General features: G+C 33.7%; 4 protein-coding genes and 1 long non-coding RNA gene across 5 annotated transcripts; 4 read left to right on the forward strand and 1 right to left on the reverse strand.

Annotated features, from left to right (window-relative positions):
- The first annotated feature begins 27,241 nt into the window (after positions 1-27,241).
- LOC142230067 (uncharacterized) lies at positions 27,242-31,424 on the forward strand. Its single transcript, XM_075300695.1, has 3 exons — positions 27,242-27,402; positions 30,350-30,529; positions 31,150-31,424. Exons 1-3 carry the CDS (start codon positions 27,342-27,344, stop codon positions 31,365-31,367), a joined length of 459 nt encoding a protein of 152 aa, XP_075156810.1. The 5' UTR covers positions 27,242-27,341; the 3' UTR covers positions 31,368-31,424.
- Positions 31,425-31,640: 216 nt separating this feature from the next.
- LOC142230066 (uncharacterized) lies at positions 31,641-37,783 on the forward strand. Its single transcript, XM_075300694.1, has 3 exons — positions 31,641-31,800; positions 37,219-37,395; positions 37,463-37,783. Exons 1-3 carry the CDS (start codon positions 31,734-31,736, stop codon positions 37,678-37,680), a joined length of 462 nt encoding a protein of 153 aa, XP_075156809.1. The 5' UTR covers positions 31,641-31,733; the 3' UTR covers positions 37,681-37,783.
- A 1,559-nt stretch (positions 37,784-39,342) lies between these two features.
- Positions 39,343-41,562, forward strand: LOC142231355 (uncharacterized). Its single transcript, XM_075301966.1, has 2 exons — positions 39,343-41,170; positions 41,233-41,562. The coding sequence occupies exons 1-2, from the start codon at positions 39,343-39,345 to the stop codon at positions 41,556-41,558; spliced, it is 2,154 nt and encodes a 717-aa protein (XP_075158081.1). The 3' UTR covers positions 41,559-41,562.
- A 3,047-nt stretch (positions 41,563-44,609) lies between these two features.
- On the reverse strand, positions 44,610-45,543 carry LOC142229107 (uncharacterized). Its single transcript, XR_012720335.1, has 2 exons — positions 45,340-45,543; positions 44,610-45,283 (listed from the first exon to the last, which is right to left on the reverse strand). It is a non-coding gene; the product is annotated as an uncharacterized LOC142229107 (long non-coding RNA).
- A 12,609-nt stretch (positions 45,544-58,152) lies between these two features.
- Positions 58,153-59,534, forward strand: ac (achaete). The gene has a single exon (XM_075300412.1). The coding sequence runs from the start codon at positions 58,272-58,274 to the stop codon at positions 59,169-59,171; it is 900 nt and encodes a 299-aa protein (XP_075156527.1). The 5' UTR covers positions 58,153-58,271; the 3' UTR covers positions 59,172-59,534.
- Positions 59,535-72,089: the final 12,555 nt, after the last annotated feature.

The following is a 72,089-nucleotide window of genomic DNA, read 5'->3' on the forward strand; positions in this document are numbered from 1 at the left end:
GTATTTTAAATCGTTTTCTAAATTGTGAGTTAGTCCATACGTGGTATATATTAGACAAAAAAGGTATGTGTATGTAAGTCTACAAATAATTACGAATCGATATGGACTTTTGCACGGTACGTAGGGAGCCAGAATTGAAATATGGGGGTCGCTTATATGGGGGATATATACAATTATTGATATGGAATAATTTTTGTGTGATTGGGGATCGATTTATCTGAGGGCTATATATAACTATAGACCGATATGGACCTAGTTAGGCATGGTTGTTAACGGCCATATACTAGCACAATGTACCACATTTCAACTGACTCGGATGAAATTTGCTCCTCCAAGAGGCTCCAAAACCAAATCTCGGGATCGGTTTATATGAGGCCTATATATGATTATGGACTGATATGGACTACTGTTGGCATGGTTGTTAAATATCATATACTACCACCACGTACAAAATTTCAACCAGATCGGATGAATTTTGCTTCTCCAAAAGGCATCGGAGGTCAAATCTGGGGATCGGTTTATATGGGTGCTATATATAATTATGGACCGATTTCGACCAATTTGTGCATGGGTGTTTGAGGCCATATATTAAGAACACGTACCAAATTTCAACTGAATCAGATGAATTTTGTTCTTCCAAGAGGCTCCGGAGGTCAAATCTGGTGACCGGTTTATATGGGGGCTATATATAATTATGGACCGATGTGGACCAATTTTTGCATGGTCATTAGAGACCATATATTAACACTATGTACCAAATTTCAGCCGGATCGGATGAAATTTGCTTCTCTTAGAGGTCTCGCAAGCCAAATCGGGGAATCGGTTTATATGGGGGCTATATATAATTATTGACCGAAGTGGACCAATTTTTGCATGGTTGTTAGAGACCATATACTAACACCATGTACCAAATTTCAGCCAGATCGGATGAAATTTGCTTCTCTTAGAGGTCTCGCAAGCCAAATCGGGGGATCGGTTTATACGGGGGCTATATATAATTATGGACCGATGTGGACCAATTTTTGCGTGGTTGTTAGAGACCATCTACTTACACCATGTACCAAATTTCAGCCGGATCGGATGAAATTTGCTTCTCTTTGAGGCCTCGCAAGCCAAATTTGGGGGTCAGTTTATACGGGGGCTATACGTAAAAGTGCACCGATATGGCCCATTTGCAATACCATCCGACCTACATCAATAACAACTACTTGTGCCAAGTTTCAAGTCGATAGCTTGTTTCGTTCGGAAGTTAGCGTGATTTCAACAGACGGACGGAATTGCTCAGATCGACTCCGAATTTCACCACGACCCAGAATATATATACTTTATGGGGTCTTAGAGCAATATTTCGATGTGTTACAAACGGAATGACAAAGTTAAAATACCCCCCATCCTATGGTGGAGTGTATAAAAACAGTGAACCCTCTATTGAAATAAAGTCAATGTATCTTTTTTTTTTAGTTCATGGAAATATTATGTTTGGAGAACGTTTTTACTCCAATAATTTTTTGAGTACGTTATGTTAAATGAACTAAAAAACGGGAAAAATTATACACAAATTAAACATAAAGATTTACTAAATTCGTACTACTTACAAAAATAGTTCAATATTTCTTAAAATTTGTAAATTTTACTACAAATGTGCCTATCTTGAACTTCATATGGCATTAAAGACATTCTTGCAATTTTTAACACCAATTTTTTCCTTCAAATTACAAAATTTTCTTTAACAAGTGAAAAAATTACTTATGTCTAATAAATTGTCTTGAATTAGTCGAAAAATATTTACTTAATTTTGTGATATCAGCGTTTGTAATACTGTTTGGTTAAATTTTTCTAAAAATAATTTAAATTTTCTAAAATTAACTAAAATTTTTATTCCTGGTGCGTTCACTGTGTTTTCAGTGAACTCCATATATATGACTCTCTTGATTTGACTTATGGATATAATAAGATTTCAATTCGATGTCGTAAAAACGTACTTCACACTAAAGGCCAATATGCCAATCTTTGTTCCTAAGCACTAACACTCAAAAAAAGTTTACTTGGAGTCAAAGATTTTGACCTTCACTTAAGGATTTTGGTATTAATTCCGAGCAAAAGATGATGCGGCTTCCTTAAAATAAAGACTTTTTAGCGACATATCTTGCTTTAAATCTAGGATAAATAAAATTAAAATGAGGATGCAGATTTAATTTATCAAATTTTCATTCTCTTTTCATGGTATATTAATAAATCTATTCAAATGCCCATTTAAAAATCCAAATTATAACGGATAGTTCAAAGTAAAATATGTCTTTTTTATACCCTCCATCATAGGATGGGGGTATATTAACTTTGTCATTCCGTTTGTAACACATCGAAATATTGCTCTAAGACCCCATAAAGTTTATATATTCTGGGTCGTGGTGAAATTCTGAGTCGATCTAAGCATGTCCGTCCGTCTGTCCGTCCGTCCGTCTGTTGAAATCACGCTAACTTCCGAATCGATGTAGGTCGGATGGTATTGAAAATGGGCCATATCGGTCCACTTTTACGTATAGCCCCCATATAAAGGTACCCTCAGATTTGGCTTGTGGAGCCTCTAACAGAAGCATATTTCATCCGATCCGGCTGAAATTCGGTATATGGTGTTGGTATATGGTCTCTAACAACCATGCAAAAGTTGGTCTACCTCGGTCCATAATTATATGTAGCCCCCATATAAACCGATCCCCAGATTTGGCTTGCGGAGCCTAAAAGAGAAGCAAATTTCATCCGATCCGCCTGAAATTTAGTACATGATATTGGTATATGGTCTCTAACAACCATGCAAAAATTGGTCCATATCGGTCCTTAATTATACATAGCCCCCAAATAAACCGATCCCAAGATTTGGCTTGTGGAGCCTCTAAGAGAAGCATATTTCATCCGATCCGTCTGAAATTTGGTACATGATGTTGGTATATGGTCTCTAACAATCATGCAAAAATTGGTCCACATCGGCCCATAATTATATATAGACCCCATATAAACCGATCCCCAGATTTGGCTTGCGAAGTCTCCAAGAGAAGCAAATTTCATCCAATCCGGTGGTAATTTGGAACATGGTGTTAGTATATGATCTTTAACAACCGTGCCAGAATTGGTCTATATCGGTCCATAATTATATATAGCCCCCATATAAAACGTTCTCCAGATTTGACCTCCGGAGCCTCTTGAAGAAGCAAAATTCATCCGATCCAATTTAGGAACGTGGTGTTAGTATATGGTCGCTAACAACCATACCAAAATTAGTCCAATCACACAAAAATAGAGCCAAAAATAATCTACCAAAATTTTATTTGTATAGTAAATTTTGTCAAAATTTTATTTCTATAGAAATTTTTGTCAAAATTTTATTTCTATAGAAAATTTTGTCAAAATTTTATTTCTATAGAAAATTTTGTCAAAATTTTATTTCTATAGAAAATTTTGTTCAAATTTTATTCGGCTCATAATCATGGTTGCCACTCGAGCCAAAAATAATCTACCAAGATTTTATTTCTATAGAATATTTTGTCAAAAGTTTATTTCTATAGAAAATTTTGTTAAAATTTTATTTCTGTAGATATTTTTTCAACATTTTATTTCTGTAGATATTTTTGTCAAAATTTTTATTTCTATAGAAAATTTTGTGAAAATTTTATTTCGATAGAAAATTTTGTTAAAATTTTATTTCTGTAGAAAATTTTGTCAAAATTTTATGTCTACTTTGGCAACTGAATTATATACGTATTGGATCGATCTTTTTTGATTTAATATATACCACGTATGGACTTACATACAATTTAGAAAATGGTGTTAGGAGGTTTTAAGATTCCTTGCCATCGGCAAGCGTTACCGCAACTTAAGTAATTCGATTGTGGATGGCAGTGTTTAGAAGAAGTTTCTACGCAATCCATGATGGAGGGTACATAAGCTTCGGCCTGGCCGAACTTACGGCCGTATATACTTGTTTAAACCAAAGATGCACGCAAAAAAAGTGAACTCTCTATTTCACTAAAGCCAATTTAACTTTATTTTAGTTCATGGAATTATTATATATGGATAAAGTTTCCTTTACTCTAATATTTTTTTACGTACGTTAGCTAAATGAACGGGGAAAAATATACACTAATGAAGTAAAAAGTTTTACTAAATTCGTACTTTTCACAATATAGTTCATTATTTCTTTAAAGACATTCTTGCAATTTTGAACTCCAATTTTTTCTTTCAAACTACAAAATTTTCTTTAACAAGTGAAAAAAATTAATTATCTCTAATAAATTTTCTTGAATTTGTTGAAAAATATTTGCTTATTTTTGTGATATCGTAGTGATGTCAGCGTTTTTAATACTGTTTAGTTAAAATATTCTAATAATAAAATTAGCTAAATGTTTTCTTCCTTGTGGGTTCACTGTTTTTTCAGTGTGGTAAATCCTCAAAATAACTCATAGCCTATATTTGAAGCGTTTTAACCATATGTTGAATCTAAAGATTCAATATTTAATTTTAGAACGATCAAGAATCTGCAGAGAGCAGTAAGAAAAAATTGCCTTAGTTTAAAGATATACGGAGGGATGCATATTTCTAAAATTTGTGTCCTAAATATAATAAAAACATTTTCGAAGCAATTATTAGAAACTTCATTTTTATTAAAATTTCATTATTTTAAAGAAATTTGTCTTTAATTTATGTAAATTGCACATCCTAAAATTTAGGTTTCGTGATCGCAAATAGCAAGTACATATTTTTTTCAGTGTAGAAACTTGTATTTATATCTGACTTGCCCGTAATCTCGTGTTACTTTTGCCCATACAATGGTATGCTAAATAGTGATCCTTCACGGATGGATTTCCAGATTTTACTTCGAGAAGAAACTATTATAATTTTTTTTTCAATTAAAATCCTAACTCGGTTTATAGACCCCCAAGATTTGATTAAGTTTCAGCTATTTGATGAAAAAAGTATAAGAATTACTTTTAATTAAAAACTGTGTAATAGAACATAAATAACTTTAATATCCAACCATTCTACGTGCTCCCATAATTCCTGAGCAGTTCATCTATGTTAAGAAGGTTTATTGCCCACCTTGACATTTGGCGAAAAACACGAATACATTTCAAACGAAAACAAAAATTTGGTATTGAGCCAAGGTTACCTGGTGTGCAAAGAAGACGAATAAGTCGATTTGACAAAATATTATAATGGGTAACTTTATGACCTGACACCTATGTCACTAAGGTCAGTAAATTGTTAAATTGTTCATTTGTATTAAAAATAATTTTTACTAATGAGAAATTGCTTCCTATAGTTATCACTTAAGGTGATCATGTAGATTTAATGTCCTTGCAATTTATTGCAGTTTTTACATTCACAGAAGAATATTAGAAACAGATGGATGAAGAATCCTTGACATAGCATTTGTTTTATTTGGAGGTCACTTTTGACAAATTAAGAATGTGAATAGAAATAATAAAAGGTTAAATAGTAAGACGACAATTTACAATTAAATTTAAACAATCGGCAGCAACCATTTGGTTTCTCAACTAACAATAATAAAGTAGCCTTGGTAGATTCTGCTTTGGACTTCAATTACTGTATCAAAGGATAACCTAAATTACAAAAAAAAAAAAAAACAAGTATATACGGCCGCAAGTTCGGCCAGGCCGAATTTTATATACCCTCCACCATGGATTGCGTAGAAACTTCTACTAAAGACGGTTATCCACAGTTAAATTACTTGGGTTGCGGCCGATGGCAAGGCATCTTTAAACTTCTTTACATCATCTTCTTACATCATATAAATTTTCTATAGAAATATAAAATTTTGACACCATTTTTTATGACAATAAAATTTTAGTAGATTATTTTTGGCTCGAGTGGCAATCGTGATTTTTCTGTGATTGGGGATCGGTTTATTTGGGTTATATATATTTATGGACCGATGTGAACCAATTATTGTACGGTTGTTAGAGACCATATACCAACACCATGTACCAAATATCTGCCGGATCGGATTAAATTTGCTTCTCTTTAAGGCTCCGCCAGCCAAATCTGGGGATCGGTTAATATGGGGGCTATGTATAATTATGGACCGATGTGGACCACGTGTTGCACGGTTGTTAGTGACCATATACCAGCACCATGTACCAAATTTCAGCCAGATCGGATGAAATTTGCCTCTCTTTAAGGCTCCGCAAGCCAAATCTGGGGATCGGTTTATACGGGGGCTATATATAATTATGGACCGATGTGAACCAATTTTTGCACGGTTCTTAGTGACCATATACCAGCAGCATGTACCAAATTTCAGCCAGATCGGTTGAAATATGCTTCTCTTAGAGGCTCCGCAAGCAAAATCTGGGGGCCCGTTTACACTGAAAAAATTATTGCCGTGAGGTCAAAGATTTCATGTCTTTAAAATACGAATACAAATTTTGCTTAGCATAGAAGACGCATTTCTCTAAAATAAAGTTATTTTTCTTGTCCAAAAGTCGATAAACTTTTCAATGAAGTCGTATTGTCCTTATGATTAAGTGATTTGACTTAAAAATGGGTATCTTAACATGAAAGAAAAAATTTATAGGCTAAGGTCAACTTGACTTTAATAATTCAGAAAAGTTCTTTAAATTTAATGAAATTGTCTTTAAATTTGTTGTCTTTATGCATCTTGACTACAAAGCAAAAAATCGTTCATATATAGGACATGTTTTTCAAAACTTTATTTTAAAGAAGTTTTTTACTTCAAACATAGCATAATTTCTACTGGAAGTCGAGTCCTAATTTGGAAAATAAAGTTGCCGTTAACTCGTTTTTAAAGGACTTTGATAGCATATGAAGAAAAAAGCTGAGAAAGCGAAAAATTAAAATTTGCTTCCTAGAAGCAAGTACACAAAACCTAAATTTAAAAGAGAATTGTGTCTTAAAAGTATCCTTAATTGTATTCTCCACTTCTTTGGCTCGGAATCAATACCAAATTTTTTAAAGTAAAGACAAAAACTTTGGAACCGAGTATGCTTTTTTTTCAGTGTATATGGGGGCTATACGTAAAAATGAACCGATATGGGCCATTTGCAATACCATCCTACATGAATAGCAACTACTTGTGCCAAGTTTCAAATCGATAGCTGGTTTTGTTCGGAAGTTAGCGTGATTTCAACAGACGGACGGACGGACATGCTTAGATCGACTCAGAATTTCACCACGACCCAGAATATATATACTTTATGGGGTTTTAGAGCAATATTTCGATGTGTTGCAATCGGAATGATAAAGGTAATAAACCCCCCATCCTATGGTGGAGGGTATAAAAATTTAATATAATGTTGTTTTCAAACTCAAATAATTGTTTAATTAACTAACTATTTCCAATCTCTTTTTTAACTGTCTTATTGTTTGATTTGATTTAAAAATTGATTGTTTCAATAAATTTCTTAATTAAAAATTAGAAATAAAATCAATCATTTTTTGACTGAGTTAAATTTTCGAGTTTGATTAGAAAGTTAAATATATGAATTAGTTGTTTATTTAAAAATGTCCAATCATAGGCTTAATGTTTCAAGTTTGATAAAAAAGAAAATAGTTTCAGTTAATTTTTTAATTGAAAAAATTTTCAGCTCCAAACAACCTTTTAATTGGAGACTTTTTTGTGTGTACCCAGCAAAAACTCCTATTACCAGGTATGAGGTATCAACGAATCAGGCGAAATTGTTGATTTTAGTTAAATTTTGCCAAATGTGAGAAAATGTTCCTTAAGAAGAAAAAGTGATGAGTGCTATCAATCATGTTCGCTGGTCAAAAATTTCGTTTGGAAGAATAAGTTTTTGCGTTTAGGGTTTATAAAATTAAAATTAAAATGCGTATCAAAAATGCTTTTCCAAGTACCAATAAATGTTAATTAGTTTTTATTGCTTTAAAAATATCAACTGAAAATACGAAAATTGTTTTATGAAATGAAGTACACAATCTTTTTAATTCATATTTTTGTAAAATGAGATAAATGCTTTTTAATTGAATTTCCATGGGTTTGATATCAAATCCCAATTTTGCCTTTTAAGGACTTTTTCCAATAGAAATTCTTTTTTTACGACTCCAAAACTGTTTATGCAACGTTAAAATTCAACCGTAAATTTCAAATAATTGATTTTAGCTTCAGGCGGCAATAAAGAAATGCAAATGTTGCGATGAAGAATGTTTTCACAAACTCATCTCGTCATCGTCAACGATTTACATCAAGTTATTTGCTTTTCTTTTCCCCTTCGAGAAAGAATATAGGCATTGTAGTTTAATGAGACAATTTGTAACGCACAGTTCAAATGTCTGAACTACTGAGATATAAAACCAGTTTAAGAAGACATTTTTGTTTTTGGCGTACATATGAAAGTTTTTTATTTTCACGAAATTATTTTATCCAATTAATTTTTTAATTGAAATTTCTTCAATTACTGTAAAAAAAATGTTTGATAAAAAATTAATTGATTTCATTAGAACATTTTTTATTGATTCAATTAATAAAAATGAAATTTAATTAATTTAATTTATTGCTAATCTCCTTTTGGCAGTTGTGACACCCAACAAATTCGGTCGACTCAATCGAATGATGGGAAACTCAACTAATACTATATATGGAGTTGGCTGTGTCAGACGATGAAATTGGTCGTTGCTCCCTTCTACATTTGGTTGTATCTCCCAACTTTAAAGCACCATTACCGAATTGAATAACAAAATCCCACGAAATACTTAATTGTATTTATATTTTTTTAGATGATAGGAAGGTACATATACATAAATACAATATATTAATACATTATAAAAAATGTTCACCCTTAAAAGTATACCCTTCAGCATGAATAGATTGGCGAATCGACAGATAATGGAGCTAAATCTTTGGTACTCTTAGCATATTAGTATTTATAGATGGTGTCGGAACTGCCTACAGCCCGTCTAAAACACACAATAAATTAAGTAAGGAAGGAGTTTTAAAAACGACATACGAACCTATCCTCGATGGTCACTTTCTTGGGGTTTCATATATATAAGGCAGATGTAGAGATAGATTTTTTCAGAGCCGCCGTGTTAAACACAATGAAATTATTCCATATTGGGGATGCGCACCGTAGCATTGAGTGCCCTGAAGCTATTTGTTTGCAATATAGCTGCACACAGAAAACAGTTTGGTTGAAATTCCATTATAGCTGCAAAATCTTCGTTCTTATAACACATTTTCAATTGAGTCCCTAAATATTCGGTATTTGCAATATGTATACTTTTCCTTAGAAAGAAAGTAAGTGCTTTGTACGGAAAGATAGTTCCGAGTCAAAGTATATGGTTGTTTCAACCAACACTATTGGTCCACAATAAATTATTTCCCCAATGATTATCACAACTGGCATAAAGTAGTTATTTAAAACCAATATTCGGTAATGAACACCGACTATTGATGATGGAAATAGAATTTATAAGAAATTTTCAACATTCGACACTGGGCATCAATTGAGTTAATTTATCTGCTTTATATTGAACTGTAAAGTAACCGCGAAAATTTCATATCGAAAAGCGAACATAGTACTTACCTTTAGTTGGTATTCTTTTTTGAAAATATCTTGATTTTGATGTAAGTTCCTATTTTATTCAATAGCAAAAATTAATACTCAAATAGTTTGTACTTAAAATAACTTGTACCAATATACATATATTTAAATAAAATTAAATATAATATATAACTGGGAAGGAATTGATTTTAAATTCGGCCATGAGTATTATTAAAGTTGGGCAACACAGCCGAATGATGAAGGTAGCCATAACCGATGTCGTCGGCAGACCCAACCAACACATATGTCGTATTAGTTGTGTCGACCGAATCAGTCTGGCGGCACAACTGCCAAATGATAGTAGCTGCAACTGCCAAAAGGAGGTTGGCAATAAATTCGGTTGTCACAACCTATCTATATTCTCTGTGTGTGTATTATTTTAGTATCACCGCACAATATTGTACTAAAGCCAGTTTCATATGGCGCGAGTTGTTCACGACAATATTTTATAGCCAGTCCACGGATGAGGCAGATTAGTTTCGAAACAAATGAGAAATATTTCGTTTTCAGTTGTAGTTATTTGTTATAAAAAAAAACACTATACTTCAATGTTGATAATAATAATTTTATTGACATTTCAAAAATATATTCAAAGGAATTCGGCTCTGAGTACCAAACGAAGGTGCTGACTACTAAATGACAGTTTCAAAGATTTTATAAAGTTGGTTGTGCCTATCTTAATTTTTGCACAAAGGCTATTTTTATTTCCATTTCTTTCTTATATACTTTACAAATAACCTATATGTAATAAAATGTTTAGTTTGTTACCCAGCCATAGAGATTTCAGGGTCTTCCAAATATATTAAGTTTGTGGTTAACAATATTTAATTGATTATTTACATACCCGTAGATATGTTAACATTTAGGTTGTCGCCGCAAGTTTGTGTGTGCATTACACATTGGCCTATAAATAGATATACTTGGCTACATACGTTACTGAATGAAGAGTTTTTTGTTGTCAATTCTGATTTACTTGCTCTTAAAGAAACTACTTTCCATAAAAAGAAAAATTTAGTTTGTCTAAAATTTCGTTCCTAAAGGAAGTATTTTTTAGGTGTAATTACAGTTGAGTGACAATGTGAGCTACATGGTCCAGTATATATGGTGTTAACTTACAAAACGAATGGTCACTGGTTCGATCCTCCGTCCGATCAAAACGTAACAAATTTGAAATGCAATATTTGCTTCTACATTATTTTTATTGCAGAAGAAGAAGTGATGAGTCCTACAAAAATCATGTTCGCTAGTCAAAAATTTCGTTTGGAAGAATTAGTTGTTGCGTTTAGGATATATAAAATTAAATTTAAAATACATATCTTATTTATCGGATTTTTATCATCCATTTTGAGATATATCAAAAAAAGCTTTACCAAGTACCGATAAATGTCGAATTAAAATTTCAAATTAAGACAAACAACTAAAAGGCTGTAAAATCATAAAAAAAAAAAAAATTATAAAAAGATTCAATATCTCGCTTAGTGACCATATGGTCACACACATTAGACCGTCACTAAATATTCTCGTGTTGATCACTGATAAACATACCATTAACAATTTAAAATTCGAAAAAAAACATTTACAGCACAATTCTGGTTAAGGAAACTTTGCTTTACTTGAAAGATATTTTTACCAGAGGACACAAATTTCAAAGATTCGTGTCCTAAACTTAATGAAGAGCGTTTTTTTAAAACAAAATAATATAAACATTCTTTTATTAATATTTTATTTATTTTTAAGAAATTTTGTCTTTGATATTGTGTAAATTGGGTGTCTTATAATTTAGGTTGCATACACTTTCATATTGTGCCAATGAAATGCTTGTCAAAATATCGCAATGTAGCGTGTTGGAAGTTCACCTCATCCGAATTGCTTGGTATTATTAATTGTTTTGACTGAAAATCCACGTCCATTGATTTATGATAATTTCTTTTATAGCATAATTAAAGTTTCTTCGTGATGTAGAGACGATGTTGGTTAACGCCATGTTGGTATTTTGCCGCTCTTTCTTAAAACAATGTTAAGTCAACTTCTATATCATTCAAAACTTTCGCCCATTGGCAACCTTTGGTGTTAAATTCTACACTTGATCTCTGGTCATCATTCGCCAGCCTGTCAAAGCTTCATTTATGGCCATACAACAGATCCATATTGTCAATTATGACGATATTGGTTTGTAAGTCAGTGAGTTAGAGTTGTGCATACTAAAATTGAAGGAAGAAAGTGTAAAAATGCTTTGGCATTTTTGCCATGTTGGCTCAATATGCATATGCGCATGCGCAAAGTTTATGTCGTTGTTTGCATTTTTGCATGTTTATTGGTTTTCACGCTTTTTGAGTGTTAAAACAAGAAATCTGTTAAGAATTTTCATCTGAGAACATGCAAATAATTAATTTAATTTCACTTACGACCCTTTGAAAAAATGTTTCACGCACTAAAGTTTGTAGATTTTAGCATATAAATTGGGACACTGTTTTACTTGGGGGCCACAATAATTGTTTGCCAGTAATATATGAATGTAAGCACATGAATTGTGTTTTGTTTTGCTCGGGGAAGAAGATAAATTATAGCAATCATTTTTGTATTTTACATCACTATGTGATCAAGGTATAAAAAAAATTTGAGCGACACGATATTAAGTCATCTAGAAGAATGCTTGCGAGATATTGTTATGAAACTCAGAAAGCGATTTGAAAAACTGAGGTGATCTTACTCCTACATTCATAATGGAGTACTATTACTATTACTAATGGAGTACCTTACTATGGATTGTAAGGGAGAGAGGCAGTACCAACCACAACCGAATCAGCGCTGATTTTTGTGGACGATGTTCCGAATTAGAGCAGCTTCTACATAGCGCTGATATAATTGCTCATTTTAATAGAAATATTACTAAGAAGTGATATATAATCTTGAGTATAGCATTGTTGACATTAGGGAAAACAGCACTACCTTTCATGCATCTATACTGCATGAATTGGTTGCAATATCGTAAACGAATCATCATAAACTAGTTTGATTACTCGTTTACGTTATTGCCACCGATTCATGCAGTGTGGATGCACTGCATACTTTATTGTATACCAAAAAGCGCAACTAAACTCTTGCTGCTGAAGTAACATTTTTTTTTGCTGGGGATATTTTGGCCATATTTGCCTGAATCAAAAGAACGTATAAGGGGGGCCTTATCTGAATCTGAACCGATTTGGATCAAATTCTACACACTTAAATAGAATGTTAAATCGCTTTGAAAATGAGTGTAAAATATGAAATGTTTTACCATATTTCCTCAAATCAGGCTTTCGTCAAGACATTTGATATATATGTATATGGGAGCCATATCCAAATCTTGATCGATATGTACCAAATTTTACACTACTAAAATGTTAATTCTACTTTCAGTGGAAATTTTCAAATAAATAGGAATAGAATTTTGGCCTTCTGCGATCATATGAATCTAAATCGGCCGTAAGATATATATGCGGGCTGTATCTAAATCTGAACCGCATGCATAGTTATAATATAAAATGTAATATCTCCCCGTGTAAAAATTGGGGCATCTAATCAGATATGATAAGATCTCAAAACTGGCCCCTTCAGATATAAGCATATATAACCAGATATTATTAGATATAATTAGATATAAATGTATATAATTCCATATATGATCAGATCTAACATCAGATCCAATTATAAATAAGGATTGATATATTTATATCTAAGACATTAGATCTAGGCCAATATTGAGATCTGATCAGATCTATTTCCATAGTAATTAGATATGAGTAGATCTTACCATGTTTCGGATCTACTCATATCTAATTGTATCAAATTAAATCTCTCAATTTTTACTCGGGTCCGCAAAATGTCACGTAAATCAGAGCAAAACTTTGGCCTCTGTTGTCATAGGAGTATAAATCGGGCGAAGGATATATATGGGGGCTATGTCTAAATCTCCACCGTATAACAGGTTGGCTGATAAGTACCCGGTCTAACAAAGAAAAACACATTTTTTTTGTCAAAATTCGTTTTTATTATTCAACATAGTTCCCTTCAAGAGCGATACAACGATTATAACGACCTTGATACCATTTTGGTAGTACTCCTTCGGTTTTGCCTCGAAATAGGCCTAAGTTTCGGCGACCACCTCTTCATTGCAGCCAAATGTTTCCCTGCGAGCATCCTTTTGAGGTCTGAGAACAAGAAAAAGTCGCTGGGGGCCAGATCTGGAGAATACGGTGGGTGGGGAAGCAATTCGAAGCCCAATTCATGAATTTTTGCCATCGTTCTCAATGACTTGTGGCACGGTGCGTTGTCTTGGTGGAAGAACACTTTTTTTCTTCATATGGAGCCGTCTTGCCGCGATTTCGACCTTCAAACGCTCCAATAATGCCATATAATAGTCACTGTTGATGGTTTTTCCCTTCTCAAGATAATCGATAAAAATTATTCCATGCGCATTCCAAAAAAACAGAGGTCATTACTTTGCCAGCGGACTTTTGAGTCTTTCCACGCTTCGGAGACGGTTCACCGGTCGCTGTTCACTCAGCCGACTGTCGATTGGACTCAGGAGTGTAGTGATGAAGCCTTGTTTCATCCATTGTCACATATCGACGTTATTACGAGTTAACAGCTGCAAACACCGCTCAGAATCATCAACACGTTTTTGTTTTTGGTGAAATGTGAGATCGCGCGGCACCCATTTTGCACAGAGCTTCCGCATATCCAAATATTAATGAATGATATGACCAACACGTTCCTTTGATATCTTTAAGGCCTCTGCCTCTCGACCAACTTCATTTTACGGTCATTCAAAATCATTTTGTGGATTTTTTTAATGTTTTCGTCGGTAACCACCTATTTCGGGCGTCCACTGCGTTCACCGTTCTCCGTGCTCATTTCACCACGCTTGAATTTTGCATACCAATCAATTATTGTTGATTTCCCTGGGGCAGAGTCCGGAAACTCATTATCAAGCCAAGTTTTTGCTTCCACCGTATTTTTCCCTTTCAGAAAACAGTATTTTATCAAAACACGAAATTCCTTTTTTTCATTTTTTCACAATAACAAAAGTTGCTTCACAAAAGACGCTCTATCTCACAAACTAATTGACTTACAGACTTCAAATTTTGACACGAATTATTTGAAGGTTGGTGCTATATAAAAATACTATGCATTTAATACTAGCGACGCCATCTATGTGTCAGACCGGGGACTTATCGGCCAACCTGTTACTTGGCGACGCTATAAAACCTACCCCTTGTGCAAAATTTTGAGGAAATTAATAAGAAACTCTGGCGTCTGGGGCCATATAAGTGCATATCGGGTGAAAGATATATATGGGAGCTATATCCAAATTTGAACCCATTTTAACCAAATTTAGCACACTTGAGGATGCTATCAAATGTAATCCTTGTCCATAGTTTGAAGTACATCAATATAAAATTCTGGTGTTTGGGGCCATATACATGCACAGAAAAAACATGTTTGGACATGGTGTCCGCATCCATTTAATGCTTATATAAAGCATGCAATTGTCGCGAAAACCATGTATTTTATCTTGGTGAAAATAATTTTCTAGTCGAGAAAAATGTATGCTGGCAATAAGCATTTAAATGGTTCTCAAATGCTGCAAACATGTTCTATCATTTAAATGATAGAATTTGAGACCATTACATGGTCGTGCAAATCATGTACCTGACCATTAAATTTTTCGACTTTTTTGCAGGGAAAAAGGTTTTTTCTAAGTTACGTATAGATATGTCTAGAATCATTACATGGTCATAAAAACCATGTAAATTTTTTGTGACCATTTAATTTTTCAACATTTTTGCAGCGAAAAGAATTTTATAAAAACATTGAACAGGTACACACGATTTTGGACTGGGCGGAGAATACGGAATTATTGTGTTTTGTGTTAATTTATGTATTCAGAAGTGGCACGTGGTTTTATGTGAACACAAAAAAGGGAAGTGTAATTGAAAAAATGTGCCTGATTTTTGTTCTGCATTTTGCTATACGGTTTCTTTTAATTGCAGTTACACGATGTCTGCGTTTGTACATATGATGGGCACGAAATAAATATGGAATGATTATTTATTATTGAAATTGAACCAAAATAACGTGTAAAAATATGTGATTATAAATACAAATAAACAATGAATTAGTTAATAAATAAATAAAAATAAATAAATAAAGTTAATTTTGTGTTTTCTTTTCTCAAGTGGCGTCCTTTTTTCGACGACGAAAAAAGTTTTTTCACAAAGATCAAAACATTTTAGGTTGTGACCATATTATTTTAACTAGGAGAAAAACATTTTCGACGAATACCATAACATTTTAGATAGTGACCATTGTCTTTTGATTGCAACAAAATTCGTTTTATCAATATAATAAAATTTTTGATGAGGACAATGCTATTTTTCTTACAACCATGTCCACTGAGCCAACATGGTTGCAGGTAAAAATGTTACATGGTCGCCGCAAAAATAGCTCTTCGAATATGATTGTGACAATCATGTTTCTTCTCTGCGTGTAAGTGCATAATATTTTGCAAATTCTACGGGACTCAAAAAATTTAGATTTACGAAATTTGAAGAAGATCGGATTATAAACACGTTAATTATGACCAAATCCGGGTTAAATATATAAAAATAAATCTGAACCGATTTTATCCAAAATCGATAGGGATCGTCACTATGCCAAATATGAGGACGATCGGACTTAAATTGTGAACTGTACGTTGCACACAAAAATATATGAACAGACAGAAGGACAGACAGACAGACGGACGGACTTCGATAAATCGACTCAGAATTTGATTCGAAGACGATCGGTATACTAAAAGATGGCTCTCAGACTGGTCCTTCTTGGCGATACATACAAATGCACAAACTTATTATACTCTGTACCCGATACCCGTTTTTTATTATTTTATTAATCTATGGAAAGAAACAGTATTTTTTTTTTTTTTTGAAAGACATCCAAAGTAAGTATATACGGCAAAAACTTTCACTATCAAATATCCTTGTAGGTAATGTAGTTCAAAATTAATTAGAAATAAATGGAAATCTTAGTTACATTCGAAAAGGTATGTCCTATGAGGAAAAAACTACTGGCCTATATAGAGACACACCTTTTTACGGACTCCAATATTCAAATTTAAATCATAATCGTAAAAAATGCGGTTCCATGCCCACAAGAAGTCAAATCGGGTAATCGGTCTAGTATATTGTGGCTATATTAAAACATGGGCCGATATAAGGGCCGAAAGCACACGCAGAGAAGAAACATGAAAAAACTTTTTTCATTGTCGGAAAAAGGACGCCACTTGAGAAAAGAAAACACAAAATTAACTTTATTTATTTGTTTTTATTTATTTATTAACTAATTCATTGTTTATTTGTATTTATAAAGTCGTTCAAGCAAAGATCATATATTTTTACACACTCTATTTTATTTCAATTTCAACAATAAGTTATTATTCCATATTTACATCATGCCCATCAAATGTACAAACGCAGACATCATGTAACTGCAAATAAAAATATATGATACCATATAGCAAAATGCAGAACAAAAACAAGTGAGTAAAGTAGAAAGTCGGGCGGGCCGACTATATCATACCCTAAACCACCCCTACTGAATTAGTAAACATAAGCATTTGTGGGGTCTCATTGGTATAGGTTTTGGAGACACATATGGGTGTCTGGTCACAATCTGAGCAGAAATGTCTAATATTAGGAGCTATAGTTTATTTTGCACCAAAAGAGTTAGTATGCCACTAATATTGAGTTTATTATTAATAAAAAAGAGGAAATCGGTCAATTAGTTGTGGGTAATAAATCCAAATTTCAGCAAATAGGGCAATAGATTTATGCAAGAACTACATGTAAGTCTAAATACGATCAGCTAGTACATCAAAATTTGAATAGGTTAATAAATATTATTATGGCCAAATATGACAAAATCGAGCGATGCATATATATGGGACCTATATCTAAATCTGAACCAATTTGTATAATATTTTGCAGGTATGATTAATACCACAGAAGGTCACTTTGTGTAAAATTTGAGTACGATCAGTTAGTAAATGAGGCCCCTATGGTCAAAAATAAGGTTATTAGGGGCACATTTTTCAAAATCGGGCGATACATATATATGGGAGCTATATCTAAATTTGAACCAATTTCGATGAAATTTTGCACATACAGTTAGTGCTGTAGAAAATTACATTTAGCCAACCTTGGTTACGATCGGTTGATAAATAAGGGGTTTTACGGCCAAATTTGACCAAATCGGGCGATACATATATATGGGAGCTATACATTTAGCCAACCTTGGTTGCGATCGGTTGATAAATAAGGGGTTTACGGCCAAATTTGGCAAAATCGGGCGATACATATATATGGGAGCTATATCTAAATCTGAACCGATTTCGATGAAATTTCAAACATACAGTTAGAGCTATAGAAGATTACATTTAGCCAACTTTGAGTACGATCGGTTGTAAATAAGGGTTTTACGGCCAAATTTGACCAAATCGGGCGATACATATATATGGGAGCTATATCTAAATCTGAACCGATTTCGATGAAATTGCGCATATACAGTAAGAGGTATAGAAGATTATATTTAGCCAACTTTGAGCACTATCGGTTGATAAATAAGAGTTTTACGGCCAAATTTGGCAAAATCGGGCGATACATATATATGGGAGCTATATCTAAATCTGAACCGATTTCGATGAAATTGCGCATATACAGTAAGAGGTATAGAAGATTATATTTAGCCAACTTTGAGTACGATCGGTTGTAAATAAGGGTTTTACGGCCAAATTTGACCAAATCGGGCGATACATATATATGGGAGCTATATCTAAATCTGAACCGAGTTCGATAAAAATTTGCAGACTTAAAGGGTGTTGAAAAAGTTTACTATGTGCAAAATTTTATGACGATCGGTTTGTAAAAAAGCGCAACGTGACTCCATTTGTCGAAATCGGGCGGTACATATATATGGGAGATATATCTAAATTTGATCCGATTTCTTCCAAATTCAATAGCGTTCGTCCTTGTGCCCAAAAAGCACCCGGTACCGAATTTCATCCAAATCGGTTAATAATTGCGACCGGAATCCTGTGAACAACAAATACATGGACAGACGGACGGACGGTCGGACACCAAGCGCTAGATCGACCCAGGAGGTGATTCTGAGTTGATCGGTATATATTTTATGGGGTCTAAAATCAATATTTCTGATAGGCACATTTTTTGGCCGATCAAACTTATTATACCCTGACCACTATGTGGTTTAGGGTATAAAAACAGGTACATTTTTTCAATTACACTTTCCTTTTTTGTCTTCACATAAAACCACGTGCCACTTCTGAATAAATAAATTAACACAAAACAGGAAATCCGTATTCTCCGTCCATTCCAAGAAACAATCAACACACGACTGACGCGCAAAATGAAAATCATGTGTACCTGCTCAATGTTTTTATAAAATTCTATTCGCTGCAAAAAAGTTAAAAAATTAAATGGTCACGAAAAAAATGTAAATGGTCTTTGTGGCCATGTAATGGTTCTAGACATGTCTATACTTAACCTATAAAAATACTTTTTTCCCGATCATTTAATGGTCTCAAATTCTATCATTTCAATGATAGAACATCCCAGCAAAAAAAGCGTCGCCAAAAAATCCGTCGGATCGGGAAGTGGTGCCAAATTGACGCAGAAGCGATGAATTTAACATGGACTTGTCATAGGACGGATGTCCACCATTTCAACACCCGCTGCACTGAATTTGCATCACTTCTTAAGGTGTGAGGTGAATTCAAAGTTTTGGATGTGAATTAAGAATTTTCGGTAATATTTTTACTAATAAATAATTTTTCAAATTTTTTATGATTTTTCATGCATTATAACGATTGACAGGAACGTTTGTCATCAAATATTTTCAAAAATTTACATTTTTTTTTAGAAAGAATTTAATATTTTTTCGGCTAAATTTAAATAATTTGTGTCATTTTATTAATTCTTAATATGTTTTTAACCTATTTGAAACAAAAAAAAATTAATTTCGCATTAAAAATATAAATTATAAAAAAAATTGACTCAAATGAACCTCCTGTGCAGTTAAAATAAAGAACATCTTTGGGAGGACATTTTTGGAAGTTCTTTTAAAGTTGTGCCTTGAGAAGAACTTCCAAATTTTTTTGCTGGGATGTTTGCGGTATTTGAGAACCATTTAAATGCTTATTGCCACCATACATTTTTCTCCGCTCTAAAACTATTTTTACAAAGACAAAATACATGGTTTTCGTGGCAATTACATGCTCTAGATAAGCATTAAATGGATGCGGCAACCATGTCCCAACATGGTTTTTCTGTGTGTGCACTCTAGATTTCCAATTTCATGCAAATCGGATAAAAACAGCGTCGTTTATATGCTCAAGTATTTAAATCGGAGGATCGATTTATATGGGGGCTATATCAACACATGGACCATCTTAGAAATTGATCTGCTTGCAGACAACAGACGAGATTGTGCAAAATTTCAGCACTATACACACAGAAAAAAGTCAACGAATTTGTTATAGTCGATTTAGCTTTATTTTAGTTCATGAAAATTTGTTGATTTTAGTTAAATTTTGCCAAATGTGGGAAAATTTTTCTTATTATAGTTTTCTGCTTACTTTATTGACGTGAACTAAAAATGAAAAAAAAAGTTTTACATAAATGAAGTACACAATTTTACTGATCTGGAAAATAGCTTAGAAAATCTAAAATGGCTGAGGTTTACTTAAATTGCATTCATAAGTTCCTCAAATGAGTGCATTTTTCTTAAATTGTGTCTGTCTTGATCTTCATATAGCGATAAAGACATTTTAATATTTTGTAACTGCAAGTTTTACCTTCCTTAGAAAATCTAAAATGGCTGAGGTTTACTTAATTGCATTAATGCGTTTCTTAAATGAGTGAATTTTTCTTAAATTTTCTCTGTATTGATCTTCATATAGCGATAAAGACATTTTAACATTTTGTAACTGCAAGTTTTTCCAAATTTTCTAAAACCACAGACAAAACATTATTATTTTTAATAATCTTTGTTTTAATTTGACGAAAATTATTAACTTATTTGTAACATGTTACAATCAGTTAAATATTTTAGTTATCATTTATAGATATATATTTATATTTTTTTCATAGTAGGTATAAAATTACAAAATAACAGATAGAGCATATAAAATTTTATAATACAAAATTTTAACTATCTTTAAAAAAATTAAATAAACAAATAAATAGTCATTTAAATTTTATAAATATAAATTTTTCTTTTAAAAATAATTCGTGTATTGTTTTGACAAAAATCCAACAACTTCAATACCTATTTACGCAAAACTAAATATTGAAAACTAATAAACATTTCGACGATACAAAACCTTACTTCAGATTGATTATTTATTTAAGTTAAATAACTGTGAAGTGACTAATTTGTCAACAAAAATGCATTACTAATAAGCAATAAGATATTTTTTATATATCTCCAAGTATTTTTTCATTGGGTGTGATAAGATAAGAATTCTATTGGTTCATACCAATAATGGGGAACTTTTTTTTAACACGCAAAGAAAAGTGGGATTTTTTTCTATTATTTTTACCGTAAATTAAAATCTTTTTATTCCAAAATTAAAGTATTGATTCGTATTTCACACAAACATTATCATACGGTAAATGAATTAAAATAGAGACATAAATCTATAAACAAATGAAGTATACAATTTTTCTAAAATCGCATTTTCCACAAAAACTCCGAATTCTAAAGGGTGATTCTTTTGAGGTTAGGATTTTCATGCATTAGTATTTGACAGATCACGTGGGATTTCAGACATGGTGTCAAAGAGAAAGATGCTCAGTATGCTTTGACATTTCATCATGAATAGACTTACTAACGAGCAACGCTTGCAAATCATTGAATTTTATTACCAAAATCAGTGGCAGAAAATCCGCTTTTTTATCGACAAATTTTGTTCAGCGATGAGGCTCATTTCTGGTTGAATGGCTACGTAAATAAGCAAAATTGCCGCATTTGGAGTGAAGAGCAACCAGAAGCCGTTCAAGAACTGCCCATGCATCCCGAAAAATGCACTGTTTGGTGTGGTTTGTACGCTGGTGGAATCATTGGACCGTATTTTTTCAAAGAACTGAACTTGGTTGACATGTGGTTTCAACAAGATGGCGCTACATGCCACACAGCTCGCGATTCTATGGCCATTTTGAGGGAAAACTTCGGAGAACAATTCATCTCAAGAAATGGACCGGTAAGTTGGCCACCAAGATCATGCGATTTGACGCCTTTAGACTATTTTTTGTGGGGCTACGTCAAGTCTAAAGTCTACAGAAATAAGCCAGCAACTATTCCAGCTTTGGAAGACAACATTTCCGAAGAAATTCGGGCTATTCCGGCCGAAATGCTCGAAAAAGTTGCCCAAAATTGGACTTTCCGAATGGACCACCTAAGACGCAGCCGCGGTCAACATTTAAATGAAATTATCTTCAAAAAGTAAATGTCATGGACCAATCTAACGTTTCAAATAAAGAACCGATGAGATTTTGCAAATTTTATTCGTTTTTTAAAAAAAAAAGTTATCAAGCTCTTAACAAATCACCCTTTACTATAATAATATTTGTAAATTTTACCACCCAGCAAACAAGAGCTTCCAAAGATCCGGAAGTAGTGCAAACTTGGACCATCTCCAATGAATTTTACATTGGCTTATCATATGACGGAAGTACTTCATTTTTGGGTCCTTTGCATTGCTTTAGAAGCTGTACCTTTGCAGTTCATTTGTATGAAGAAATTTAAAAAGAAAAAAATTTTTTCCAATTTTACTTGTTATTTTATGAGTATTATTTGTTACATTTTTATGAGAAAATAATATATCTAATTCTTACAAATTTAAAAACTTTTTCGCTTACACCTGCGTCTGTTGGCACTATAACAGAACGCCTTAGCATCCCAGTAAAAAAACGTCGATGAATTTAACATGGACTTATCATACGACGGATGTCCACTAGAGGTGTGCACGTGAGTTATAGTTTACTCACACTCACGCACACTCACGACTGAAAAATCATCTCACGCACGATATTTTTGGTAGAACTCACGCACACTCACGAATAATTTTATAATTAATGTACCTTACACGCAGAGAAGAAACATGATTGTCACAATCATATTTGAAGAGCAAACTAATATGATAGGAGCTATTTTTGCGGCTACCATGTAACATTTTTACCTGCAACCATGTTGGCTCAGTGAACATGGTTGTAAGAAAAATAACATTGTTCTCATCTAAAATGTTATTATATTCATAAAAAGAATTTTGTTGCAATCAAAAGACAATGGTCACTACCTAAAATGTTATGGTATTCGTCGAAAATGTTTTTCTCCTAGTTAAAAGAACATGGTCACAAACTAAAATGTTTTGATCTTTATGAAAAAACTTTTCTCGTCGTCGAAAAAAGGACGCCACTTGAGACAAGAAAACACAAAATTAACTTTATTTATTTATTTTTATTTATTTATTAACTAATTCATTGTTTATTTGTATTTGTAATCACATATTTTTACACGCTATTTTGGTTCAATTTCAATAATAAATAATCATTCCATATTTATTTCGTGCCCATCAAATGTACAAACGCAGACATCGTGTAACTGCAATTAAAAGAAACCGTATAGCAAAATGCAGAACAAAAATCAGGCACATTTTTTCAATTACACTTCCCTTTTTTGTGTTCACATAAATCCACGTGCCACTTCTGAATAATTAAAAATAATTAACACAAAACACAATAATACCGTATTCTCCGCCCATTCCAAGCAACAATCAAAACACGACTGACGCGCAAAATGAAAATCGTGTGTACCTGCTCAATGTTTTTATAAAATTATTGTCGCTGCAAAAAAAGTAAAAAATTAAATGGTCACAAAAATGTACATGGTTTTTATGACCATGGAATGATTCTAGACATATCTATACGTAACTTAGAAAAAACCTTTTTCCCTGCAAAAAAAGTCGAAAAATTGAATGGTCATGTACATTTCTATCAAATTCTATCAAATTCTATCATTTAAATGATAGAACATGTTTGCGGCATTTGAGAACCATTTAAATTCTTATTGCCATGTATGCTGGCTAGAAAATTATTTTCACCAAGATAAAATACATGGTTTTCGAGACAATTGCATGCTCTATATAAGCATTAAATGGATGCGGCAACCATGTCCAAACATGTTTTTTCTGTGCGTGTACCGAAGTGTCTGAAAACATGAGCATTATTAAAATCGAGAGTGTTATTAAACTCTTAACATCCCAGGTGTCACCAGTATTGTAATTAAATTTAACTATTAAGCGTTTTATGTTTTTGAGCAGGAATATTTTCGTGAGTGTAATTCGTTACTCACGCACACTCACGAAGATATTATTTTCGTGGCTCACGCACGACATTTTGGTTTGTTAATCACGTACACTGACGCTGTTGTCATGAGCGAGACCCACGACTCACGCACGAATCACGAAAATGTTCGTGAGTCACGACAATTTCGTGTTACGTGCACACGTCTAATGTCCACCATTTCAAATGCCGTTGCACTTCATTTGCATCACATATTAATGTGTGATGCGAATTCAGTGATTTGGATGAGAAATAATAAATTTTGTGATATTTTGACAAATAATTTTACAATTTTTTATGATTTTTATTGCATTCTAGCGCTTGTCTGGAACGTTTAACATCAAATATTTTTAAAAATTCGCTTTTTTCTAGAATGGATTGAGCATTTTTTGGGCAAAATTTAAATAATTTGTACTAATTTAGTAATTCTTAATCTGTTTTTAATCTATTTAAAACAAACAAATTTTAAACTTCCCATGAAAAATACGAAAAAAGCGAGGTAAATAAAATTGACTTTAATGAACTTCTTGTGCAGTTAAAAAAGAGAACATCTTTGCGATGGCATTTTTGGAAGTGCTTTTAAAGTTGTGCACTTAGAAGCAATTCCAAATTGTTTTGCTGGGATACTCAGCCACAAAACCCATTGAACACAACGTATATTCAAATGTTTGTAGTATGAACGTAATATTAAACGACGGCATGACATTCTAACTACTTTCTGAGATGTTATTTATTATTATTAATGCAAATTTAATGAATATTTTAAATATTTTTCTAAAAAAATATTTTTTTATGTTATACATCCTTTTTATTTTGCCCTTTTCTTCGGCATATATTTTTGTATAAATATAAAATATTTTTATACATTAGACATTCCATTAAAAATCAACAAAAAATTAAAAATTATCGTAATTTGCAAAACCTTCACAAAAAAAACTTCCATAGAAGTGAAAAAGTCAAACGGCACAGGTTCGAATCCTAGCGGGGATGATTTTTATACCATACGCCACACTGTGGAACAGGGTATTATAAGTAGTGCATATGTTTGCAACACCCTGAAGGAGACGCGACATGGTGTCTTCGGCAAAAATGCTCAGGGTGGGCTCCTGAGTCGATGTAGCCATGGCCGTCTGTCTGTGAACACATTTTTGTGATCAAAGTCTAGGTCGCAGTTTTAGTCCAAATGACTTCAAATTTGGTACAACATGAGCTTTGGCTCAGAATAGAACCCTATTGATTTTAGAAGAAATCGGTTCAGATTTAGATATAGCTCCCATATATACACAGAAAAAATTTTCACAAAAATTTTTCCAATTAAAATTTTAATTGAGTTTTAAAAAATATTCAATTAAAAATTGAATTGAATCAACAAATTTTTTAATTCAAACAAAAATTAATAGTATCAATTAATTTTTAAATTGGATCAATTAATTTTTAAATTGGATCAATTAATTTTTAATTGACCGTCAATTAAGTTTTAATTGACCGTCAATTAATTTTTTAATTGATACTATCATTTCTGTGATTGAAGACATTCCAATTAAAAAATTAATTGGATCAATTAATTTCGTGATTGAATCAGAAAAATTTTTTTTTGTGTATCTTTCGCCCGATATGGACTTATAACCACAGAAGCCAGAATTTAATTTGCTTAAAATTTAGCACAAGAAGAACAATTAGTAGTCAAGTGTGCCAAATTTTATTGAAATCGGTTCAGATTTAGATATAGCTCCCATATATAATATCTTTCACCCGATATGAACTAATATGGTCCCAGAAGCCAGAGTTTTACCCCAATTTGGCTGAAATTTTGCACTAGTAGTACAATTAGTTGTGTAGTCTAGTGTCCCAAATTTTATTGAAATCGGTTCAGATTTAGATATATCTCCCATATATATCGTTCGCCCGATTTACAATCATATGACCACAGTAGCCAATCTTTTACTCCGATTTAATTGACATTTTGCACAGGGAGTAGAATTAGCATTGTAGCTATGCGTGCCAAATTTGGTTGAAATCGGTTAAGATTTAGATATATCTCCCATATATATCGTTCGCCCGATTTACACTCATATAACCACAGAGGCCAAGTTTTTACTCCGATTTAGTTGAAATTTTGCACAGGGAGTAGAATTAGCATTGCAGCTATGCGTGCCAAATTTGGTTGAAATCAGTTCAGATTTAGATATAGCTCCCATATATATCGTTCGCCCGATTTACACTCATATGACCACAGTAGCCAATCTTTTACTCCGATTTACTTGAAATTTTGCACAGGAAGTAGAATTAACATTCCAACTTCCTACTTTAGACTTTCCTTACTTGTTGTTTATTATTTTTTGTTTTACTTTTTTATTGATTATCTATTCTATTTTGCAAAATGTAATTGTCAGAAACTTAAGTTTTTATTTAAAATGGCATAATTCCGTACTTTCTAAGACTTGTCCAAAATTACTGCATCGGAAATGGAAAAAATTGATGGGAAATTCCGGAATGCGCTTTAAAATAAATGTTTATGGAAAAACTTCCATTTTTTTTTTTACTGGGCACAAATGCTCGCATCTTGAACTTTGTAGTTGGCTTAAAAAAATTTTGCAATTTTGAGCTAAATTTTTTCCTTGAAACTACGAATTTTTCTTTAACAAGCAAAACAAATTAATAATGTCTATTAAATTTTCTAGAATTTGTCAAAAAAAAAAATATTTTCTTATTTTTGTGATTTCGGTGATTTGCAATACCGTCTGACCTACATCAAAAACAACTACTTGTGTCAAGTTTGAATTGGATAGCTTGTTTCGGAGTCCGCGTAATTTCAACAGATGGACGCATATCGCTGATCGATTCAAAATAGCTTGTTCGGAGTCCGCGTAATTTCAACAGATAAACGCATATCGCTGATCGATTCAAAATTTCACCACGACTAAGAAATTATATACTTTATGGGGTCTGTGGCCAATGTTTCTATGATCGATGTTATATTAGGATTATAAAAATGTTTTTGATTTAGACTATATTAAATTGTAGACTATCTACAATTTGTTAAAGTTTATTTTTTATCTTTTCAGTGTAGAAACCAACAACGAAGTGCTAAAGTGTATTTGCACTACAATAGACCATCTGATTAAATTGGCTATCAATACTCTACTACTATATTTGTTGATAGTCTCCGAATAATATTGTTGACTTGGAATTTCATAGACTAGTATGAGTAGTCATTAAATTGCATTGCTAGAGTAATAACCGTCAAAAAGTTTATACCGGTGTAAAAGAGAAAAAATATTGAACAATGAATACATCAAAGGTTTTGTGTATAGTGGCATTTATTGCTATTTGCTGTTTTACATACAGTATGTATTAAAAATAATATAAGCGTTTTGTGTACTTTTATATTTATGAACAACGGTTCTGAATTGATGGGTAAAAAAAAATATCAATATTTTTTACCAAAGATTTCGAAGAATATGTTTCTCTTTAGAAATTCAATTATATAACAAAAGTTTATAATTTTAAGTGAAAAATAAAAAATTGACCAAAAACGACTATTAAATATTGTCAATGAACTGAACACAGAAAAAGTATCACCAAAATATGAAGTTGAGCACGTAGTGAATTAAAAAATTTAATTGATACAATTAAAAAAATTTAAAAAAAAAAGATCAGCAAAAAAATTTGCTGGATATAAAACTTACAAATTCTTCTGAAGGCACAATTTTAGAAGCCAAAGATGTTCTTTATTTTAATTAAATTTTTTTATAACTCGCATTTTCATATTTTTAATGGGTAGTTTGAACTTTTATAAATATTATCAAATAAAAAAATATATCAAAATAAAAACATAATTCACAATTTGGTTCGCAAAAAAAAATAGTGTTTAGAAATATTTTAAAATTGTCATCAATTTTTGACTCAAAACCAAAGGAGATTTTCCAGTTAATTTAAAGATTATTTCTTTAAATAAAAACATATCTTTGTACACTACTTTAACGGAGGCACTCAAATTTCTAAGATTGGTATGCTAAATTTATAGGAAACAATTTTAGAACTACGATATTGAACTTCATTTTGATTAAATTTTTATACCCACCACCATAGAATGGTGACGGGGGTATAATAATATCGAAATATCGATTTCCGACTATATAAAGTATATATATTCTTGATCAGGGAGAAATTCTAAGACGATATAACGATGTCCGTCTGTCTGTCTGTTGTAATCACGCTACAGTCTTCAATAATGAAGCAATCGTGCTGAAATTTTGCACAAACTCTTTCTTTTGTCTGCAGGCAGGTCAAGTTCGAAGATGGGCTATATCGGTCCAGGTTTTGATATAGTCCCCATATAAACCGACTTCCCGATTTGGGGTCTTGGGCTTATAGAAATCTTAGTTTTTATCCAATTTGCCTGAAATTTCAAATCTAGAGGTATTTTATGACCATAAAGAGGTGTGCCAAAAATGGTGAGTATCGGTCCATGTTTTGGTATAGTCCCCATATAGACCGATCTCCCGATTTTACTTCATGGGCTTATAGAAACCGCAGTTTTTATTCAATTTACCTGAAATTGGAAATCTAGAGGTATTGTAGGACCGCAAATACGTGTGCCAAAAATTGTGAGTATCGGTCCATATTTTGGTATAGCCCCCATATAGACCGATCTCCGATTTTACTTCTTGGGTTTACAGATACCGCAGTTTTTACCCAATTTACCTGAAATTGGAAATCGAGAAGTACCTTAGAAGAGGTGTGCCAAAAATGGTGATCATCGCTCCATGTTTTGGTATGGTCCCCATATAAACCGACCTCCCGATTTTGGGTCTTGGGCTTATAGAAACCGTAGTTTTTATCCAATTTGCCTGAAATTGAAAATCTAGAGGTACTTTAGGACCATCAAAAGGGGTGCCGCAAATGGTCCGTATCGTTCCATGTTTTGGTATACCCTCCATATAGACCGATATCCCGATTTTACTTCTTGAGCTTCTAGAATCCGAAGTTTTTATCCAATTTGCCTGAAATTGGAAATCTAGAGGTATTTTCGGGCTATAAAGAGGTGTGCCGAAAACGGTGAGTATCGGTCCATATTTTAGTATAGCCCCCATAAGAACGATCTCCCGATTTAACTCCTTGTGTTTCTAGAAACCGTAGTATTTTTCCGATTTGCCTGCAAATTGTAAATATTCTGGTATTTTAGGCTCACAAAAACGTGTATCGGATTAAGTTTTTATCGGTCCATTTGGTAATGCCTCCATATAGACCGACTTCACTTCTTGAGGGTATAGAAGGCGCACTGATCATGAAAATTGCTTCTCAATGTAAAATTTCCAGATTTTACTTCTACAGATTTAAGATTTCAAATCAAGACGTTATTTTATAATTTTCTTGCACACTTACAAGAGATGTTAATGATTCCTCTAAAACTCAAACAAAAATGGTTCTTATAAATCCAGAATCTGATATAGTCCTCATAGGTGAAATCTTTAAATTTATCTTCGGGAAGTGTCCTCAAGTCCTCAAGCCCTCCTGAAATTTCAAAGGAAATCCTAATATTTGGTTCATGGTGATGGGTATTTAAGATTCGGCCCGGCCGAACTTAGTGCTGTATATACTTGTTTTTATTGTGAAAGAAATTTGTTTTTAATATAATGTAAATTGCGTGTCCTAAAATTAAAAAAAAAAAACTAGATAGCTTTCTAAAAATGTTTTTTAAAATGCAGTTTAGCTCGGAATCAGTATCAGAAATCCTGTGGTAACACACTATGGGTAAACATGGCAATTTAATGTATAGGATAACTACACAGAAAAAAATATATCACAAAAATGTGGACCAATTTTTGCATGGTTGTTAGAGACAATATACCAACACCACGAACCAAATTTCAACCGGCTCGGGTGAAATTTGCTCTTCCAAGGGGCTCTGGAGTTCAAATCTGGGGATCGGTTTATATTGGGCCTATATATAATTATGGACCAATGTGGACCAATTTTTGCATAGTTGTTAGAGACCATATACTTACACCATGTACCAAATTTCAGCCGGATCGGATGAGGAGGGTAAAAAAGAGGAGGGTAATAAAATAATATTTTTCTATGTACTGAATAAATTGAATTTAAAATTAATACTTTAAGAGCATTTTATATACTTTAAGATACTTTAAGAGCATTTTAATCGTTGTCAATTTTTTTTCACAAAAATGTTAAAATTTGTTATTAAGTATGGATTTACTGTATCTATCTACATATATGTTATGTGCTGTACATCTTAATTCCATAATAAAATGTTTCCTTATTTTATTTCAGCTTATGCAATTAAATGTTATAGTTGCGATTCAAAGGATTCATGTAAAAGTGCCAAGAAGGCTGATTGTACCTACCTTTTAGCGAATAATACCCGCAGTTATTTGGATATGCATCATACTGGTGTCAATCCCAATACTACAAGCCCTAACATGGAATGCTTTGGCGAGACTATTAAGAGTAGTATGTATACACTAAAAGAAAACAAATGAAATTATGGACAAAATAATTTTTCCCGAGCAAAAAATGATTGATTTACAGATTTTTTTAAGTCAAACGAAAATCTGTTTTGTCCAAAATTTTGTTTGTGAGAAAAGAAAACTCTTACTTTACTGTAGAATATACACAATAATATAATTTCATTCTTTATTTTTTCCCTTGCTATTAAAATTTTCTTTCAAATCAAACAAAGTCCATTTAGGACAAACGTAGATAACGATGTATTTGCCTTTAAGAAGTAGGTCAAACTTCGTTGGTCTAAAATTTCGTTTCGGAGGAATGATGATTTTTTTTTGTGCGCAAAGAAAAATAAAATTCATTCCTCCCGAACAAAGTTTTAGACACTCGAAATACCCTTTTTCTTGCAAAAAAATCTTTAGTAGCAAATATACCCTAAATTATGATAAGTGATGAAATGTTTGTTACTAATTGTCTTTGTTTTTAAAGAAAAGCAATTTAGAGTCAAAAGAAAACTTCATGTGTCTAAAATATCGTTCTTCAAAAAAGAAAAAAAACTCTTCGTTCAGAGCAGGAAAAAAATTTAAGGGAACCTTTATTACCATTCATTTATGTTTTTCTTACAGATGCTGGAGAATTTCATTATAAAGGATGTGTATACAGTAACATCAACGCCTGTCAATTGCCTTTACGTGACATTCATGCAGCCGGAAATACCACTCGCTCCTGTATTAAATGTAACAACAAGGATTTGTGCAATCCTGCCGGTCGTGCCAGTTTAAGTAGTATTGCTATGATTTCGACAGTCATAATGGGTGTAGTAGCCCGTTATATTTGGGCTTGAAAGTAATAAAATGGTCATGCATAACGATTACCAATAAATTATTTATTTATTAAAACATTTCTATATTTTCTTTCCTTTGCGTTTTTTTTTTTTAATTTCTAATTATTTACAAGGTTCAGATAAGATTATTATGGTGTAGACATACAATAAAGTCTTCCGCCAAATAAGCCTCGGGTGTTTTATTGACGTTTTATCATTTTGATTGGTTATCTATGAAAATCTAATTAATTGTTATTTTAATTGACCCAATATTGGCCATTGCTGTATTAAAGTAGCAAAAGTTGTTTTGAGTTTTTGAAATATATTTTAGTTAATTGAGAACTTTTGCAACATAGCCATCACAACAACTTATTGGAATTTTTCGCAATGGACTTCACAAAAATTGGTTTTATTGTAACATTGATAGCCGTTTGTTGTTTTACATACAGTACTCGTAAGTAAAAATAAAAAAGTAAGAACAACCAACTTCTTTGAGTCTATTGGTGGGATCAAAAGCAGAGATAATTAAAAATTTCAATCGGTTTTTGAGAGGCTGGAAATATACTACATTACGTTTCTGTGCACTTGGTTTTTTCTATCAGCTCGATTTTTCGAGATGTACCGTTAGGTTCAAAATTAAGACACTTCCACTACTTGAAAACGGTTCAACATATTAAATTAAAAAATAACAAAAATTCCGAAAAATAGTCTCTTTAAGCCTTCTTTACATTGTTTTTCAATTTTCCAAGTAGTTTTAGAGATATCGTTCATGTTTAAAAAAAAAAAAAAAAACAAGTATATACGGCCGTAAGTCCGGCCAGGCCGAAGCTTATGTACCCTCCACCATGGACTGCGTAGAAACTTCTACTGAAGACTGTCATCCACAATCGAATTACTTGGGTTGCGGTAGCACTTGCAAGGTATCTTAAAACTTCCTAACACCGTAATATATACCAAATAGTCCATAAGTGGTATATATTAAACTAAAAAAAGGCCGATTAAATACGTATATAATTAAGTTTAAAGTTTCTATAGAAATAAAATTTTGACAACATTTTCTATAGAAATAACATTTTGACAATGTTTTCTATAAAAATAAAATTTTGGTAGATTATTTTTGGCTCGAGTGGCAATCATGATTATGAACCGATATGGACCAATTTTTGTGTGATTGGGGATCGGCTATATATAACTATAGACCGATATGGATCAATTTTGGCATGGTTATTAGCGGCCTTATACTACCACCACGTTGCAAATTTCAACCGGATCGGACGAATTTTGCTCCTCCAAGAGGATCCGGAGATCAAATCTGGGGATCGGCTTATATGGGGGCTATACATAATTATGGAGCGATATGGACCAATTCTTGCATGGTTGTTAGAGACAATATACTAACACCACGTACCAAATTTCAACCGGATCGAGTGAATTTTGCTCTTCCAAGGGGCTTCGGAGGTCAAATCGGGGAATCGGCTTATATGGGGGCTATATATAATTATGGACCAATATGGACCAATTTTGGCATGGTCATTAGAGAACATATACCAACACCATGTATTACATTTCCGCCGGATCGGATGAAATTTGCTTCTCTTAGAGGCTCCGCAAGCCAAATCGGGGGATCGGTTTATATGGGGGCTATATATAATTATGGACCGATGTGGACCAATTTTTGCATGGTTGTTAGAGACCATATACTAACACCATGTACCAGATTTCAGCCGGATCGGATGAAATTTGGTTCTCTTAGAGGTTCCGCAAGCCAAATCGGGGGATCGGTTTATATGGGGGCTATATGTAATTATGGACCGATATGGACTTTTGCATGGTTATTAGAGACTATATACTAACACCATGTACCAAATTTCAGCCGGATCGGATGAAATTTGCTTCGCTTAGAGCAATCGCAAGCCAAATTTGGGGGTCCGTTCATATGGGGGCTATACGTAAAAGTGGACCGATATGGACCAATTTTTGCATGGTTGTTAGAGACCATATACTAACACCATGTACCAAGTGGATATCTTGTTTCGTTCGGAAGTTAGCGTGATTTCAACAGACGGACGGACGGACGGACGGACATGCTCAGATCGACTCAGAATTTCACCACGACCCAGAATATATATACTTTATGGGGTCTTAGAGCAATATTTCGATGTGTTACAAACGGAATGACAAAGTTAATATACCCCCATCCTCTGGTGGAGGGTATAAAAAACAAATTGAAATTTTTAACAAAAAATTTGTTTTTTGTTCTTGAAAAATTCTTAGAGAAATAAAAATGGTTCAAAAATCACAGTTTTGTTGCAGAATCTGTTAGCTAAATATATTTTATATAAAATGAGCTTTATTTCATTACAATCGGTGCACAACTTTTGATTTTTCACGATTTACTGAATTGATATAAATAGTTATTTCCGTACAAAAATAACATTTTCTTATGGGTAAGTGCTTATATGTAATAAGTTAGTTTTTTTTATGGTTCAATTGATTAAGAACTGAATATTGTTTTTAAGGTTAATCGCTGAATCCAAATCTGCAATTGGTTTTTTTCTATCAGCTCGCCTGTTCGAGAAATACAGTTATGTTCAAAATTAAGTCACTTTCGCTACATATATTGGAATAACTTGAAAACGGTTCATCATATTAAATTAAAACAAGTAAGGAAAGTCTAAGGTCGGACGGGGTCGACTATATTATACACTGCACCACTTTGTAGATCTAAATTTTCGATACGATATCACATCTGCCAAATGTATTGGGGGCTATATATAAAGGTTTGTCCCAAATACATACATTTAAATATCACTCGATCTGGACAGAATTTGATAGACTTCTACAAAATCTATGGACTCAAAATTTAAGTCGGCTAATGCACTAGGGTGGTCACAATGTTAGTAAAATATATGGGAAACATTTAAATCCGAAGCAATTTTAAGGAAACTTCGCAAAAGATTATTTATGATTTATCGATCGATATATATGAATTATAAGTTTAAGCAAATAAGAGTCATTTTTACAACTTTTCGACTAAGCAGTGGCGATTTTACAAGGAAAATTTTGGTATTTTGACCATTTTTGTCGAAATCAGAAAAACATATATGGAAGATATATTTAAATCTGAACCGATTTCAACCAAATTTGGCACGCATAGTTACAATGCTAATTCTACTCCCTGTGCAAAATTTCAACTAAATCGGAGCAAAAAATTGGCCTCTGTGGTCTTATGAGTGTAAATCGGGCGAAAGCTATATATGGAAGCTATATTTAAATCTGAACCGATTTCAACCAAATTTGGCACGCATAGCTACAATGCTAATTCTACTCCCTGTGCAAAATTTCAATTAAATCGGAGTAAAAGATTGGTCACTGTAGTCATATGAGTGTAAATCGGGGAAACGATATATATGGGAGCTATATCTAAATCTGAACCGATTTCAATAAAATTTTGCACACTTGACTACACCACCAATTGTACTCCTAGTGCAAAATTTTAACCAAATTGGGGTAAAAACTCTGGCTTCTGGGACCGCATTAGTCCATATCGGGCGAAAGATATATATGGGAGCTATATATAAATCTGAACAAATTTCAATAAAATTTGGCACACTTGACTATAGTACTAATTGTTCTTCTTGTGCAAAATTTTAAGCAAATTGGGGCGAAACTCTGGCTTCTGGGACCGTATTAGTCCATATCGTGCGAAAGATATATGGGAGCTATATCTAAATCTGAAACGATTTCAATAAAATTTTGCACACTTCACTACAGTACTAATTGTTCTTCTTGTGCAAAATTTTAAGCAATTTAGGATAAAACTCTGGCTTCTGGGGCCATATAAGTCCATATCGGACGAAATATATATATATATGGGCGCTATATCTAAATCTGAACCGATTTCTTCCAAAATCAATAGGGTTTTTCTGAGCCAAAAAAAAAATACTTGTGCCAAATTTGAAGTCGATTGGACTAAAACTGCGACCTAGACTTTGATTACAAAAATGTGTTCACGGACAGACGGAGATGGCTATATCGACTCAGGAGCCCACGCTGAGCATTTTTGCCAAAGACACCATGTGTCTATCTCGTCTCCTTCTGGGTGTTGCAAACATATGCACTAACTTATAATACCCTGTTCCACAGTGTGGAGCAGGGTATAATCATTACAATAACATCGTTAACGGTGCACCCAAAAAAAGTGAACCCACCGTGTTAGAAAATGTAGGTTTATTTTAGAAAATTTTAACTAAAATAGTTTTCTAATTGCAACATGTTACAAATAAGTTAATACTTTTTGTCAAATTGAAGAAAATTTATTAAAAATAATTCATTTTTTTCTCTTGTTTAAGAAAATTTCATATGTTGAAAGAAATAATTGGATTTAAAAATTGTTAAAATTTCTTTAGCGCTATACGAAGTTCATGACAGTTACAAATTTAGAAAAATTTACTCATTTGAGAAACTTATGAACTCAATTTAAGGAAACTTCTGTCATTTTAGGAAAATATGAACTATTTTATTTTTTAGTAAATTTGTGCACTATATTTGTATACAACTTTTTTTCTTTGTTTTAGTTCACGCCATTAAAGTTAGTAAAAAATTATTCAAATAAGGAACATTTACTCATATTGTGCAAAATTTAACTAAAATCAACTAATCTTCATGAACTAAAATAAAGTTCAGTTGGCATTAGAGTCCCTTTTTTCCTGGGTGTGAATTGCGTATTCCATTAGTTGAAGCTTTGACCACCATATATTTTGGATCTACAAATATCTGGAATATTAGGGAAAACTACTCTTTTTTCAAATTGTAGTAACTCTGGAAATTGGAAAAATTCCCTACATTTGTAGAAAAAATTAAAAATCTGTCCTTTTTTCCCTACAAATATAATTTTAGGAAAAATCCCTACAAAAAAGGATCTTTCCCTACGCATGGCATCACTGATCACAATGGACTGAAGTCTAAATGTGCCGGAATCCATGCTCGTGTTCGGATAGGCGAAATACTGCATGAAGCTTAGCAGCAAGATCGATTCCAGTATCTTGATAGCTGAGGACAAAAGAAAAGTATGTCTGTATAATGGACCCACATGTTCTTGCCTTCTCGGGTTCAGAATCGAAAGATATTCCCTATTTTTCAGATACCTGCAATCTCGAGAGTGCTGAGACCCAGTAAGTAGGTCTGAACCTTACACTAAATACACCAATGTGCTTCAACATATTCACAGCCAGTCCTTCTGGACCTATAACGATCAAGCTGTTGACGACTTTCCATCAAGAATCCATTTCCAGACTGTTGATCTCTTGACTGACAATTGCATTAAAAATGAAGATGTGAAATGGGTTTGCAGAAAGTACGTTCATAGTACATTTGAGTTAGTTCCACAAATGATAACATATGACTATCTATGTTCTATTGTGGATTTGGAGAGATTACCGTTGGTTGTTCATAGCTACTCAGAAGCAATATCTGACTCCTCCCAATTTTGCAGTCACTTGTATGGCTTATGACTCGCAATAAGTCGTAGATCGCTTTGCCGAAGATTTGAGTTCTTTGCATATGAGATCACAGCACTCATAGTTGTGTCTTATTGCAATTCAATTGATCAATGATGTATACTTATTTCAATAGACAGGCGGAAATATGAACTGGAACTTTGTTATTAGGGATTGTAATAAGAATCCTCTTATAACTTTTTAAAATTTTAAAAAGTTTTTTTTTCAAATTTTGAAAACTAGAATATCGAGATTTGTAAAAGTCAACTTTTTCAATAGTTAGGAAAGATGACTGTTCGATATTTCCAAATTTTGCATAAAAAATGTACAACACGTTTCAATTTAAATTAAAATTTGACTTTTCGATTTTTCAGCTAATGCTATCAGATGTTACATTTGTGATAATCCAGCTTCATGTGACAAACCAATGAAAAGTGAATGCAGCGCTACATTAGCTAATGCATCGTGGCGATATTTGGATTACCATCATGTTGGCGTTAGTAATGCAACGAGTACCATATATGAATGTTTCAGCGAAAGCATTGACAGTTGTAAGTATTGGGTTTACTTTAAAATAGCTTATTTAATTTTTTTTATCACATGAAAATATTTTTTTAGATGCCGGAAAGTTCCAATTCAAAGGATGTATTTATGATATCATAGATGCTTGCGAGTTGCCACTGCGAAATATGCATGCCCCTGGAGGTACTAAGAAATCATGCAAAAAGTGCAATTACAAAGATTATTGTAATCCAGCAGGCCGCGTTGGCATAAATATCTCTACTGTTGCTGTTGTAGCTATAGTAGGTTTTATTATACGTCAAATGTATGCATAAAATGTAAAGCAAGTTAAGTTTTATGTATTTCAGATATATTAAAACAAATTGTATTGAAAACAAGTTTGCAAACACAATCCAAATAAAAGTAATTTATAACATATGCTACAGTCACATTCAAATTTAAATGTGCACTATATAATTTACGATAGAAGCAGAAAAAATCTTAGCCCCTAAAATTTTGACCGAATTCTATAAAATCAAGTTTATTGCATTTAAAATATATAACGCTATTTCTGGAAAGTTTTAATACTTTTGTGTAATCTGCAGTCAAAAATGAAAATCAAACCAAAAATTCAAAAAAAAAAATCTAAATTTGAAGTAAAATAATATTTACCAGATTTTAAAGTAATGTTGGTAAAAAAACTGTGTAGTGTTAAATATCTCTATTCTATATTCTCTATTAGAATCAAGTAGTTTATTTTTAAATAAAAACTTAAACTCTCATTTGCTTTTCGCTGAAAGGAACTGTACTTGGAAGAAAAGTATATAATTTTCGTGATATTCTTTTCCAGAACGAAAAACAATTTCATAAAGACTTACTCAAAAAAAAAAAAAACAAGTAAGGAAAGTCTAAAGTCGGACGGGGCCGACTATATTATACCCTGCACCACTTTGTAGATCTAAATTTTCGATACCATATCACATCCGTCAAATGTGTTGGTGGCTATATATAAAGGTTTGTCCCAAATACATACATTAAAATATCACTCGATCTGGACAGAATTTGATAGACTTCTACAAAATCTATAGACTCAAAATTTAAGTCGGCTAATGCACTAGGGTGGAACACAATGTTAGTAAAAAACAAGTAAGAAAAATCTAAAGTCGGGCGGGGCCGACTATATTATACCCTGCACCACTTTGTTGATCTAAATTTTCGATACCATATCACATCCGTCAAATGTGTTTGGGGCTATATATAAAGTTTTGTCGATATACATACATTGAAATATCACTGAAATAAATTTAAGTCGGCTAATGCACTAGGGTGGAACACAATGTTAGTAAAAAAAATATGGGAAACATTTAAATCTGAAGCAATTTTAAGGAAACTGCGCAAAAGTTTATTTATGATTTATCGCTCGATATATATCTGTGGACTTTTGGCAAAACAACATAAGTCGAGATATGACAATTTGCATTTTTTTTAATCATATGGGTGATTTTCGAAGGCGCATCTTTTGGTCTAGTCAGCATCTTCCTACGATATATAGATCGGAAGATATAAACATCGAAAAATCAACATAAGTCGTGTTTTTACTTATTTGCATTTGACAAAATAACTTATTTCAATTAAGTTGAAAAATCGATCAATTTAAAAAAAAAAGCTGATATCAACATTTGACAAAACAACGTATTTCGACTTGTCAGTCAATGTTATTTTATAATTTGCTTTTTACAAAACAACATATTTCGACATATGTTCTTTTGTCAAATGTAGATATTGAAAACCCGCTTTCATAAGTGGAATTATGTTGATTTTCTTCATACGAATGTTGCGATTTATTAATTTGACAAAACATCATATGTCGACGTAATAGGTTTTGTCAAAATCAAAAGAAAAGAAACCGTGTTCTCATCTCTACATATGTGCTTTTGTCGTGTGCATTTGGAAGAAAATTAAATAAATGCGATCTCTTCATTACATAACAGACCACAATGGAGAGAGGTCGCTTCCTTGCCGACATGGCAAGAAAAATTTCATATGAGGGAGAAAACATGTTTGATAAAAATAAATTCGGTTTCAAGTACTACCGAGAAGAAAGGATGGAACCCATTCCTAATGAAACACAAACTTCGTTTGATGTTGGGGCGATTAATAGCACTTTATTGAAACTTAGGCAGTATAAAGGTCAAATGATTGAAAAGGTGGATAGCCAGAGCCAAAGTGAAGAAGATGATTTTCATGAAACTGACTTCGATGATTCTGACTATATTCCTTCAGATAGTAGTTCCAATTCAGAACTGAACATAACATCCGAATGTGTTCAGGCTATGGCTAATGTTCTGGAGTCAAACATGTGCAACGACAATGTGTCGGAGCTCGACAAAATTGACTTATTTACTTCTAATTCATCATTGAAAAATGGAAACAAACTTAAGAAAAACCTAGGGTTACAATATGTTACGTACAAAAATAAAACTATGCCGGCAAGAAAAACTCAAGAATTAGGAATGTGCAGACTCAAATGCCATACTAAAATTAATTTTGAACAGCAAACAAATGTTTTCGAAGCTTACTGGAGTTTGGGAGAGTATAATAAGCGCCGTCAATTCCTGTCAAACTTAATTGAAGTTCAAACTAAGAAAACAAAGTCAGTTAAAATGTCTGAAACACAAAAAAATCGAAAATTTGTATATTTATATCATTTTGGAATCCACGGCATCAAGACAAGAGTATGCAAGCAATGTTTCCTGAAAATATTTGGCGAAACCGAGCAAAGTGTAAGAACTGTCTGCAAAAGTAAGACTCAAGATGAACTACCAGGGGTTTCTCAACACGACATGCGTGGAAAACATGATCCTGCTCATAAAATATCAATTGAGAAACATAATGAAGTTCTGGAATTTATTAATTTAATTCCGAAGTATCAAAGTCATTATAGTCGCCGGCATACCAAGAAAGTATATTTTCAGCGCGGACTTAACCTTTCAACATTGTATACCCTTTATAGGAATAAGATCTCGTTACCCGTTTCAAAGTCAAAGTTTGAAGAAATATTTCGCACTTTGGACTTAAAGTTTAAAAAACCTCAGCTAGATTTATGTACGCAATGTGAGACATTAAAAGCAAAAATAAAAAACAACAAGAATGATGTAGAAAAATCAGAACTTTCGCAACAGCTAACTAACCATCATAATGATCTCGCCTATGAATGTAAAAGAAATGATAAAAGACTTTCTATGAGTGATAAGTCCGTAAAAATGTGTACATTTGATTTGCAGCAGTGTCTGCCAACTCCGTATTTGAGTGCATCGATATTTTTTTACAAGCGTCCTTTATGGACTTTCAACTTTACTATCCATGATGGTGCTACAAACAAAGCTGACTGCTATATTTGGCATGAAGGTATTGCAAAACGAGGAGCAAATGATATTGGTTCTTGTATTTATAAATACCTTTCGGAACTACCATATTCAGTAAATCACGTTATTTTATATAGTGATTCGTGTCCTGGACAAAATCGAAACTCGTATGTCTGCGCAGTGTTCGAGAAAATCCTGCAGGATCATCCAAGTATTCAAACAATTGATCACAAATTTCTTATCGTAGGTCATACTCACCTTGAGTGTGATACAGTTCATGCACAGATAGAAAAAAAGAAAAAAAATTCTTCTGGTTCCATACAACATCCACATGATTGGGCGAACTTAATAGCTGCTACAAATAAAAAATATGTTGTCCATGAATTGAAACAAGATGACTTCTACGACTTTCAAGCTTTTTTGAAGCAAAATTTTAGTTGGAGAACAAATAATGTCACAGGTTGGTATATATATTTTAAGCATAACTTTTAACTTCTTTCTAATACAGGCTATAATTTATAGGTGAGAAATTTGAATGGAAGATGGTGCGATGGATGCGATATGAGAAAGACAAACTTGGAATACTACAATATAAACATTCTCACACAATGGAGGAAAAATTCAAAGAATTGAATATAAATCAACGTCGTCGAAAGGAACAAACAGCATCATTAACCCAAAGTTATACCTCTGATCTGCCTATTTCAATGAACAAAAAACGTGATTTGATTGAAATGCTGCCATTGATCAACGAAAATTTTCACAATTTTTATCAAAATTTAAAGACTGAAGGAGAATGTTCAATTGAAGTAGATTCCGATTTGGACGAAATAGACAACGATGAATAATTTTATATAAGAGTAAAGTTTAATTTGTAATACATTTCAATGAATTTTGTGTAATTTTTATTTTAGGAAATATTTTTATTTAAAATACATTTAATGAATTTTTCTTTTTAAGTTTCCAAAATCTTCAATAAAACGCATTTCGAAAAACAACACATATCCCATTTTTTTCTCTTGAACAATTTGATAAAACATTGTAACTCGACTTATGTTAATAAATCTAGTTTTGGGGTTTGGAAAAATTAATTTGACATAACAACATATATCGAATTATGTTGATTTTTTTCTAAAATTTTTTTTTGACAAAACATCATATCTCATATTTTCTAAAATATTTCCATAAATCTAAACCCTAATTAATTTTAAAAACAATCAGCAGATAGAACATAAAAAGTTTCATAATAAGAAATTTTAAAATTTTCTTAAATGTAAATACAGCATGACTATTTTAATACATTAAAGCTTTTTTTCGCTCTCCTGAACAATTTGAAAAATAGACATATGTTGTTTTGTCAAAAGTCCACAGATATGTATTATAAGTTTAGGAAAATTAGAGTCATTTTTACAACTTTTCGACTAAGCAGTGGCGATTTTACAAGGAAAATGTTGGTATTTTGACCATTTTTGTCGAAATCAGAAAAACATATATATGGGAGCTATATCTAAATCTGAACCGATTTCAACCAAATTTGGCACGCATAGCTACAATGCTAATTCTACTCCCTGTGCAAAATTTCAACTACATCGAAGTTAAAAATTGGCCTCTGTGGTCATATGAGTGTAAATCGGGCGAAAGCTATATATGGGAGCTATATCTAAATATGAACCGATTTCAACCAAATTTGGCACACTTGACCACACTACTAATTGTACTCCTAGTTCAAAATTTAAACCAAATTGGGGTAACAGTCTGGCTTCTGGGACCGTATTAGTCCATATCGGGCGAAAGATATATATGGGGGCTATATCTAAATCTTAACCGATTTCAATTAAATTTGGCGCACTTGACTACAGTACTAATTGTTCTTCTTGTGCAAAATTTGAAGCAAATTAGGTTAAAACTCTGGCTTCTGGGTCCATATCGGGCGAAATATATATATGGGAGCTATATCTAAATCTGAACCGATTTCTTTCAAAATCAATAGGGATCTATTCTGAGCCAAAGCACATACTTGTGCCAAATTTGAAGTCGATTGGACTAAAACTGCGACCTAGACTTTGATTACAAAATGTGTTCACGGACAGACGGACATCGCTATATCGACTCAAGAGCCCACCCTGAGCATTTTTGCCAAAGACACCATGTGTTTATCTCGTCTCCTTCTGGGTGTTGCAAACATATGCACTAACATATAATACCCTGTTCCACAGTGTGGAGCAGGGTATAAATATGGGTATTATTTAAATCTGAAGCAATTTTAAGGAAACTTCGCAAAAGTTTATTTATGATTTATCGCTCGATATATATGTATTAGAAGTTTAGGAAAATTAGAGTCATTTTTACAACTTTTCGACTAAGCAGTGGCGATTTTACAAGGAAAATGTTGGTATTTTGACCATTTTTGTCGAAATCAGAAAAACATATATATGGGAGCTATATCTAAATCTGAATAGATTTCAACCAAATTTGGCACGCATAGCTACAATGCTAATTCTACTCCCTGTGCAAAATTTCAACTACATCGAAGTTAAAAATTGGCCTCTGTGGTCATATGAGTGTAAATCGGGTGAAAGCTATATATGGGAGCTATTTCTAACTCTGAACCGATTTCAACCAAATTTGGCACGCGTAGCTACAATGCTAATTCTACTCCCTGTGCAAAGTTTCAACTAAATCGCAGTTAAAAATTGGTCTCTGTGGTCATATGAGTGTAAATCAGGCGAAAGCTATATATGGGAGCTATATCTAAATATGAACCGATTTCAACCAAATTTGGCACGCATAGCTAAAATGCTAATTCTACTCCCTGTGCAAAATTTCAACTAAATCGGAGTTAAAAATTGGCCTCTGTGGTCATATGAGTGTAAATCGGGCGAAAGCTATATATGGGAGCTATATCTAACTCAGAACCGATTTCAACCAAATTTGGCACGCGTAGCTACAATGCTAATTCTACTCCCTGTGCAAAGTTTCAACTAAATCGCAGTTAAAAATTGGTCTCTGTGGTCATATGAGTGTAAATCGGGCGTAAGCTATATATGGGAGATATATCTAAATCTGAACCGATTTCAACCAAATTTTGCACGCATAGCTACAATGCTAATTCTACTCCCTGTGCAAAATTTCAATTAAATCCGAGTAAAAGGTTGGCCACTGTGGTCATATGAGTGTAAATCGGCCGAACGATATATATGGGAGCTATATCTAAATCTGAACCGATTTCCATAAAATTTGGCACACTTAACCACACTACTAATTGTACTCCTAGTTCAAAATTTAAACCAAATTGGGGTAAAGCTCTGGCTTCTGGGACCGTATTAGTCCATATCGGGCGAAAGATATATATGGGAGCTATATCTAAATCTTAACCGATTTCAATAAAATTTGGCGCACATGACTATAGTACTAATTGTTCTTCTTGTGCAAAATTTTAAGCAAATTAGGGTAAAACTCTGGCTTCAGAGGCCATATAAGTCCATATCGGGCGAAATATATATATGGGAGCTATATCTAAATATGAACCGATTTCTTCCAAAATCAATAGGGTTCTATTCTGAGCCAAAACACATACTTGTGCCAAATTTGAAGTCGATTGGACTAAAACTGCGACCTAGACTTTGATTACAAAAATGTGTTAACGGACAGACGGACATGGCTATATCGTCTCAGGAGCCCACCCTGAGCATTTTTGCCAAAGACACCATGTGTCTATCTCGTCTCCTTCTGAGTGTTGCAAACATATGCACTAACTTAGAATACCCTTTTACTTCCTAGAAAAGAATAAACGTTTATCACAAAAAGTATATACTTTTCTTCCAAATACACTTCCTTAAAGCGAAAAGCAAATGAGAAACGAACTTTGTTTGTCTAAAATTTCGTTTGGGAGGAAAGAATTATTTTTTTTTGCTTGTATTCCTAATGGCTTTCAGTTTAGGATTTTTTATTGAAACAAGTAAATTTTTTTTCACACAAAAATTTGCCTTAATGGAAATAAAATGACTAAACTAAATTGATGAACATTTTTCCTTTGGTTTAGAAGCACGTTTTTCTGGGTGTAAAAAAATTTTAAACATCTTTTTCGAATTCAGCACATCAAAATACATAAGAAAAGACGACTCTCATCAAGTGTACATTTTCAGTGTAAACTAGTGTAATCAATGTATTCTCATACAAACGATATGAACTTTAAAAAATAGAGAAACCCAAATTGATTCGAATTCGAGTGACTGCCAGAGATGGTCTGTATCAAACTGTTTTAGGTTTGCGACTGTCGCAAAGTTGTAAACGTCGTAAACGTCACATACGCGTCGTAAATGTAGAAAAAGTAACAAAAGTCGCAAACTGAAAATACTTTAGTCGCGTCAGCTAGGCAGCGAATTCGATGATATCCAAGACGATGGTATGTGCGAAGAAGTTTCAATTCTTAGGAATGTTCACAATTTTCGGTTTTAGTCCCCGCATTTTCCCTATTGCCTTTTGCACGAGTTCAGGGTAACCGTGGATTTTCTCCTCCTTTCTTAGCTTTAAGTTCAGTCTCCACATTCACCAACGGGAATTTCGATACCACCTAAGAAAATAGGCTTAATCATGGGAAAACTTTCACAAATTTCGGCAGAAACTCACAGCGAATGCTGTCACACTAAATTAAAAAATGTTCAGGATTTCTTCTATTCAAAATTTGGTTTTCTACAGCAGGTTTACGACTTTTGCGACATACGTATTATACCGTCGCAAATGTATGTCGCAAAAGTCACAGTTTGTGACAGGCCAACCCTGGTGACTGCTTTTCACTCGACTGGGTTTTCGTTCGACATACAGAAACACGGCATTAGTTTAAGTGATAGCATAGCAATGAATTTAAAAGAGAAATGTGTCCTAAATTTGTCTTTACTTCAATTGTAAATTACATTCAATAAATCAATAAATAAATAAAAATTGTGTTTTTTCCGAGCATGTTATTCAGTTACACGCAAAAAAATAATTCTTTCCTCCCAAACGAAATTTTAGACAAACAAAGTTCGTTTCTCATTTGCTTTTCGCTGTAAGGAAGTGTCTTTGGAAGAAAAGTATATACTTTTTGTGATAAACGTTTATTCTTTTCCAGGATGTAAAAACAATTTCATAAAGACTAGCTCAAAAAAAAACACTATTTTCTTGCTAATTGCATTGTCCCTCACATCTTTCTCACATCCACGAGGATTTTTAGTTCTTAACACCTTTTCCTGTAATACCAACAATGTAGAAGAAATTATACGATTTTATAAATTTTTAAAATTTTTTTTACCTTTCGCCTGGACGGAGAATCGAACCGCGGACCATGCACTTTGTAAGCCAACACACTAACCACTGAGCTATGTACCTGTTATGGTCATCAATAGATAAATATCCATATAAGTTATATTTATATAGCATAGCTTGCGGCGCCCACGAACCGAATAAACAAAGTTTATTTAACAGAAACAAACATTTAGTTTGGCACCGTGGTGCAGTGGTAGCTACGTCCGACTCTCATGCCAAGGGTCATGGGTTCGATCCCTGCTTCGGCCAAAGTTTTTTTTTTGCTTTTGTTTTTTTTTACATATATTCCAGATATATTCGGAAGATTCCGAAAAAATGTTCAACATTACATTGTACTATATTAAATTTTGAACTGTAAAATGTGTCTTATTAAAGACCTAAAGTCAGAAAAGAACAGTGTTTGATATAAACGAAATGGACTGTGTTGTTATTTCAAAAATAACTTTTTTTATTGAAAAAATAAAAATTTTGTAACAAACGAATTTTGTTGGTGATAAAAGTTTAAAATTTTCGAAGCAATTCAAAAAACTCTAACAAAAGAAAAACGTTTTCGGTACACGATTTCCAAACGTTTTTTTTCTTTGCGTGTATCTCCAGTAGTCATATTTCCACTCGGATCAAAGTTATTACACCACGATAGAGTCACTTTAATGACCAAAAGTTTTAGCTAAAATTGCTATTGAAACTCCTTATCTAAATCAATGAATCACCTCAACTAAAAAGTTAATCAACCATTAACTATAGACAATTTCCTTCACTGTGCTAACTGATAACTTTACTGTATAATTTGATAAGATTAACCAGTAATAGTAAATAGACGCTCGATTAATTTAACTCATATAATACACGATCATACATATTTCACACCTTTTGACATTATGTTCTTGAGGTAGTTTCGAAATAAGAGTAACACCTTCAGACAAACACCACACTATGCCGTATTATAATAAACTTCATAGCATTAATCGTTGTTTTGAAAATTACAGACTTGAGTTTTGAAATCAATTTATTCTATTATCTATGAAAACTATGCCATTAACAACTACGTGCTAACCATTAGTCATTGTTACTAAATTTTATAGTGAATAATGTGTTTAATGGCAACTAGCGTTAAAATAGCAATATATCAATTGCCCACCTTAGTGAGGAAGATTTTCAATTAAACCAAAATCACAATGTCCAAACGATTATAACTTTACTTTGAATGAAGTGGGCATGTGTACATGCAATTCGGAGAGGATTGTTATTAACCACATTTCCTTAGAAACTAGCGTATACATCAAAGCTAATTATAAACAAAACCTTCAATTAAATAACATTCAAATGGGTAGATACCATTCAAGTGATATGAGTAAAAACCTTTCTAAACAGAAACACCCCATAAAATTTGAAGACAATGCTAAAGGGTTGTTGCAAGTATAGAGAACGCTGATTAAAAATAGTAACACTCATCGCTAAATATAAACGAGGATAGCACATTTTTCATTTTATATGTGGCCCGCTATGCTAATTAGACTTACCATAAATTTGTCTAACAATCACTTCACTCTTACCATCTTGTTATAGAGCATATTTTATTAGGATTTAATTATAAGGCGCTTCAAATATCAACTCCTTGGTGTTGGAAACAAGGCTGTTTATGCAGCTTGTGCTTGGATGTTACTTGGCATAGAGTTCAATGAAGTGTTGAATACCACGAAATCGTGGATAACTTAAAGGGAGTGGACTAAACTTTAGAAGGATATACACGAAAAGATACACGGGCAAAGAAAAAAACCGAACAAAATTTTCAAGTGAAACCATTTAATGTGTATTTGTATTGTATACTATTTAAAAGTATTAATATGTATATACAGACTAGGGATGCCAGGCGTGCTCTTTTAAAGAGCACATGTGCTCTGTTTTACAAAATGTGCTCTTAAAACAAGACAGGCCAAAAGAGCACGCAAAAGTGCTCTTTTTTGCATCACAACAAATATTAATCAAGCGCGATTCAATAAATGGTAAAAGTAACTGAAAATACGTAAATGTCGCACTAATAGATTTTCTTAGCCGTTATTTTCTAATTAAATAGTGTTTTACTTTATATATCAGAGTCGTAGAAGATGTTGCTTCTTCACTTTGTACTCTGTTCTAAATGTAAACAAACTTCTTCAATAACGTTTTTCACAAAAACACCAAAAAATTACTTAAAAAGTATTGTAAGAAAATTAGCTTGAGTTGAAAGTGGGTTATTTTATGTTTATGGTATGAACCTTTTTGCTATGTTTAAATGAATTATATTTCAATAAATTGGAAATAAATGTTTTTCTTTTATTTGAAAAAGTGTGCTCTATTCTTTTCGTATGTGCTCTTTTTATAGGCTGAATGTGCTCTTTTTGCCTCTTCAAAATCTGGCATCCCTAATACAGACTGAAGTTCGGCAAAACGGAGTCAAAAATTTCAGCGCAATTATTAAAGTGTGTAGCGTGATGACAATAGACAAACGGATGGACATCGTTATATTGCCACTTGTTGCCAGGTGCGGACAATAATCTACCTCCTGAGATTCCGGTGAGTCGCTATTGATGTGTGTGGCTTGGTAGATCTCAATTCCACAATTAATATGTCTTTTTTATACCCTGCGCCACACTGTGGAACAGGGTATTATAAGTTAGTGCATATGTTTGCAACACCCAGAAGGAGACGAGATAGACACATGGTGTCTTTGGCAAAAATGCTCAGGATGGACTCCTGAGTCGATATAGCCATGTCCGTCTGTCCGTGAACACATTTTTGTAATCAAAGTCTAGGTCGCAGTTTTAGTCCAATCGACTTCAAATTTGGCAGAAGTATGTGTTTTGGCTCAGAATAGAACCCTATTGATTTTGGAAGAAATCTGTTCAGATTTAGATATAGCTCCCATATATATATTTCGCCCGATATGGACTTATATGGCCCCAGAAGCCAGAGTTTTACCCTAATTTGCTTGAAATTTTGCACAAGAAGAACAATTAGCACTATAGTCAAGTGTACTAAATTTTATTGAAATCGGTTCAGATTTAGATATAGCTCCCATATATATCTTTCGCCCGACATGGACTAATACGGTCCCAGAAGCCAGAGTTTTACCCCAATTTGGTTGAAATTTTGTACAATTAGTAGTGTGGTCAAGTGTGCCAAATTTTATTGAAATCGGTTCAGATTTAGATATAGCTCCCATATATATCGTTAGCCCGGTTTACACTCATATGACCACAGTGGCCAATCTTTTACTCCGATTTAATTGAAATTTTGCACAGGGAGTAGAATTAGCATTGCAGCTATGCGTGCCAAATTTGGTTGAAATCGGTTCAGATTTAGATATAACTTCCATATATAGCTTTCGCCCGATTTACACTCATATTAGTATTGGGAAAGTAACGAGTATTTGATTACAAGTACTCGTTACTGACTAATTTTTTGAGTACTCGTTACTAGTAAAAGAGTACTCAATATCTTCAATTCTTGACTTTCTTGACTTCTTGGAAAATATTAATTGAAGTTTTCGAAAATCTTTTATCAGTTAAAATAACACGAAAAGGATATATGGCTTCACCTTTGAAGAAAGTATGATTTCTGATTTCTTAAAAACGTTTGCATTTGAAAAAATTTGCATTGGGTGTAGGTGGGAGCTATAATTTAAAGCATCACATGTATCACGTCTCATGCGAATAGTATGAATAATAATGTCGTTGACTTCAGCTGGTTCAATCCAATTGTTTTCAGAAAATGTACCCAAGCTTATTCAAAAACCCTTGGAAAATTTCAACATTGGGTCTCACGATAAAATATTTTCATCCACTGTCAATGGTGGAAAATGGTGGATTTAAAAAGTTTGCAAATTGCAAGCATCAGTAATACACAATGCCAATACCCTGACGAAAAAATACCGAATGGGGATGCGAAATTAGCTCTAAAAATTTGAATGATTGGTGAAAATCTTTTTTTAACGAGACCCATATATCTACAACACCACATTATAATACTAGAATAAAACTGGATAATGTAATTTGCTTTTCTATACTGTTTTTAAATTTAACAAGTATATACGGCCGTAAGTTCGGCCAGGCCGAAGCTTATGTACCCTCCATCATGGATTGCGTAGAAACTTCATCTAAACACTGCCATCCACAAGCGAATTACTTAAGTTGCGGTAACGTTTGCCGATGGCAAGGTATCTTAAAACCTCCTAACACCATCTTCTAAATTGTATGTAAGTCCACATGTGGTATATATTAAATCAAAAAAGATCGATCCAATACGTATATAATTCAGTTTGACTAAGTAGACATAAAATTTTGACAAAATTTTCTACAGAAATAAAATTTTAACAAAATTTTCTATAGAAATAAAATTTTCACAAAATTTTCTATAGAAATAAAAATTTTGACAAAATTTTTTATAGAAAGAAAATTTTGACAAAAATTTCTACAGAAATAAAATTTTAACAAAATTTTCTATAGAAATAAACTTTTGACAACATTTTCTATAGAAATAAAATCTTGGACCAATTCTGGCACGGTTGTTAGAGACCATATACCAATACCATGTACCAAATTTCAGTCGGATCGGATGCAATTTGCTCCTCTTTGAGGCTTCGCAATCCAAATCTGGGAATCGGTTTATATGGGGGCTATATATAATTATGGACCGATGTGGACCAATTTTTGCATGATTGTTAGAGACCATATACCAACACCATGTACCAAATTTCAGCCGGATCGGATGAAATATGCTTCTCTTAGAGGCTCCACAAGCCAAATCTGAGGATCGGTTTATTTGGGGGCTATATATAATTAAGGACCGATATGGACCAATTTTTGCATGGTTGTTAGAGACCATATATCAACACCATGTACCAAATTTCAGCCGGATCGGATGAAATTTGCTTCTCTTTGAGGCTCCGCAAGCCAAATCTGGGGATCGGTTTATATGGGGGCTATATATAATTATGGACCGATGTGGACCAATTTTTGCATGGTTGTTAGAGACCATATACCAACAATATGTACCAAATTTCAGCCGGATCGGATGAAATATGCTTCTGTTAGAGGCTCCACAAGCCAAATCTGAGGGTCCCTTTATATGGGGGCTATACGTAAAAGTGGACCGATATGGCCCATTTTCAATACCATCCGACCTACATCGATAACAACTACTTGTGCCAAGTTTCAAGTCGATAGCTTGTTTCGTTCGGAAGTTAGCGTGATTTCAACAGACGGACGGACGGACGGACATGCTTAGATCGACTCAGAATTTCACCACGACCCAGAATATATATACTTTATGGGGTCTTAGAGCAATATTTCGATGTGTTACAAACGGAATGACAAAGTTAATATACCCCCATCCTATGATGGAGGGTATAAAAAAGAGGAAGATATTATTAAAAAGTGTCCACAATGTCTTTTTTAATTTTTTTTTATAAAAGTAACGAGTACTCAATTCAAAAGTAACGAGTAGTAACGAGTAGTCAAAAGTAATCAAAATTTACAACACTAACTCATATGACCACAGAGGCCAATTTTTAACTCCGATTTAGTGCACAGGGAGTAGAATTAGCATTGTAGCTATGCGTGCCAAATTTGGCTGAAATCGGTTCAGATTTAGATATAGCTCCCATATATATGTTTTTCTGATTTCGAAAATGGTCAAAATACCAACAGAGAGAGAGAAATGAGAACAAACGTTATACACTGGAAAGCCTACGTAGTCAACAGAGAATAGAGACGTCAGTGAACACTAAGGAAGACAAAGATAACACCAACTTACAGTATTAAATTGCAATATTTTAAAGAGTAAACATACATAGTTCTGTGATATAGATTTTAAGTTTTGCTGCAATATTTACATTTTATTTATTTATTTAGTTATTATTATTGTTTGTGATGTCCAGTTTTAATAATTTATAAATGAAACAAATGTAAAACAATTGTAAGTAAGAACTAAAATCCACAATTAATGAAATCTAAATAGAATTTTCCTCTACAAACGTCGAGAAAAAAGATTAAATAAACTTGTTTTATTTGCATTTAGTCAACAGAGAATAGAGACGTCAGTGAACACTAAGGAAGACAAAGATAACACCAACTTACAGTATTAAATTGCAATATTTTAAAGAGTAAACATACATAGTTCTGTGATATAGATTTTAAGTTTTGCTGCAATATTTACATTTTATTTATTTATTTAGTTATTATTATTGTTTGTGATGTTCAGTTTTAATAATTTATAAATGAAACAAATGTAAAACAATTGTAAGTAAGAACTAAAATCCACAATTAATGAAATCTAAATAGAATTTTCCTCTACAAACGTCGAGAAAAAAGATTAAATAAACTTGTTTTATTTGCATTTATATAACATATATTGACCAAAACAGCCCATTAAAATAAACAAAAATCTATTAAAACTAAGTGGTCATAAAAAGAAAACAGAAAAATACCGACATTTTCCTTGTAAAATCGCCACTTAGTCGAAAAGTTGTAAAAATGACTCTAATTTTCCTAAACTTCGAATACATATATATCGAGCGATAAATCATAAATAAACTTTTGCGAAGTTTCCTTAAAATTGTTTCAGATTTAAATGTTTCCCATATTTTTTTACTAACATTGTGTTCCACCCCAGTGCATTAGCCGACTTAAATTTTTAGTCTATAGATTTTGTAGAAGTCAACCAAATTCTGTCCAGATCGAGTGATATTTAAATGTATGTATTTGGGACAAACCTTTATATATAGCCCCCAACACATTTGACGGATGTGATATGGCATCGAAAATTTAGATCTGCAAAGTGGTGCAGGGTATTATATAGTCGGCCCCGCCCGACACTTTAGACTTTCCTTACTTGGATTTTACTAACATTGCGTTTCATCCCAGGGCGTTAGACGATTTAAATTTTATTTCTAGAGTTTTTGTAAAAGTACACAAAAATTGTCTCCATTAAAAGTATTTGTATCTGGAAATGCAAACCTTTATATTGCCCCTAGCAAATTTGAAGTAGTGGAGATGGTAACAGAAAAGTTTGTCTACCTTGTGGTGAAGGGTATAATATAGTCGGCTCCGCCCGACTTTGGACTTTTCTTAAAGTAATTTATCCTTAAAACTATAGGTTGCTATTATTTCTAACACGTGACACTTAATTTTTTGTTCATAAATCTTCAAAGCATTTTGATCCAATGCATTAAGAAATAAAGTGCTGGAGTTAAAGCGTGATTGCATTGTATTAATTGGAAAGTCACAAGTTAGATAAATGTGAATAAATGTTTTTTTTTCTCGTACAATTTCTCGTTACCGTAATATTGGTTTTGTTGCATCGCGTTCAAGAAATGGACGAAAAAACAGTAAAAACACCAGAAATTATCCAGAAAGTGAAGGCCAGATTTGAATGAATTCTAAGCCTATGAACATATCTCGAGAACGGATGCAACACATAATGAAAAATGACTTTGGACATTGAAGTTCCAAAAAGTGCAAGAGTTCACCGATGTACAAAAGAAGTAAGACTGGAAACAGCCAAGAAGCAGAGATGTTCTGTATCAAACATTTTAAGGTTTGCGACTGTCGCAAAGCTGTAAACGTCGTAAACGTTACATAAACGTCGTAAATGTAGAAAAAGTAACAAACGTCGCAAACTCCAAATACTTCAGACCCTTCAGACAGACAGCGAATGATATCCAATATGATGATATATGCGAAGAAGTTTCAATTCTCAGGAATGTTCATAAAATTATTAACGAGTTAAAAAAACTTGAGAATATAGTTATTTCAATTGGAAACTCGAAGCCAAAATTACTATAAACTACTCGATGGTGCAGTAAACGTGACGGTCGGTACTCGCTCATAGTTAGCCTTTCACATATTACTGCAGAAACTGGAAGGAAGGAAAACTACTTAAGTCTTACATACAGGGCTGGTCTGTCACAAACTGTGACTTTTGCGACATACATTTGCGACGGTATAATACGTATGTCGCAAAAGTCGTAAACCTACTGTAGAAAACCAAATTTTGAATAGAAGAAATCCTGAAAATTTTTTAATTTAGATTGACAGCATTCGCTGTGAGTTTCTGCAGAAATTTGTGAAAGTTTTCCCATGGTCAAGCCTATTTTCTTAGGTGGTATCGAAATTCCCGTTGGTGAGTGTGCAAAATACCTTGGGGTTATATTGGACAGGAGGCTGAACTTAAAGCTAAGAAAGGACGAGAAAATCTACGGTCACCCTGTACTCGTGCAAAAGGCAATAGGGAAAATGTGGGGACTAAAACCGAAAATTTTGAACATTCCTAAGAATTGCAACTTCTTCGCACATACCATCGTCTTGGCTATCATCGAATTCGCTGCCTAGCTGACGCGACTAAAGTATTTTGAGTTTGCGACTTTGCGACAGTCGCAAATCTAAAAATGTTTGATACAGACCATCTCTGCTTACATAAGTGAATTTCTGTTTAGAGAAAATTGTATATAATCACTTCTTGGCTTATTAGAGCCAATTTCCATACCAAAAATTAAAAAATTGTAGCTAGTCATTCGTTGATGCAGCTAAAGCTTGGACCACGAAAACCAAGAATAGTTTGAAGTTGTGAATGAGAGATGTAAATCTAGTAGAGTTTTGAATAAATACAATATAAAACAAAATTAAATAAAAAAATATTCACAATTTCTTTAATTCCAAATTAGGTTTACGACTTTTGCGACATACGTATTATACCGTCGTAAATGTATGTCGCAAAAGTCACAGTTTGCGACATGTCAACCCTGCCAAGGAGTTTCTACGCTTGCGCGGAAGTGGCGAGTTACCAAATTTGCGTTTCTGCGATGAGAAGCCATTCCAAATTGAGAAGTTTGTGAACAAACAAAACGACCAGGTTTACTTGAGAAAGAGATCAGCAGAAAATGTACACTTTCGATTGGCCACCAGAACTAAACCGCTGCCGTGACAGCTGTTGGTCGCTCCAGGCGGTGGGTACGGTGGGTCTACTAGTATCGGGGAATTTGACAGTCCTGGACAGACAAAAATTTCGCCCACAAACCCTGGACATTCCAACAGGACTCGGCACTGAGCACGCGGCAACCAGGAATGGCTTAGAAAGGAGGTTCCTGTTCATTTTGCACCCATATATGAATGTGATCACGTCTTAGAGTAAAATTTTTATACCCTCCATCATAGGATGGGGGTATATTAACTTTGTCATTCCGTTTGTAACACATCGAAATATTGCTCTAAGACCCCATAAAGTATATATATTCTGGGTCGTGGTGAAATTCTGAGTCGATCTAAGCATGTCCGTCCGTCCGTCCGTCCGTCTGTTCAAATCACGCTAACTTCCGAACGAAACAAGCTATCGACTTGAAACTTGGCACAAGTAGTTGTTATCGATGTAGGTCAGATGGTATTGAAAATGGGCCATATCAGTCCACTTTTTCGTATAGCCCCCATATAAAGGGACCCTCAGATTTGGCTTGTGGAGCCTCTAACAGAAGCATATTTCATCCGATCCGGCTGAAATTTGGTACATGGTGTTTGTATATGGTATCTAACAACCATGCAAAAATTGGTCCACATCGGTCCATAATTATATATAGCCCCCATATAAACCGATCCCCAGATTTGGCTTGCGGAGCCTAAAAGAGAAGCAAATTTCATCCGATCCGGCTGAAATTTGGTACATGGTGTTGGTATATGGTCTCTAACAACCATGCAAAAATTGGTCCATATCGGTCCATAATTATATATAGCCCCCATATAAACCGATCCCCAGATTTGGCTTGCGAAGTCTCCAAGAGAAGAAAATTTCATCCAATCTGGTTGTAATTTGGAACATGGTGTTAGTATATGATCTTTAACAACCGTGCCACAATTGGTCCATATCGGCCCATAATTATATATAGCCCCCATATAAACCGATCCCCAGATTTGGCTTGCGAAGTCTCCAAGAGAAGAAAATTTCATCCAATCTGGTTGTAATTTGGAACATGGTGTTAGTATATGATCTTTAACAACCGTGCCACAATTGGTCCATATCGGCCCATAATTATATATAGCCCCCATATAAAACGTTCTCCAGATTTAACCTCCGGAGCCTCTTGGAGGAGCAAAATTCATCCGATCCCGTTAAAATTAGGAACGTGGTGTTAGTATATGGTCGCTGACAACCATACCAAAATTGGTCCAATCACACAAAAATTGGTCCATATCGGTTCATAACCATGGTTGCCACTAGAGCCAAAAATAATCTACCAAAATTTTATTTCTATAGAAAATTTTGTCAAAATTGTATTTCTATAGAGAATTTTGTCAAAATTTTATTTCTATAGAAAATTTTGTCAAAATTTTATTTCTAGAGAAAATTTTGTTTAAAATTTTATTCGGTTCATAATAAAATTTTGTAAAAATTTTATTTCTGTAGAAATTTTTGTCAAAATTTTCTTTCTATAGAAAATTTTGTCAAAATTGTATATCTACTTTGTCAAACTGAATTATATACGTATTGGATCGATCTTTTTTGATTTAATATATAACACGTATGGACTTACATACAATTTAGAAGATGGTGTTAGAAGGTTTTAAGATACCTTGCCATCGGCAAGCGTTACCGCAACTTAAGTAATTCGATTGTGGATGGCAGTGTTTAGAAGAAGTTTCTACGCAATCCATGATGGAGCGTACATAAGCTTCGGCCTGGCCGAACTTACGGCCGTATATAAATGATCCATGTTCTCCATCAAAAAATAAAATTTTGCTTTCGGAGGTGATCATATTCTCTTTCTGCGTATGAAAACTATTGTTGGCACTAAACTACCAAAGAGTCGATCATCCCAAAACGACGTTTCGCCAGGAATGGGTCAAAATACCGTAGATCCACTTTCATGCAGCCTGTGCCAAGGGTAGCAAAATTTAGTTATTTTTTGGTTTTGGACAATAAAATTTTAAATATTTCCCAAAAATATATCGCTTTACATTTTTTCATTACATATCAGCCACACTGTTTCTTAGGTTGTTGTGGGGTAAATAAAAACGCCACGAGCAGAGTCAAGGTTTTGGTATTTATTCCGAGCCAAAGAAGAATGCAATTCCTTTGAGTTTTACGTACTTGATATTGGGAAACAAATTTGACTATATTCATGCTTCTGTCGTTTTCATCATGTGATATTCAAGGGCTTCAAAAAACTGTTAACCATCACTTAAATTTCCCATCTTCTTTTTACACGACAGTGCTTTCATATTGGAAGTTGATTCCCTACCTTCATCGTTAGTGCGACTCTCAATTCTCATTATACGAGTATTGGTATACGTTGTAATGTTAAATTTTTTCCACATTCTTGCTTTTTCTTATGATCCATAAAAGGCCCACTAAAAAGGCTCTTTCAACCTACAGTCGTCTCACAACATGGTTTGGCCACAATATGTACAGAGAGAAATGTTAAAACCGGCTACAATGTCGGCACGCGACTGTTCAAAATGAGCGACAATATGAACAGGCAGGAATTCAAACAAAAAAACATCTGCACAAAAACATACTCAGGAGAACAGTTGATGTCTGCAACTACACCTTTATAGTGGTGTGTCTGTGCACATAAACTGTTCCCATTCTTCTTCATATTCCCCTTAATGTGCAGCCATATCGATCTCTGCAAAGGCTGTAGGAGAGCACACAATCGCAATCTCAGAGTAGCTACCAAATGAAAATCAAAAGACAGTTGAGTACGATGAGAAACCTTCGCATTAAATCTCAATGTGGTGGGTCATCTTTACCTGAGCGACTCTTGCAAAGGTAGTAATGAGTAGAAAAGATATAGCAATGAATTTGTTACCCAAGGGATGCTTTGAAAGAGAGCACGTATTACACATCCTAGTGGAAATTGAGCGTGGAGAGGAGAGTAGAAAGATTTCGAGTTTGAGGGAGAGATTTATTAAAGATTTTCATTTACCTGTTGTGTCCAGTAAAAGTGGGGATCTTTGTGTGGCAGGTAGCAAAAATTTGTTCAATGAGTTGAGGTGAATGCATTTGCGCATGCGTCTGTGCTGTGAATGAATTGCTTGACTTTGAGGATAACTGAGGAAATCGTATAAATACAGAGACTGCGCAGAGAAGGGCATCATTCAGTCGCAAGCATCCAAAGAGAGAAGAACATCGGATAAGATTTGAAATTTCATTTTTCAAACTATTGAGTAAAAATACGAAACATTCAATTAACAAGGCTCACAAAGCAGTTAACTTCAAATCTATCAATAATGGCTTTGGGTTCGGAAAATATGGTCTACCAACCAACAGCTACAAAATTTCAATATCAAAAGCAAACATTACATACGCCACCACGTGAAGTCTTGAGGACGCGTAATGTCAACCAAAGAGCTATTGCACCTGCCCCCTACACAAAACCAGCCATGCAACGCTCAAGTGATGGTACCCTATTGGATTCTAATCATCCATCGGTTATACGCCGCAATGCCCGTGAACGTAATCGTGTGAAACAAGTCAATGATGGTTTCTTGCATTTACGCCAACACATCCCCACTGCCATTGTGGCGGAGATCAGCAATGGTCGTCGTGGCATTGGCCCTGGTGCTGACAAAAAACTTAGTAAAGTTGACACTTTGCGTATGGCAGCCGAATACATTCGCCGCTTGAAGAAATTGATCGATGATGTGGATAGTTGTAGTGATTCCTCAAGTGTCTCCTCCTATGGAGCCACCTCGCCTGCCTCGGTTACATCATCACCCTCCTATGAGTCCTCAACCAGTGGATCACCTCCACCACCATGTGGATCCAATCAAAACCAACATCAACAGCCTGCTCATAACATGTTCTATCAACAACAAACCCAATTCTATACACAACCTCATCATCCTTCATTGAGCTATGCTGGAAGCTTTCAGCAACAACATTTAATTTCTCCCGCCAATTCCACGTCCTCATCCACTTATTCCTCGGAATTATACGGCGCTCATCAACAGTCTCCCCAGCACTATCAATCATCTGCCTTTGAATTTGCCAACAACAATACACCAGCCACCACACCAATTAAATTCGAACCAGTATCATTCGATGATTATAATCACAACAGTAATAGTTCCTCATCGGCTGAGGATGAAGAGCTTTTGGACTACATCTCCCTGTGGCAAGATGAGTAACCGGTGGAATTCTTTAAAAAACAAATGCAGATTTTGAAAATCTAGTCTACATATCAAGGAGGCACCATTGATTGGTACACACACACACACAAATTACAGAAAAGTATTATGAGTTTTCGATTACCTTCAATTACTGAGATACAAATCAAAAAGAAAAAAAGATATTACCTCAAATTTCTTGTTAAATCCAAATGTACAAATTAGTTAAATAAGCATTTATTTTTATGATTTAATTTAAAAAACAAAAAACTGCTGTGCCTGTTAAATAAGTTTGTTTAGCCTTAAGTTTTAACCATGGAAGACATTGATTTAAAATTATTATTTTTATTATATATTTTATTAAGATACTGGAAGACTCTAAACTTTAGATAATAAGGCAAAACAAAATAACACAAATACAAAAAATAATATTTATTTTGAAAACAAAATTTGTTTATGGTTTTTTATTTTATATATATTACAGATATTTATTTCAGAAAAATCGAAATTATCGTAACTCAAAGAACGAAATTTATTGATTTGCTATTTACTCTCCACGGGCAAATTATTGTATAAAGCAATACAAATTTTGATTTCATTGATGACCGTTAGATGGCACTGGGTGCACTAAATTGAATTATTGGGACAAGAGCATATTTCCATTGAATATAATTTTGGAATGAAAACTTAAATGAACCATGCTATAAAAAAAACAAGTATATACGGCAGTAAGTTCGGTCAGGCCGACTCTTATGTACCCTCCACCATGGATTGCGTAGAAACTTCTACTAAAAGTGGTCATCCACAATTAAATTACTTGCCGATGGCAAGGCATCTTAAAACTTCTTGACATCATCTTCTAAATTGTAAGTTAGTCCATGCGGGATATATAGTAGACAAAACAAAGGTCGATTAAATACGTATATATTCAGTTCTTGACCGGTATATATAGGGAAGAAATAATTACGAACCGATATGAAATTTAGTGCTGTAATTATAGAGCCAGAATTGAAATATGGGGATCGCTTTATATGGGGGCTATATACAATTATGAACACGAGTCTACCAAAAATGGCAGATTTTTTACTGTTTGGTAGATTGGTAGAATTCTTGATGTTTTGTTTTCTATAAAATAAAATTTTTTCTATAGAAATAACATTTTGGCAAAATTTTCTACAGAAATAAAGTTTTGACAAAATTTTCTATAGAAATACATTTTTGACAAAATTTTGTATAGAAATTATAATTTGACAAAAATTCCTAAAGACATAAAATGTTGACAAAATGTTCTATAGAAATAAAATTTTGACAAAATTTTCTATAGAAATACAAAATTTTGACAAAAATTTCAATGGCAATAAATTTTTTTTTTGTAGATTATTTTAGGCTCGAGTGGCAATCGTGATTTTTCTGTGATTGGGGATCGGTTTATATGGGGGCTATATATAATTATGAACCGATTTCGACCAGTTTTTGAATGGGTCTTTGAGGCCATATATTAAAACCACGTATCAAATTTCAACTGAATCAGATGAATTTTACTCCTCCAAGAGGCTCCGGAGTTCAAATCTGGGGATCGGTTTATATGGGAGCTATATTTTATTATTGACCGATATGGACCAATTTTTGCATGGTTGTTAGAGACCATATACGAACATCATGTACCAAATTTCAACGGGATCGGATGAAATTTGCTTCTCTTAGAGGCTCCGCAAGCCAAATCTGGGGATCCGTTTATATGGGAGCTATATATATTTATAAACCGATATGCACCAATTTTTGCATGGTTGTTAGAGACCATATACTAACACCATGTACCAAATTTCAGCCGGATCGGATGAAATTTGCTTCTCTTAGAGGCTCCGCAAGCCAAATCTGGGGATCGGTTTATATGGGAGCTATATATAATTATGAGCCGATATGGACCAATTTTTGCATGGTTGTTAGAGACCATATACTTACACCATGTACCAAATTTCAGCTGGATCGAATGAAATTTGCTTCTCTTAGAGGCTCCGCAAGCCAAATCTGGGGATCGGTTTATATGGGGGCTATATATAATTATGGACTGATATGGACCAATTTTTGAACGGCTGTTAGAGACCATATACTAACACCACGTACCAAATTTCAGCGGGATCGGATAAAATTTGCTTCTCTTAGAGCAATCGCAAGCCAAATCTGGGGATCGGTTTATATAGTGGCTATACGTAAAAGTGGACCGATATGTCCCATTTGCAATACCGTCCGACCTACATCAATAACAATTACTTGTTCCAAGTTCCAAGTTTCAAGTCGATAGCTTGTTTCGTTCGGAAATTATCGTGATTTTAACAGACGGACATGCTTAGATCGACTCAGAATTTCACCACGACCCAGAATATGGGGTCTTAGAGCAATATTTCGATATGTTACAAACGGAATGACAAAGTTAATATACCCCCCATCCTATGGTGGAGGGTTATAATGAAACCACCAGACAGAAGAATGTAAGTTAATTTTAGATTACTTTAATTAATTTGTATTACAAACGCCGTTATCATAGAAATTAGTAAATATTTTTCGAAAAATTTAAGAATAGTTATTTGATACAATTAATTTTACTTACTTACTTCCCGAACTTTCTGCACAAAAAAAGTAAACTGTTTCATGGGAAAAAATAAATTACGTCTTGCCTTAAGCAAAAATAAACTAAAATAAGCAAAAAAATCTCTTTGGGGCCACGCTTTGACGTGCCATTAACTCTATGTCATGGTTAATGTATCGCCAATTCTTCATTCTTACCATATTTGAGTAGTTTACCAAAGTTTTCTTCGACTTTAGTTAGCATTTAACTATTTCCCAGCAACTAAATTTGGAAATTGTTCGAAAGTCACAACACTTTCAAAAATTTTCACTGCACAGGAAGTTCTTGTAATTAAATTTGTTTAAGTCGCTTTTTTCATATTTTTAATAGGTAACTTTAATTTTTTGTTTCAAATAGGTTAAAAACAGTGTAGAAATTAATAAAGTTGTACAAATTATTTATAATTTGTAGAAAAAATGCAAATTTTTGAAATTATTTAAAGTTTCAAATAAGCGTTAGAATGAATTAAAAATCATATAAAAAATTATAAAATATATTTATTTGGCACAATACCACAAAATTTTTTAATTCACGTCCAAAATATTGAACTCGGAGCACACTTTAAGAAGTAATGCAAATTCAGGACAGTGGGTGCTGAAATGATGGACATCAGGTCTATGAGAAGCCCACGTTAAATTTATCGCTTCTGCTCCAATTTTGCACCACTTCCGCATCCAAAACAAAAAAAATCACAACATTTTTGGCGACAATTTTTTGCTGGTTGGTATGTAATTAAAATTTATTTATATATAAATTTAATTTTAAAAGCATTCCGGGATCCTCCGTCAGGTTTTCTCCACGTCCGAAGATGTTCTTTTGGATCAGTCTTGCAAAACTAAGCTATGTGGCGGTTTAAAGTCGAAAAAAATAATAAAAAATCAACAGAAAAGTAAAACAAAAAACAATAAAAGTAATATTAAAAATTTCACCCCGTGGAGGTTTGAAACTTTTTCACATCCATGGAAGTTATTTTGAGAAGGTTTTGCACATTACGAACATTTCCAATTTTTTGTAAAGTTTAAATGGTATACCGGTATGAAGTGAGCGTCAAGAGCGTCAAATGTAGAGGTGTGTACGTGAGTAATAGTTTACTCACGACTGCAAAATCATACTCACGCACGATCGTGACTCACGAATAATTTTATGATTAATTTACCTTACCGAAGTGTCTGAAAACATGAGCATTATTAAAATCGAGAGTGTTATTAAACTCTTAACATCCCAGGTGTCACTAAAATTGTAATTGAATTTAACTCTTAAGCGTTTTATGTTGGTGAGCAGGAATATTTTCGTGAGTGTAATTCGTTACTCACGCACACTCACGAAGATATTATTTGCGTGACTCACGCTCACGCACGACATTTTGGTTTGTTAATTACGCACACTCACCCTGTTGTCATGAGCGTGACTCATGACTCACGCACGGATCACGAAAATTTTCGTGAGTCACGACAATTTCGTGTCACGTGCACACCTCTACTCGATATGGAACACTTGTTGTGAAAGGGCCCTTATTATACCCACCACCATAGAATGGTGACGGGGGTATAATAAGTTTGTCATTCCGTTTGTAACACATCGAAATATCGAGTTCCGACAATATAAAGTATATATATTCTTGGTCAGGGAGAAATTCTAAGACGATATAAGATGTCCGTGTGTCCGTTTGCCTGTCTGTTGTAATCACGCTACAGCCTTCAATAATGGCGCTATCGTCCTGAAATTTGGCACAGATTCGTCTTTTGTTTGCAGACAGGTCAAGTTCGAAGATGGGCTATATCGGTCCAAATTTTGATATAGACCCCATATAAACCGACTTCTTGATTTGGGGTCTTGGGCTTATAAAACCCGTAGTTTTTATCCAATTTGCCTGAAATTTAAAATCTAGAGGTATTTGAGGACCGAAAATGATGCCCATCGGTCCATGTTTTGGTATAGCCTCCATATAGACCGATCTCCCGATTTGGCTTCTTGGGCGTCTATAAAGTGTATTTTCTATCCGATTTGCCTAAAATTCTAGGACCGTAAAGAGGTGTGTGTATTGGTCCATGTTTTGATATAGCCCCCATATAGACCGATCACCCGATTTTATTACTTGGGCTTCTAGAATCCGTAGTTTTAATCCAATTTAACTGAAATTTGAAATCTAGAAGAACTCTAGGACCCTAAAGACGTTTGATATAGCCACCATATAGACCGATCTCCCGATTTTACTTCTTGGGTTTCAGAATCCGTAGTATTTATCCAATTTGCTTGAAATTTGGAATCTAGAGGTATTCTAAGACCGTAAAGACGTGTGTCGAAAATGGTGAGTACCGGTCCATGTTTCGATATAGCCCCCATATTGACCGATCTCCCGATTTTACTTCTTGGGCTTCTAGAATCCGTAGTTTTTATCCAATTTGCCTAAAATTAGAAATCTAGAGGTATTCTAGGACCATAAAGAGGTGTGCCGAATATATTGAGTATCGGTACAGTTTTTGATATAGCCCCCTTATAAACCGGCCCTCCGATTTGGGGTCTAGATTTTAGAACTACAGTTAAATATGCTGAATACTGTGTGTATCCCTCCATATTTTGGTATAGCCCCATTACACCGAACTCTTGATTTTACTCCTAGGGTTTCTAAAAATTGTAGTTTTTATCCGATTTGCCACAAATTGAAAATATACTGGAATTGTAGACCCATAACAAAGCGTATATGATTTAGTTTTATCGGTCTATTTGGTAAGGCCTCCATATAGACCGATTTCACTTATTGAGGGTATAGAAGGCGCACTGATCATGAAAATTGCTTGAAACTGAATGCAAAATTTCCAGATTTTACTTCTCATAATCTTTTAAATAATTGGGATGAAATTCTACAGATTTTAGATTTCAAATTATTTCATAATTTTCTTGCACACTTACAAGAGATGTTTATGATTCCTCTAAAACTCAAACAAAAAATGGTTCTTATAAATTCAGAATCTTGTCTAGTCTTCATAAGTAAAATCTTTACATTTATCTGTGGGAAGTGTACTGGTTGAACTGATCTGCTTGGGAAAATATCTGTCATCAAACCCCCTGAAATTTTCAAAGGAAACTAGTATATTTGATTCATGGTGGTGGGCCCGGCCGAACTTACTGCTGTATATATGTTACTTGTATTTTATTCAAAATTTAGTATACATCAAGTCATTGAACAGACAACATCATATTTTTTCATCGTGTTAAAAATGTCGAATTTTATACCAGAAAGTGATCATTTGTGGAAAGTATTATTTTTTTTGTTTTCATTTGAAGAAAAGTGCTGCAGAGTCGCATTGAATGCTTGTCGAGGCATATGGGCTGCACAACAAACAATTTCTGACCCTTTAAAGGCTATGGGAAAGATCCAAAAGTGTGGAAAAAGGGTGCCACATGAAAAAAACACCTCTCATTTCATACCGGTATACCTGGTATTTGTAGGTCATTAAAATGTACCGTGTCAGTATTGGTACAGCACGCTAAACTATATAGTGGTCAGGGTATCTGCGAAAAAATGTGCCTACCAGAAATATTGATTTTAATATCCATATCAAACAAAAAGGATTGCCCAAAAACTACTAAATGTACTAATACTTTTGTTCCTCAAAAAATGTGTTTTTTTTAATTTTCTGTAATCTAAATATTTAAAGAACAAAAATTTTTCTAAAATAAAAAAAATGATATAGATGCTTTATGCAATTCCAATCAAAATTAAAATATTGTTTAAATGAAAATAGCTTAATTATCACTTTTATTATGTGGTTTTTAAACAAAATTGTTTAGTATGTTAGTACTTATGTGTATCACTGTATACCTATGGTTAGGTTAGGTTAGGTTAAATTGGCAGCCCGATTAAGATTCAGGCTCACTTAGACTATTCAGTCCATTGTGATACCACATTAACTAAAATTACCTATTACGTATGGGCACTTCTAGTTTTAACCGCTGAACCTTCTCGATTATTTTCCTTTGTTGAACCAACCAGATTGTTCCAAAAACATTAGCAGACTGCTTAAGTTAACGTTTTCCAGATCCGCCAGTAATCTGAAGCTATATGCTCCTAAAAGTTGCTAGCGCCTTACACAAAATGCAGGACATTCACACAAGAGGTTTTTAATCGATTCCTTTCCCTCCGCATCATGACAGCTCATACAATAGTCATTATACTTCGGGCCAATAGTTTTTGCAAAATCGCCAATCAGGCAGCGACCCGTTACAGAAGATATCAGGAGTGATATCTAACGTCTCGAGAACACTAGCATATCTAGTGTGCGGTTTAAGTTTAAATGGGGCCATATTTGCTTGGTGTCGTTACAACCCTTACAATTCTCCCATCCAACATTTGCCATCATAACAGCCTTCTCACGCAGCATGAGCTTGCAGGTGCCAGGGGCATACCAACAAATTCCAGTTCCCCTGGAATATGTAAGGCAATCCGTTGCCTTGCCAACTCATCCGCTTCGCAGTTCCTGGTATGTTCCTATGACCAGGCACCCATATTAGGTGAATATTGTACTGCTCAGCCATCTCATTGACCGTTTTCGAGTTGAGGAACACAGAGTCCAAAGATTTTATTGCAGGTTGACTGTCTGAGTATATATTAATGCCCACATTTTTTTGGAACATTACTTTTCAGCCAATTCGCCACCTCTCTTATTGCTAATATTTCAGCTTGAACAACACTACAGTGATTAGGTAATCTACTCGCTATTCGAAGTTCCAGATCATTAGAACACTGTATACCCATGATTAGTTCATAAAATTTTTGAGACATATTTGAAAAGTTCTGTATTGATTCCCAGCAAAAATAAATGGAACTTGCTCCACAAACATTTCCTTTTAAGAGCATTCCGGGATCCTCCTTCAATTTTTCCCCACTTCCGATGAAGTTAAATATTTTTTCAGCGTATGAAGGTAAACACATCTCTACGACTTTGTACTGTCAACGGTTACCGCAACGTTTACCACAACCAAAGTAATCCGATTGCGGATGACAGGCTTTTTCTTAGAATTTTCTACGCAATCCATTGCGCATCAATTTCAGCCGTATATATATTTTTTGTTATATAGAGGTTCATATTTTCCAAATAATTATTCAAAAAATTTTACCAAATAAATTTATCACTGTGAAAATACACAACAATATCAAGCCCACATTGAATGACATACACATGTATTCAACGGATGCACTACATATGTGTACTGGACAATAAGGAATTGTTGATTTCATAGCAATGCAATTTCGTGTTACAACATTTCGCATCGGCACTCAATAAATCGATAACAAATATTCAACTGTAGCGGATGATGTACCACAGATCGTTCGACACTTTGCATACAAATTCGAGAGCAAAAAAAAAAAAAAAAAACAGCACACGAAAATGGTAACAAGATTTCTGCATACGAAAGATTGTAAACAAATCACTTGGTTGTTGTTATCCTGTACATCCATCCTATCATTGTGCAGCTGAATGTGACCATGTGTGAACCATGCTATATTTGCCGATTAATCCAATGGAAGACATGAGCAAAAACATAAATCGTTTACAAGATTATTGTGGACCAATTTAATATATTTATTTCTTTGCAACTGCCTTAACATTACCACCATTGCCACCACCGCCGTATACATTGGGTTAGTTGGTCGATTTGGACAAGCAACCGGTCGCTTATTTTATGCTAAGTAAGGTGGGTATTTTAAGGTAACGGCAGCTTTAAAAAAGTAAACTAATCATTTGTTACGACGGAAGCTTTGAAATCGAACGACATCGATACGACAAAAATGGCTACGTAGCGTTGGTACGATAGGTGTCGTAAAAGGTTTTGAATAATAATATACAACTTTTGTAAATACAATAAAATATCCTTGATACTAAAAAAAAACGTGTCTTAAAAACGCCGCTGATTTATGCAAGCTAAATTTGAAGACACGCAATTTACGCAATATTAATTACGGACAGACTTTTTTAAAATAATGAAATTTTAATTAAAAGATTTTTTTCATTAAATTTAGGGGAGGAATTTTGTAAATTTTCGCCACTCCTTTAACTTAAGGATAATGTTCGTTAAAATAAAGAAAAATAAATATTTCTTTAAATTTACTGATGTATTAAATCTGCAAATTTAACCGTTAAATGAGCAAGATCATGCGCAAAAAAGGGATTTATGGCCAAATTTGGGAAAATCGGGCGATACATATATCTGGGAGCTATATCTAAATCTGAATTTCTATGAAATTTGACATACTTAAAGGGTGTTTAATTGGATTACTTTGTAGCAACTTTGAAGCGGATCGGTTAGTAAATGAACGCCATCGCATCCCATTTATCGAAATCGGGCGATTCATATATATGAGAGCTATATCTAAATTTGATCCTATTTTTTTCCCAAATTCAATAGCGTTCGTCCTTGTACAAAAAAAAATGTCACATACCAAATTTCATCAAAATCGGCCAATAATTGCGACCGGAATCCTGCGGACAACAAATACATGGACGGACACCAAGCGCTAGATCGACTCAGGAGGTCTATTTTTATGGGGTCTAAAATCAATATTTCTGGTAGGCAAATTTTTTGGCAGATCAAAGTTATTATACCCACTATGTGGTTTAGGGTGCAAAAATACAGTGCGCATGAAACTAAGGTTTTATTTACAAATCAGCAATTTGATTCTAGTAGAGAGTAGATAATAGTTTTTGTTTTTTTTTTACAATACACCTTTTTTTACCAACATTACTTTCATCTCTGGTTAATATTAGTTAACTTCAAATTTGCAGTTTTTGGATTTTTTGTCAAAATTTGATTTTCGATTTTGACTGCATATTTTTGAAAATAGCGTTATGATGTTTTGAAAACATCAACTTGATTTTATTGTATTCGGTCAACATTTTAAGACTTACGAATTTTTTTCTTGGTTGTATATTAAAAGATACAGTGCGCATTTAAGGTTTAGGGTCCTTAAAAATGTCTTTATTTCAAAGAAACCGCAACTTTTGCTCGGAAATAATACAAAAATCGTTAAGGAAAATTGAAAGTCTTTGGATACAAGTAAACTGTTTTTAGGACATATGTACATACAGAGACATGCCAAGTTTCGTATGGTCCATGCCTTAATATAGCCCCCACAATGCTAAGGACAAAATTCTAAGGACAAATGCAATGCTAAGGACAAAATTCTTTAAAATAATGATATTTTAATTAAAAGAAAGTTTATAATCCTTGCTTCAAAAATTTTTTTCATTAAATTTAGGACACAAATCTTGAAATTTTGCGTCCCTCTGTTGAAGTTGTAGATCTTTGAATTAAGGCAAATGTTCCTTAAAATAAAGAAAAACATTTTTAATTTAAAGTAATTGTCTTGAAGCATTTTTATCAAATTTAAGATAAAAATGCTTCAAATATAGGCTAAGACTTATCTTAAGGATTTGCATCTTTGGTTTTAAGTTTTTTTAGCATTAAAAAAACAGTTTTTACTTTGAAGTACTTGGCATAATTTGGATCTTGAAATTGGAATTTGTTTGTACATGTATACCTTTATTAATATATCGCAAACAGAGAATAAAAATTCGATGAATGTGATCTGTATCCAATTTTAATTTTATCGATCCTAGATTTAAAGCCAGGAAGTTTAGGGACCTTCCTGTCCCTAATGTCTTTATTTTAAAGAAGCCGCATCTTTGGCTCGGAGTCAATATCAAAAGGAAGGTCAAAATCTTTGGATCCAAGTAAGCTTTATTTTGAGTGCATGTAAGCCGATCTTCCGATTTCATTTCTTGGGGTTGAGGAAACTGCAAGTTTCTTGATTGAAGCTTCAATTTACATCCGATTTGTTTGAAATCTTAAAGTAGTTTACCACAGTAAAAAATTATGCCCCGTTTGGTAGGTATCGATCCCTGTTTTGATATAGCTCCCATATAGACCGACCTCCCGATTTGATTTTTAAAGGTTATTGCAGCCGCAATTTACATCCGATTTACTTGAAATTTGAAATCAAGAGGTATATAGATATAAACGGACCATGTTTATATATATCCCCCATATAAACAAATCACCCGATTTTACTTCGAGAAGAATATATTTAAAATATTGGCACATTTCAACATTTTCAGATATAGATTATATCGATCAATGCTTCGATATAACGTCCTTATAGAAAAATCTCTCGATCTCCTGGACCTATTAGGTTAAAGTGGCAGCCCGATTTATTGTTAGGCTCACTTAGACTATTCAGTCCATTGTGAAACAAAAATTTTCTCCCGACATGCCCGCAATTTATTTGGACACATAAATGACACTACATACCATTTATATTAGAGTTTTTTTATACAGCCGCCATATAGACCGAGTAAACGTATTAATAACAAATATTAAATCTAAAACTAAACATTTTAAATTTATTTTCGGAACCCGTAACCCAAAAATGTCCATAACAATTTAATTCCTAAATATCTACAATTTAATACAGACCCGATATTATCCGAATTGAATTCACAGAAAATTATTGTCTTCGTTCATTGGTGGTTGGTATTTAACCCTTCCACTACCTATGTCCACTTAGAAGGACATTCGAAAAAAACACCAAATTCTAATTTCCCACTTAGTTTCGATTTAATTCTCGATGTTATTTTAAAGTAGAGGCTTTAGTCTAAGTAAGTTATAAATATTTTCCATATTGGTGAGGTCTAAGATACATTTTTATAAACTTCTTTAGCAATAAACGAAAAATACGAAAATTTGAGGCAATTTTATTCTCACACTTTGAAAGATATTACTGGGCAAATAGCGCTTATTTTCGTCACAATTCAAGGATCAAGTTTTCAGAACAAGCTCATATAGCTCTTGAAGTAATTGAGGTAGGTTTTCAAAATGACAATTTTTCTTCTACATGCTGTTAGTACAAGTAAAAACAGAAGAAAATTTAAAGTTTTTAACATTAGGTTTATTTTGGTCGTGAAAGGGTTAAGATTCGACCTTGCCGAACTTTTGTTAATTTTTAGTTAACACCAGACAGTTAATCTACGTGTGAAAAATATTTTTACACAATAAATAAAAGTTTATCCAAAAACGTGTTTAAATGAATAGATTTATACAAAGAATCTATGTAAGTACAAACGGAAAAAATAGTGCCACAAATATTGTCACCATGAAAATTATCCCATAAACCTATGGTAACTTTCTCCGAAACATCCTGTAGGTTTAGCTTTCTAAGCATAAAATGATCCTAATATTTATCCTAAAGAATTTCATCGGAAGTGGAAAAAATGAATAGGGGATACCAAGCTGCACTTAAAGGAAAATGTTTGTGGGACAATGTCTAAACTAAAGGGTGATACGGTCAAAATTTGGTCAAGGGAAAACGCGTGTAAATCGGTGAAATCATTTATTTAAAAAATCAAATTAAATTTCTTTTTCAAGTTCAATTAGTATAAAATTCAGGAAAAATATTCAGTTAGGCTTTCGCTTTTCCAAATCCGAATTGCCGGGCCTCACGCTTGACACCTGCCATCAGATTTTGTACAGCCACCTTGTCCACCTTCTTCGCCGCAGAAAGCCAGTTTGCCTTGAACTTCTGCTCGTCCTTAGCAGTTTTTTTGGTCTTCTTTAGGTTCCGCTTGACAATAGCCCAGTAGTTCTCAATTGGGCGGAGCTCTGGCGTGTTGGGAGGGTTCTTGTCCTTGGGAACCACCTGCACGTTGTTGGCGGCGTACCACTCCATGGCCTTTTTATTACCGTAATGGCAAGATGCCAAATCCGGCCAAAACAGTACGGAACAACCGTGTTTCTTCAGGAAAGGCAGCAGACGTTTATTCAAACACTCTTTCACGTAAATTTCTTGGTTGACAGTCCCGGAAGCTATGAAAATGCTGCTTTTCAAGCCACAGGTACAGATGGCCTGCCGAACCAGATATTTCTTTGCGAACTTTGACAGTTTTATGTGCTTGAAAATATCTGCTACCTTTCCCCTTCCTTTTGCCGTATAAAACTCCTGTCCCGGAAGCTGCTTGTAGTCGGCTTTGACGTAGGTTTCGTCGTCCATTACCACGCAGTCAAACTTCGTCAGCATCGTCGTGTACTGCCTCCGGGATCGCGCTTTGGCCGTCGTATTTTGTTTATCATCGCGATTTGGAGTCACTGCCTTCTTGTAAGTCGATAGTCCGGCTCGTTTTTTGGCTCGATGCATGGTTGTAGACGATACACCCAGCTTATTTGCGTCATCTCGGAGACAGAGGTTAGGGTTTCGCTTGAAACTACCGGCAACTATCTTTGTCGTCTGAGCGGCTTCCAGTTTTCGATTTCCCCCCGAT

The sequence above is a fragment of the Haematobia irritans genome, chromosome 3, assembly GCF_050003625.1.
Source record: "Haematobia irritans isolate KBUSLIRL chromosome 3, ASM5000362v1, whole genome shotgun sequence".
In the NCBI taxonomy this organism is placed as follows: Eukaryota; Metazoa; Arthropoda; class Insecta; order Diptera; family Muscidae; genus Haematobia; species Haematobia irritans.

Coding starts and splice junctions, on each gene's coding strand:
- LOC142231355 (XM_075301966.1), top strand. CDS start 39,343: ATGGAGAGAGGTCGCTTCCTTGCCGACATGGCAAGAAAAATTTCATAT. Junction 41,171..41,232: donor GAGAACAAATAATGTCACAG/GTTGGTATATAT, acceptor TATAATTTATAG/GTGAGAAATTTGAATGGAAG.
- LOC142230067 (XM_075300695.1), top strand. CDS start 27,342: ATGAATACATCAAAGGTTTTGTGTATAGTGGCATTTATTGCTATTTGC. Junction 27,403..30,349: donor TATTTGCTGTTTTACATACA/GTATGTATTAAA, acceptor ATTTTATTTCAG/CTTATGCAATTAAATGTTAT. Junction 30,530..31,149: donor TGGCGAGACTATTAAGAGTA/GTATGTATACAC, acceptor TTTTTCTTACAG/ATGCTGGAGAATTTCATTAT.
- LOC142230066 (XM_075300694.1), top strand. CDS start 31,734: ATGGACTTCACAAAAATTGGTTTTATTGTAACATTGATAGCCGTTTGT. Junction 31,801..37,218: donor TTGTTTTACATACAGTACTC/GTAAGTAAAAAT, acceptor TCGATTTTTCAG/CTAATGCTATCAGATGTTAC. Junction 37,396..37,462: donor CAGCGAAAGCATTGACAGTT/GTAAGTATTGGG, acceptor ATATTTTTTTAG/ATGCCGGAAAGTTCCAATTC.
- ac (XM_075300412.1), top strand. CDS start 58,272: ATGGCTTTGGGTTCGGAAAATATGGTCTACCAACCAACAGCTACAAAA.